Source organism: Schistosoma haematobium, chromosome 7, assembly GCF_000699445.3.
Source record: "Schistosoma haematobium chromosome 7, whole genome shotgun sequence".
Lineage (NCBI taxonomy): Eukaryota > Metazoa > Platyhelminthes > Trematoda > Strigeidida > Schistosomatidae > Schistosoma > Schistosoma haematobium.
In genome coordinates this window covers 1,946,499-2,018,587 of record NC_067202.1, presented here as the reverse complement: position 1 = coordinate 2,018,587, position 72,089 = coordinate 1,946,499, and the positions used below count along the sequence as shown (strand labels likewise).

The window sequence follows — 72,089 nt, the reverse complement described above, 5'->3', positions numbered from 1 at the left end:
ACTGTATCTTTGAATGATACATCTCGTGGATTTTGCGGCAAGATAAAATTTACATATTTATTATATTCCTGTGTTCCCAGTCTTCTTAAGAGTAAGCGGACTTTTGCTGCGTCATCAAGATGCGAGCATTCAACGCGGAAAATATCTTCACAACGGTGAAACTACGAACTGAAAATGATATTAGCTTCAGGATCATACTGGAATTCAGAAATAGAATTTATGATGCTTTCATGCTTATCTGATTTACAAGTTGAAGACGACTGTAATGAGAACATTCGTGCGAATGCATCCAAAAGCTTCGTCTGATTTGCCTCATTTTGTGCTTGCTGCATTTGAAGAATAGTTTTAAGGTCATCCAATGAAACAGGCATTTTGTACTGGATCAATCAATATAGGAAAGAAAAAAAATTCTCCGTCGCCAGTTGTTATGACCTTGCGTCTCCCAATTATTTTGTTTTTGCCAAAATCCCCGTCGCCAATTGTTATGACCTTGGATCGCTTTTACCCCGTGATACTTGTTATGACTTGACCTTGGTCTGTGTAGTCTAAATTATGACCTTGACGCGTTAGGCTGAGTGGCTTAACCTTGAGTCTAATACGCGTGAGTTCGATCGGGGTAGAGAGAACTATTCTAAATCCTGATTGGTTGGCAAGCACGCGAGTGAAAGAAGACAAGACAGTTGGAACACTAAACTCTGGATTCTCTGAATTCGGATTACTACAAACATGTACATGAATAAATAAGTGCATATCTTGACCACGACGTACGATAATTTGGAAAAATACAGTTATACCCGAAACAGGGAATTAGGGTAGAAAATATAGTGCAAAATATAATGTTTAAATTACAATATTTTTGGGACAAAAAGGGTATGCTAGTGAATGATACATAGAACGAAAGCTCGTGTTATGTAGAATAAGATAGGGACAAAAATAAATATAAGTGTTTTACAGGGTTTGAATGAAATGCAATAACGTCCCAAGAAAATAGCTTTCGTAATTGTCTGGGCTTCTTAATTCCCCGTTCATAACACCTTCCCCTTAAAAAAAAAAAAAAATATGGTTAGTTACTATATACAGGTAAGTGCTGAGATATCATCATTGATATCTTCCTTCGGAAACGTATGTTCTCCTCTTTGGGTCTACCTGTAGAATATCTGGTCTTCTGCGTTTCCGTGATGCTTTCCTAATAGGACCTTGTTCATGTTGCGCAGTCTTCTGAGTTGCTGAGCATTTTATGTCAAAACTGTCCAGAATGATTCTCCACATTGAGTCTAATTTCTCGGTTTTCTGTGAAGTGCCAGCATTTTCCAGTATGTGGTTGACATGGCGTGTCCACTTCTGTCCTTCAACTTCCACCACATACATTACGTTCCCTTGTCTCTTAAGTATGCGTCCACTGGTCCATTGTGGAGGTGAATATCGGAAATCGCGGACGTATACTTTTTGATTTCTTTGGAAAATTCTGCGTTTTGCCCCATGATGGCGATCAAATTGGTTTTCCATCTTTCTGTTTCTTTTTCCGATGTCTATTTGCTGTGGTTTCATGGCATCGAGGGCAGTTCTTACTTTTCTACCAAACATAATTTCTGCTGGGGACATTTGATTTGGTGTTGATGGGTTTGGAGTTGTTCTATAGACCAAGAGAAAGTCATCAAGAATCTCCTCTATCTTTCCCTCCCCTTTTGCCTTCAGTAGCGCTCTTTTGAAGGTATCTACAAACCTTTCGGCCTGACCATTCGATTGTGGATGGTACGGAGGTGAACGGACATGTTTGACTCCAAACCTCTTGCAGAAATCTGAGAAGATGGAAGAAATAAACTGAGTGCCGTTATCTGTCACGAGAACATCTGGAACTCCAAATCGGGAGAACAACTGCCGTAGTTTCATGATAGTCTGTTGTGAAGTGATTTGATTTATAGGAAAAATCTCCGGCCATTTTGAATAAGCATCAACACAAACGAGGAAGTATGTACCCTGGAATGGGCCAGCAAAATCAACATGTATACGCGACCAAGGTTCTTCTGGAGATGGCCAAGAATGTAGTTCAGCTTTTCGTGGACACTTAGAAAGAAGTACATGAGACTCCGAAGTTTCACCAGCGCATACTTTGTCTGAAGTCTTCGATTTGGAAATTTTATGAGAAGGTAATAAATCGGCGGTATTAGATTTGACATGGTGAGAACACATAACATTTGAATTGTTTGATTCAGAAAGATCATAAGAACATGTTTCATCAGAAGCATTTAATTCGTTAATATCCAGAGAGGATGATTCGTCGGAGGCATTTGATTTAGAAATATCATTAGGGATTTGGATAGACTCATAGGAAACATTTTGAGAACATACCTCATCTAATAATTTATTCAAAGTATCAACATGTGCAATCCAATCTAATCCCAATAGATCTAAATCGTGTCGATTTGTTAGATAACAAACATCTGTGAATTTACTTCCCATAAGTTGAACATTGCATAGAACCTCTCCTGTCAACTTTACTATGTCTCCTGACGCATTTCGGGCGACATGTTCCGTCGGTCGGATGGATGGGCATCCTAACTTGTGCCATGTGTTCTTTGAAATCAACGTGACATCAGAAGCAGTGTCCAACTGAAGTCGTATAAGTTTTTCATTTACTAATAAATTTACAAATTTCCGCCTATTTTTAAATCCAACTTTAAAGGTTGCAAACGTGGTTTTAATTTGACTGTTTAATCGTTGCTTTGAATTTTCACTACGATGTTTAGTCTTGCGTTTATTTAACGAACAGTGACCTTCTTTGTGGCCAATGCGATGACATTTGCGGCATTTATGATTCTTAAACGGACAGAATTTTGCAAAATGCCATGCTCCGCAGAACCAGCATGGTGATGGGGGGTTGGCAGGTTGTTTCCTGCTTGTACAGTTTTGTTTCGATGATTTTATGGATCGGAGCGCATTAATTGAATCAGAACCGGGAGGTTTACCCTTCTGTTGCACCATCGCAGTGTCATGCTTGAGATTAAGTAACCGCTGACATTCGGTTGTAACCATTTGTAATGTCATATTTGGTTCTTGTTCAATGCGTGCCAAAATTCTGGTACGGACATCTGCATCTTCTTCATTCTTTAGACCACATATGAAAATCAAGCATTTAAATTGGTCCGCTGTGATTTCGTTTATTTTGAAGCGTTCGCACTGTCGATTTACCTTCCCGGCATACGTGAGATAATCGTCCTCTGGAGATTTTGTTATTTGGAAACATTTATAGCGAGTATTAAATAATGAGGACTGTTCATCGAAAATATCAGATAAAGTCTGGACTGTATCTTTGAATGATACATCTCGTGGATTTTGCGGCAAGATAAAATTTACATATTTATTATATTCCTGTGTTCCCAGTCTTCTTAAGAGTGAGCGGACTTTTGCTGCGTCATCAAGATGCGAGCATTCAACGCGGAAAATATCTTCACAACGGTGAAACTACGAACTGAAAATGATATTAGCTTCAGGATCATACTGGAATTCAGAAATAGAATTTATGATGCTTTCATGCTTATCTGATTTACAAGTTGAAGACGACTGTAATGAGAACATTCGTGCGAATGCATCCAAAAGCTTCGTCTGATTTGCCTCATTTTGTGCTTGCTGCATTTGAAGAATAGTTTTAAGGTCATCCAATGAAACAGGCATTTTGTACTGGATCAATCAATATAGGAAAGAAAAAAATTCTCCGTCGCCAGTTGTTATGACCTTGCGTCTCCCAATTATTTTGTTTTTGCCAAAATCCCCGTCGCCAATTGTTATGACCTTGGATCGCTTTTACCCCGTGATACTTGTTATGACTTGACCTTGGTCTGTGTAGTCTAAATTATGACCTTGACGCGTTAGGCTGAGTGGCTTAACCTTGAGTCTAATACGCGTGAGTTCGATCGGGGTAGAGAGAACTATTCTAAATCCTGATTGGTTGGCAAGCACGCGAGTGAAAGAAGACAAGACAGTTGGAACACTAAACTCTGGATTCTCTGAATTCGGATTACTACAAACATGTACATGAATAAATAAGTGCATATCTTGACCACGACGTACGATAATTTGGAAAAATACAGTTATACCCGAAACAGGGAATTAGGGTAGAAAATATAGTGCAAAATATAATGTTTAAATTACAATATTTTTGGGACAAAAAGGGTATGCTAGTGAATGATACATAGAACGAAAGCTCGTGTTATGTAGAATAAGATAGGGACAAAAATAAATATAAGTGTTTTACAGGGTTTGAATGAAATGCAATAACGTCCCAAGAAAATAGCTTTCGTAATTGTCTGGGCTTCTTAATTCCCCGTTCATAACACCTTCCCCCTTAAAAAAAAAGAAAAAAAATGGTTAGTTACTATATACAGGTAAGTGCTGAGATATCATCATTGATATCTTCCTTCGGAAACGTATGTTCTCCTCTTTGGGTCTACCTGTAGAATATCTGGTCTTCTGCGTTTCCGTGATGCTTTCCTAATAGGACTTTTTTCAGGTTGCGTGGTCTTCTGAGTCGCTGAGCATTTTATGTCAAAACTGTCCAGAATGATTCTCCACATTGAGTCTAATTTCTCGGTTTTCTGTGAAGTGCCAGCATTTTCCAGTATGTGGTTGACATGGCGTGTCCACTTCTGTCCTTCAACTTCCACCACATACATTACGTTCCCTTGTCTCTTAAGTATGCGTCCACTGGTCCATTGTGGAGGTGAATATCGGAAATCGCGGACGTATACTTTTTGATTTCTTTGGAAAATTCTGCGTTTTGCCCCATGATGGCGATCAAATTGGTTTTCCATCTTTCTGTTTCTTTTTCCGATGTCTATTTGCTGTGGTTTCATGGCATCGAGGGCAGTTCTTACTTTTCTACCAAACATAATTTCTGCTGGGGACATTTGATTTGGTGTTGATGGGTTTGGAGTTGTTCTATAGACCAAGAGAAAGTCATCAAGAATCTCCTCTATCTTTCCCTCCCCTTTTGCCTTCAGTAGCGCTCTTTTGAAGGTATCTACAAACCTTTCGGCCTGACCATTCGATTGTGGATGGTACGGAGGTGAACGGACATGTTTGACTCCAAACCTCTTGCAGAAATCTGAGAAGATGGAAGAAATAAACTGAGTGCCGTTATCTGTCACGAGAACATCTGGAACTCCAAATCGGGAGAACAACTGCCGTAGTTTCATGATAGTCTGTTGTGAAGTGATTTGATTTATAGGAAAAATCTCCGGCCATTTTGAATAAGCATCAACACAAACGAGGAAGTATGTACCCTGGAATGGGCCAGCAAAATCAACATGTATACGCGACCAAGGTTCTTCTGGAGATGGCCAAGAATGTAGTTCAGCTTTTCGTGGACACTTAGAAAGAAGTACATGAGACTCCGAAGTTTCACCAGCGCATACTTTGTCTGAAGTCTTCGATTTGGAAATTTTATGAGAAGGTAATAAATCGGCGGTATTAGATTTGACATGGTGAGAACACATAACATTTGAATTGTTTGATTCAGAAAGATCATAAGAACATGTTTCATCAGAAGCATTTAATTCGTTAATATCCAGAGAGGATGATTCGTCGGAGGCATTTGATTTAGAAATATCATTAGGGATTTGGATAGACTCATAGGAAACATTTTGAGAACATACCTCATCTAATAATTTATTCAAAGTATCAACATGTGCAATCCAATCTAATCCCAATAGATCTAAATCGTGTCGATTTGTTAGATAACAAACATCTGTGAATTTACTTCCCATAAGTTGAACATTGCATAGAACCTCTCCTGTCAACTTTACTATGTCTCCTGACGCATTTCGGGCGACATGTTCCGTCGGTCGGATGGATGGGCATCCTAACTTGTGCCATGTGTTCTTTGAAATCAACGTGACATCAGAAGCAGTGTCCAACTGAAGTCGTATAAGTTTTTCATTTACTAATAAATTTACAAATTTCCGCCTATTTTTAAATCCAACTTTAAAGGTTGCAAACGTGGTTTTAATTTGACTGTTTAATCGTTGCTTTGAATTTTCACTACGATGTTTAGTCTTGCGTTTATTTAACGAACAGTGACCTTCTTTGTGGCCAATGCGATGACATTTGCGGCATTTATGATTCTTAAACGGACAGAATTTTGCAAAATGCCATGCTCCGCAGAACCAGCATGGTGATGGGGGGTTGGCAGGTTGTTTCCTGCTTGTACAGTTTTGTTTCGATGATTTTATGGATCGGAGCGCATTAATTGAATCAGAACCGGGAGGTTTACCCTTCTGTTGCACCATCGCAGTGTCATGCTTGAGATTAAGTAACCGCTGACATTCGGTTGTAACCATTTGTAATGTCATATTTGGTTCTTGTTCAATGCGTGCCAAAATTCTGGTACGGACATCTGCATCTTCTTCATTCTTTAGACCACATATGAAAATCAAGCATTTAAATTGGTCCGCTGTGATTTCGTTTATTTTGAAGCGTTCGCACTGTCGATTTACCTTCCCGGCATACGTGAGATAATCGTCCTCTGGAGATTTTGTTATTTGGAAACATTTATAGCGAGTATTAAATAATGAGGACTGTTCATCGAAAATATCAGATAAAATCTGGACTGTATCTTTGAATGATACATCTCGTGGATTTTGCGGCAAGATAAAATTTACATATTTATTATATTCCTGTGTTCCCAGTCTTCTTAAGAGTGAGCGGACTTTTGCTGCGTCATCAAGATGCGAGCATTCAACGCGGAAAATATCTTCACAACGGTGAAACTACGAACTGAAAATGATATTAGCTTCAGGATCATACTGGAATTCAGAAATAGAATTTATGATGCTTTCATGCTTATCTGATTTACAAGTTGAAGACGACTGTAATGAGAACATTCGTGCGAATGCATCCAAAAGCTTCGTCTGATTTGCCTCATTATGTGCTTGCTGCATTTGAAGAATAGTTTTAAGGTCATCCAATGAAACAGGCATTTTGTACTGGATCAATCAATATAGGAAAGAAAAAAATTCTCCGTCGCCAGTTGTTATGACCTTGCGTCTCCCAATTATTTTGTTTTTGCCAAAATCCCCGTCGCCAATTGTTATGACCTTGGATCGCTTTTACCCCGTGATACTTGTTATGACTTGACCTTGGTCTGTGTAGTCTAAATTATGACCTTGACGCGTTAGGCTGAGTGGCTTAACCTTGAGTCTAATACGCGTGAGTTCGATCGGGGTAGAGAGAACTATTCTAAATCCTGATTGGTTGGCAAGCACGCGAGTGAAAGAAGACAAGACAGTTGGAACACTAAACTCTGGATTCTCTGAATTCGGATTACTACAAACATGTACATGAATAAATAAGTGCATATCTTGACCACGACGTACGATAATTTGGAAAAATACAGTTATACCCGAAACAGGGAATTAGGGTAGAAAATATAGTGCAAAATATAATGTTTAAATTACAATATTTTTGGGACAAAAAGGGTATGCTAGTGAATGATACATAGAACGAAAGCTCGTGTTATGTAGCATAAGATAGGGACAAAAATAAATATAAGTGTTTTACAGGGTTTGAATGAAATGCAATAACGTCCCAAGAAAATAGCTTTCGTAATTGTCTGGGCTTCTTAATTCCCCGTTCATAACACCTTCCCCCTTAAAAAAAAAGAAAAAAAATGGTTAGTTACTATATACAGGTAAGTGCTGAGATATCATCATTGATATCTTCCTTCGGAAACGTATGTTCTCCTCTTTGGGTCTACCTGTAGAATATCTGGTCTTCTGCGTTTCCGTGATGCTTTCCTAATAGGACCTTGTTCATGTTGCGCAGTCTTCTGAGTTGCTGAGCATTTTATGTCAAAACTGTCCAGAATGATTCTCCACATTGAGTCTAATTTCTCGGTTTTCTGTGAAGTGCCAGCATTTTCCAGTATGTGGTTGACATGGCGTGTCCACTTCTGTCCTTCAACTTCCACCACATACATTACGTTCCCTTGTCTCTTAAGTATGCGTCCACTGGTCCATTGTGGAGGTGAATATCGGAAATCGCGGACGTATACTTTTTGATTTCTTTGGAAAATTCTGCGTTTTGCCCCATGATGGCGATCAAATTGGTTTTCCATCTTTCTGTTTCTTTTTCCGATGTCTATTTGCTGTGGTTTCATGGCATCGAGGGCAGTTCTTACTTTTCTACCAAACATAATTTCTGCTGGGGACATTTGATTTGGTGTTGATGGGTTTGGAGTTGTTCTATAGACCAAGAGAAAGTCATCAAGAATCTCCTCTATCTTTCCCTCCCCTTTTGCCTTCAGTAGCGCTCTTTTGAAGGTATCTACAAACCTTTCGGCCTGACCATTCGATTGTGGATGGTACGGAGGTGAACGGACATGTTTGACTCCAAACCTCTTGCAGAAATCTGAGAAGATGGAAGAAATAAACTGAGTGCCGTTATCTGTCACGAGAACATCTGGAACTCCAAATCGGGAGAACAACTGCCGTAGTTTCATGATAGTCTGTTGTGAAGTGATTTGATTTATAGGAAAAATCTCCGGCCATTTTGAATAAGCATCAACACAAACGAGGAAGTATGTACCCTGGAATGGGCCAGCAAAATCAACATGTATACGCGACCAAGGTTCTTCTGGAGATGGCCAAGAATGTAGTTCAGCTTTTCGTGGACACTTAGAAAGAAGTACATGAGACTCCGAAGTTTCACCAGCGCATACTTTGTCTGAAGTCTTCGATTTGGAAATTTTATGAGAAGGTAATAAATCGGCGGTATTAGATTTGACATGGTGAGAACACATAACATTTGAATTGTTTGATTCAGAAAGATCATAAGAACATGTTTCATCAGAAGCATTTAATTCGTTAATATCCAGAGAGGATGATTCGTCGGAGGCATTTGATTTAGAAATATCATTAGGGATTTGGATAGACTCATAGGAAACATTTTGAGAACATACCTCATCTAATAATTTATTCAAAGTATCAACATGTGCAATCCAATCTAATCCCAATAGATCTAAATCGTGTCGATTTGTTAGATAACAAACATCTGTGAATTTACTTCCCATAAGTTGAACATTGCATAGAACCTCTCCTGTCAACTTTACTATGTCTCCTGACGCATTTCGGGCGACATGTTCCGTCGGTCGGATGGATGGGCATCCTAACTTGTGCCATGTGTTCTTTGAAATCAACGTGACATCAGAAGCAGTGTCCAACTGAAGTCGTATAAGTTTTTCATTTACTAATAAATTTACAAATTTCCGCCTATTTTTAAATCCAACTTTAAAGGTTGCAAACGTGGTTTTAATTTGACTGTTTAATCGTTGCTTTGAATTTTCACTACGATGTTTAGTCTTGCGTTTATTTAACGAACAGTGACCTTCTTTGTGGCCAATGCGATGACATTTGCGGCATTTATGATTCTTAAACGGACAGAATTTTGCAAAATGCCATGCTCCGCAGAACCAGCATGGTGATGGGGGGTTGGCAGGTTGTTTCCTGCTTGTACAGTTTTGTTTCGATGATTTTATGGATCGGAGCGCATTAATTGAATCAGAACCGGGAGGTTTACCCTTCTGTTGCACCATCGCAGTGTCATGCTTGAGATTAAGTAACCGCTGACATTCGGTTGTAACCATTTGTAATGTCATATTTGGTTCTTGTTCAATGCGTGCCAAAATTCTGGTACGGACATCTGCATCTTCTTCATTCTTTAGACCACATATGAAAATCAAGCATTTAAATTGGTCCGCTGTGATTTCGTTTATTTTGAAGCGTTCGCACTGTCGATTTACCTTCCCGGCATATGTGAGATAATTGTCCTCTGGAGATTTTGTTATTTGGAAACATTTATAGCGAGTATTAAATAATGAGGACTGTTCATCGAAAATATCAGATAAAATCTGGACTGTATCTTTGAATGATACATCTCGTGGATTTTGCGGCAAGATAAAATTTACATATTTATTATATTCCTGTGTTCCCAGTCTTCTTAAGAGTGAGCGGACTTTTGCTGCGTCATCAAGATGCGAGCATTCAACGCGGAAAATATCTTCACAACGGTGAAACTACGAACTGAAAATGATATTAGCTTCAGGATCATACTGGAATTCAGAAATAGAATTTATGATGCTTTCATGCTTATCTGATTTACAAGTTGAAGACGACTGTAATGAGAACATTCGTGCGAATGCATCCAAAAGCTTCGTCTGATTTGCCTCATTTTGTGCTTGCTGCATTTGAAGAATAGTTTTAAGGTCATCCAATGAAACAGGCATTTTGTACTGGATCAATCAATATAGGAAAGAAAAAAAATTCTCCGTCGCCAGTTGTTATGACCTTGCGTCTCCCAATTATTTTGTTTTTGCCAAAATCCCCGTCGCCAATTGTTATGACCTTGGATCGCTTTTACCCCGTGATACTTGTTATGACTTGACCTTGGTCTGTGTAGTCTAAATTATGACCTTGACGCGTTAGGCTGAGTGGCTTAACCTTGAGTCTAATACGCGTGAGTTCGATCGGGGTAGAGAGAACTATTCTAAATCCTGATTGGTTGGCAAGCACGCGAGTGAAAGAAGACAAGACAGTTGGAACACTAAACTCTGGATTCTCTGAATTCGGATTACTACAAACATGTACATGAATAAATAAGTGCATATCTTGACCACGACGTACGATAATTTGGAAAAATACAGTTATACCCGAAACAGGGAATTAGGGTAGAAAATATAGTGCAAAATATAATGTTTAAATTACAATATTTTTGGGACAAAAAGGGTATGCTAGTGAATGATACATAGAACGAAAGCTCGTGTTATGTAGCATAAGATAGGGACAAAAATAAATATAAGTGTTTTACAGGGTTTGAATGAAATGCAATAACGTCCCAAGAAAATAGCTTTCGTAATTGTCTGGGCTTCTTAATTCCCCGTTCATAACACCAACCATAACCGATTGCCGAAGTTAAAAATGCGGCCAACTACTTACTGAAATTGAGAGTATATTGACCTTAATCGCTAGGTCTAATTGGTTTATCAGCAGGATTATTAATCCAGTAGTACCGATGAGCAATAAAGTATGGGCTTAATGGTAATAATAAACGAACTTAATGCTTCTATTTCATATTCCAATCAGGATCGTCCAAAATACATATGACACCAGACAGAGTACTCGACTAAACCATCTTCAACCAAAATGCACTAGGTATCGGATTGCCATGCGAGAAAACAATCGAACAATTCAACTGCGTCATATGCATCGATAATCTCCAAAGTATTCAATATATTTGCGACGTGCTGGTGCAGGTCAGATAATCTGTCTACGCTCGCTTCTTAATTTTACAGTATGGTTTAATATCTAGTGGTTTTTATCTAAGGTAATCTAGTCACTCGATTTCATTGGTCTTATTGAATTTGGTAGTTTTTCGGGGGTTTATATAGATTCAGCCTCAGTGGATTCCTTTGTCTTAAAACAGTATGATTTCTGAAACTGGAAGCTTTCACAGCACCATGTGGGAGACTGTTTGTCTGCATCCTGAGAATTATAAAACTAGAACGTAGTGAAACAAAGGTGCGATAGTGGTCAAAACCAAATCTTTAGTCACGCAAACAAAAGTGCATGAGTATCAAGTAAGTGGAGGCAACAAGTAACGGAATGAATAGTGAAATGCTAATGGGAATGAGAATAATGACAGTGAAGAGGATTGGTAAGCTACTAGAAGTGTTCCGAGTGCTGCCACTGCAGGGGAATTGCGTCTTCTTATGGTCTAGTAGGATGTAACGAACGAAATGGTATTGATGCTGATTTATCGTCCAAATACCTCATTAAATCGCGTTTATAACGCTGAATTGGTTTCAATTCCTATCAAGTAATCCTATTACAAGCAAACTAGACAATTCGCTAAAAACGAAGCATGCTCAAGACCATAAAGTCTGGGAAAAGAACGCTGGGATTGCTCTGAAAAAAGGGCGAGTCATTTGTGTATCAGAATACTGTTTTCAGCACTATATTTTATAACTACACATATTCCCATACTTTCAGCTTCTTCCTGAGCCACGTCCATTCGCCAGTGGATATATCCACTAACATCTTGTTTTCACTTATTTTCTTTAACATATTAGAATGCCCTTGCTTAATGAGTACCTTAATAAAAAGAATTAGACTTTGTGGTCATACCTTAACTATTCTCTACTCAACATTGACTGCTCTGCTTCTCATCCTTTCTTTTTCCTGCATCCCTTTTCAGCCCCCTTGATATGTCACCGAAAACAGGTATGGAACGGGCGACTTCATCCTGCACCATCATCAAAGCCTCAGATATTCCAGAGGAATATAAGGTTGTGTATTCTAGAATCCCCCAACTTCACATGGACCCATTCTCGACCATCAGTTGCACATCGCAACGCAACCTTCATAAAGCGCGCTATGATACTGACAGTACGATTCTTATTAAAACCATCTACATTCATATCATATAAAATAACAATGCAGCCGAGTAATTTACTACAGTGAAAATCGTATCTTTTGTAACAATTTGATCTTGCCCGTAAACTGGTATGTCTCATGTAACAAACTAACTCGCTAAAAAACGCTAACCAGAAAAAACTATTCAAACCATTAAACTCTGCCCTGGGAGTCCGAAGGTCTTCATTTAGAAGAACTATGACACTTCGTGGTGAAAGCCGAGTTCTTTCGAAAGCCACGAGGCCGATGCCCCTTCTAACAACCAGAGCAACAATTATTATTACCCATATATGGGTACATGGGACGTCCGGACAATGTGGGAGACCGGTAAGACCAGTCAAATAGCAACAGAAATGAGTAGATGCAAATTGGTAGTACTGAGAATTAGCGGAGCTCAATTGGACCCGAGCTGGAAAACGAAGACCAGAAACGGGGGAGATGTTTTATTCCGGTCACGAAGAGGAAAATGCTCCACACACTCAGGAAGTTGCTCTGATACTGTTCAAAGAAGTACGAAGTGCACTATGGGCGTGAATCTCACGGATTCAGAACTAACAAACCATCATTCGAAACAAAGTAGGGATATATAGAATGTTATCTAGTGTTATGCACCCACCAATGAAAGAAATGACAATGGTAAAGTTCAGCTCTACGATAAGTAGCAATCAATCATAGCGAAGTGCCCAAGAAAGAACTTCACCATTCTGATGAGAGATCTAAACGCCAAAGTCGGACCGGACAACACCGGATATGAAGATATCATGGGACGACATGGATTGGAAGAGAGAAACGAAAATGGGGAGAGATTCGCAAATCTATGTGCATTTAACAAATTGGTCATAGGAGGCACAATATTTCTACACAAACGTATACACAAAGCTGCATGGATCTCACCGGACCACACCACAGAGAACCAGATAGATCATATCTGCATCAACAAAGCATTTCGTAGGACAATGGAAGACGTGAGAACCAGGAGAGAAGCTGACAAAGCTTCAGATCACCACCTGGTTGTGGCCAATTTAAAACTGAAGCTAAAGAAGAACTGGACAAACAACACTACAAAGGTTCAATGCAGCCTTTCAAGATAGCACCCAACAAAAGGTTTCAAGCCTTACAAGATCTACTGAAGGAAGAAGAAACTACTATGGGGAACATCTGTAAATGTATCAAAAAAGCATTAGCTTTAACGTGTCAAGAGGTTCTGGGTCTCAAGAAGCATCATCATAAGGAATGGATTTCTATAAAGACACTGGACAGGATCAAAGAAAGGAAGAACAAGAAGACAGCAATTAACAACAGCCGAACACGAGAGGAAGTCAAGGCACGAGCTAAGTACTCAGAAGCAAACACGCTTGTGAAGAAAAGTATTAAAGCCGATACGCAGAAGTACGTGCAAGGACTGGCAACGACGGCGGGAAAAGCTGCAAGAGAGGGAAATATGAAACAGCTTTACGATACAACGAATTAATTAGCGGGGAGATATAGTAAGTCAGAGAGGCCGGTCAAAGACAAAGAAGGCAGGCCAATCACTGGAATTTGAGAACAACTAAACAGATAGGTAGATTACTTTAAGGAACTCCTGAACAGGCCTGCTCAAATGAATCCACTGGACATCGAAGCAGCACACACAGACCTTCCTACAGATGTCAATCCCCCGACGATGGAAGAAATCAGGATGGCTATCGGAAAGATCATGTGTGGCAAAGCGACAGGACCCGACAACATACCAGCTGAAGCACTAAAATCAGACATCGAAGTTACTACAAACACCTCATCAAGATACCAAAAAAGGAGATCTGACAAAGTGTGAGAACTGAGCTACAGAGGCATCACGTTACTATCAGTACCGGGGGAAGTCTTTAACAGTGTGTTGCTGAACCGAATGAATGATCCAGTAGACGACCAAATTCAGGATCAACAGGCTTGGTTTCGTAAGAATCGGTCGTGCACAGACCGAAGTGCGACACTACGGATGATTGCTGAATAATTAACTGAGTGGAACTCGTCACTATACATCAACTTTATTGACTATGAAAAGGTGTTTGACAGTGTGGACGAGAAAACATTGTTTTAACGTCTTCGACATTATGAAGTGCCTGAGAAAATCGTCGACATCATCTGTAATTCATACGAACGAGTACAGTACACAATCGTGCATGTTGGACAGCTGACAGATGCATTCCAAACAGGGACCGGAGTCAGACAACTCTGTCTACTCTCTCCCTTCCCCCTTCTTCTGGAGGTCTACTGGGTTATGAAGACCTCAACATCTGAATAAACACGGAATACATTCGACAGCTCGGAACCAATTCGATGATTTGGACTCCGCAGATGACCTGACCCTCCTATCGCGTACACACGAACAGATGCAGATGAAGACAGCCAGTGTAGCAGCAGTCTCTGCATCAGTAGGCCTCAGCATACACAAAGGGAAAACCAAGGTTCTCAAATGCAACACGGATAACACCAATCCGATCACACTTGATGGTGAAACTCTGGAAGATGTGGAAATATTTGCGTACCTGGGAAGCACTATCGATGGACAAGGAGGATCAGATGCAGACGTAAAGCGAGGATTGGCAAAGCAACGACCGCATTCCTTTAAGAACAAACCGAATTCAAAACAACTGTCTGTCAACCAAAATCAAAGTCGCAATCTTCAATACGAATGTCAAGACAGCTCTACTGTACTGAGCTGAAACGTGGAGAACTACTACAACTAACATCAAAAAATTACAAGTAGTTATAAACGGTTGTCTGTAGAATTATGGTCTACTATTATATTAGTACTGCTCTAATAATAGACCTAATCCCAAAATTGTAGATTCGTCATGATATAACTGCCTAATCTATAAGATCTTACGTGGAAGTCACACCATCGACTACACCAACTCACTGTATCGTATCAATTACCAATACATGATGTAGAACAAGGTTAGGCTAGAGAAAGAACAATATATTTAATATGAATAGAAGATATAAGGTAACATTCAGCAGAGACCACGCCTGCATGGCCGAGCCATGCCACTCGATCAACTCCAGTCCATTCAAGTCATTGTTCGCGCCTTCTCCATTGTTAGGTATTTCTCCGCGTTAAATATTGAATATCTATTTTCTGAGTAGTCTCATGTTCACAGCTTTGTGGATTGTGTGGCTATTGTCCAATGCCACTACACTACTCTCCCACCAGAATCAACGTGATGTTGGTTCGATACCAAATTGGATGGGATCGTCGCGCGCCGGAAGTTACCAAGGATAATAAGAATCCTTCGGGTATTGGTAAGCTGAAAGATAAATCAAAAAGAAGGCGGCAGCATCTGGTCGGGAAATACATGTAATAATCTTAAAATATCTGCTTTCATGATTAACACGCTTAAAATGAAAATTTGGTTGAAGATTATTTGAACTATAAAAAATGGGATTACAATAATAATAATAATAATAATAATAATAATAATAATAATAATAATAAAATGATGCGTGTTAATAGCCGCTGGTTAATAACTTAACGTATAGGTAGTAAGTATTTTGTGTTTAGAAATATTAAAGTAATGAATATTGTAGAAATGTTAATATTGGTAGTTTTGGTTTAAATTATGAAATCAAATAACGATTATGCCGGTAAGTTGTCCATATGAGTTGAATTCCAATTGCATCTGTATTAGTAGGCTAACTGAAGGAACAAAAGTATTACCGTGGAGAAGAATTCCAACTAGTGTTCCAGTTAGTTTGATACGGTTTATTTAGTTACGGGGAGATTTTCTCAACCCCGTGTTTACTTGACCGTGATAGAATTTAGTAATACTACTAATACTCATGAATGGTTATCAAGACAAAATTTAAATACGTGAGTGATAATTATATGAGTTTTAGACAGATAGCTAGAAACAAATCGTTAAACATGAGTGTATTCGTAAGAGACATGCTCTAGACTCAATGTTCTGATTTGCGATAGACTATTTATTTGTATTTATACTTGCCGGCTGATTGGGCATACAAGTTAGTTGCAAGTATGCAATTTATCATAAGGCGGAATACGGTTTAATTGAGATATAGTGGTTATAAGTTATTGAAATCAGTTAAGCCTATGTGTCATATTACTAAGTGATGTGGTGCTGCAAGATGTATTTAGCTAAATAAGTTCTTACAAGATGATTGACAGTGAGTGATGCTCATGTGATTATCAGGGAGAACACAAGTTGTAACCAAGAGGAGTACACTCCCAACTCACGTCTATTATAATGGCTTGAACCTTAGTTAGTGTTGGGGTAAATTCGACATTGATGTTTTCAGTTTGCAGGAGATTTGCTCGACTGCTTATACTGATTATTTGCATGCATGATTGTGTCGCTAAACCATCAATTAGACTGACAAGATTTTGAGATATTTACTGAATGAGCAACTGATAGAGAAACATACTGTAATCATCTGTGATGGATGAAGATAACAAGAAAACAACACCATTTAATGGTAATTATAAGTCAATTTGCTGACCGATTTCGTTAATAGTTTCATTAATTTTATCAGTCATATTACGTGATTGTCAAGTTATGACAATGCTTTATGACGATATCCTGAAACCATTATGTTTAACTAGTTATAGTGTTGAATGAGGATTAGTCAGTGGAAAAATAGGTATTGTTGCTTTAGGTGATTCGAAATTATCAGAAATTTGTAACGTTAAAGAATCCGAGACGCCTAATTTAATTATAAATTTTATATCAGAAAGATTCGTTTAGTGTTAATTCTAGTAGGCTACGGAGTTTTGATTTTAAACGTTTGTTTAGCTAACAGCTACCTAGGGATTTAGTTATTTTACTAGTGCAGTTGATAGTACCTAAGTTTTTAATCTTATTATCTAAACTATGTTTGCATTTTAGGCTGCTAATATGATAAACCAATCCATAAAGCCAAATACGATTAGCGACAACGACTATGATGGGTTTATTGATAAATGTTAAAGGCGATTCAGATGATTCCTAAATTTAGAAGACATGAAGATATAGTGTAACGTATGTGTGGGCCAGGTTAACAAGCAGGTTGTTGACGTATATGACAATTTAAAAATACTGAACATGACCAGATAAATAAATTCAAAGTTAAGAATGCTTGTGAAACTTCAGGCAGGAATATGACGCGTTATAAACATTCCATAAAAAGTTACTGCATTTAGCCTAGGGACACTTACAAATATATGGCAAAATCAACTGGAAGACATATACATGTTAAGTACAAAAAATCATTAAGTAAAATAGTTGGACTCGCCTGGGTTATTTTTGAAAAATTAGATTATTCAGTGGACGACATATATAACGCCATTCGTGAGTAGTATTGATCCAAAAGCATCCAGAATAAAACATGCAGTATGGCAATTAATTCCAGGGTGCTTGATGCTGTTGGCATTTTTGCCACTCGCTCGGATCAGAACAATCAAATGAATCCAGGTAATTGTGTGGTTGCCATTGAACGAGTCATCTAAAATGACCTTATGATTGCAGAAAACTTATAGCTGAAACTCACCGTATGTTTTTGGAGAAGTGTCATCCTTGTTGTTTGGCAATGGAACTCGAAAATATGAAATTAGGCAGGCAGTGATCGGAAGAAAAGATATTACAGGATAGTGCATAGTTTAAAACATGATGAGTTGAAGGAACACCAAGAATTAGATCCAGATAAGTTATTTACAGCTCATATTCACTGGAGCTTCATGTTTAAACAAGTATATGTCGCTGAAGCAGGTAAATGCTATTAAAGCTTGTTAACGAACCATCAAAGCTAATTAGTTGATATAGATGATCAACTTTTATTATCGATTGAGCTAGTAAGTTATGAGAACTAATAGATATAACATTGCGATAATATATGTGACCATTAATCAAAGGACTATTAGAATACTGGGTTTACAAAAATAAAAACCGATTGAGAAGGTTAAGGTGGAAATAAGGATTAACAATAACAGGTTGCGTTTTTTAGTTGGGCTCACCAATGTAGAATTATGGTCTACTATTATATTAGTACTGCTCTAATAATAGACCTAATCCCAAAATTGTAGATTCGTCATGATATAACTGCCTAATCTATAAGATCTTACGTGGAAGTCACACCATCGACTACACCAACTCACTGTATCGTATCAATTACCAATACATGATGTAGAACAAGGTTAGGCTAGAGAAAGAACAATATATTTAATATGAATAGAAGATATAAGGTAACATTCAGCAGAGACCACGCCTGCATGGCCGAGCCATGCCACTCGATCAACTCCAGTCCATGTAGCACGTATTCTTAGCGTTTACCTGCAGGCAGGAGCAATCTGAAACACAACACAACAGTCAGGACTGGCAGATGCCACTCAAGTGAGAACACGGCGTGCGAGCACAACAGAGATATATTAGAAATTGAATTACGCGGTTTTTGTACAAAAAGAGAAGTCTATTACAAAATAGTTTTACTCATCATCCAGCAGGTTTACTTTGCGCAAGCTTTGTTCTTCTTCTTCTAATACGTTCACTTTCTGTTGTCCTGCAATAAGGAAAACAAACCTGCATTAATAAAGTTACACGTAATGATTTTCGATACTGTTACACTATCCCCTCTCCTCATGAGGCACTGTCCTCAGTGCCTGGTGCTGGACATGGGTATGCTACCCCTCCTTCTGGTGGCACTTCATAATGGCTGACGGCAGTCGGGGGTTGACAAACGGGGTATCTAAGTGCACCGTTGTCTTGTCTGGCTTTAATTGATTGTAGTGTACTGTTATGACATTTTGATGGACCAAACAATATGTAAACGCAAAAGTATCAACAAAGTTAATAGCAATCAATAGTAATATTAATATTTACAAGTTAAATGTTACAAATGCAATAACAAATTAGGGACGTTACTTAAATCGGCTAGTCGTTGCGTGTTCTGTTGAGTTTTGGTCTCAAAAATCCACAATTATAAATGCGTAATAATTCTACAGAGGTAAATATGACGCCAATAAGTTTCTTTGATGTAGGATATAATGGGAATGACACTGCAGTCTGAAATGAGGATAATATCCAGTTTAGAACGCAATTGACTTGGTAACGAGCGAGAATAGAACAATGGGTATGTGCGTAATAGTGTATTTGTGAACAATCGAAAATGTGTGTCACGCTATGTTAGAATTACAACGGAAAAAGTGTTCAAGGTCGTTGACTAAAACAACACGTACAGTCATTTAATGATAAATGTACATACAGTGAAAAATTGACAAAACAAATAGAAATAACATTGAAAACTATTTACAAAATAAGGTTGTCAGGTCTATCTCCACATAGCTCCCCGAAGAGTGTCCGGAGGTAACACTGGTTACAATAACAATAAGAAAAATTTTATACCAAAAAAAAACTATTTACAATAATAACCAATTAACAATGTGGAGATGCGTATGACATGTACGTTAACAATATACAGTGTGTTATTGCGTGAAAATAGCGGTGATGTGGCATAGCATGACAAACAAAAGTAATGAGAATACCGTCATTTAAAAGCTTGGTTTGCTAACAATGATAATAATGTGCAGACTGTTACTGACCCCCAAAAAAAATGAACTGCTTATTTTTTTTTGAGTGTGTGTGTGTACAACAAATGAATAATTAAATAGAGTTTACTCGTTTATTATTGTAACAAATTTTTTTCTATGAAAAAAAATGTGACAAAACGAATAATTGTGGGAAAAAAAATATGGTTAATTATGTACACTGTAAAAAAAAGGGGAAAAAAAATCATGGATTTTGTTGGGAAAAATCGGGTGAGTATAATCGTATAGTACATCAGTAATTGTTTGTTTAGATTTTTTTTTATTCGGCGAAATGTACATAGCGTTTGGGTTTTTTTACGGCTCTGCCTGAGCGCGTTAAACAAGTAGGTTTGATACTCAGTTTTTCTTCCCTGTCTGCTGTAGTGGTGGTTGCTGGACGGGGTTGGTTCAGTGAAATAGTATGTTCTTTGTCAAGTTGTGCTTCGTAGAAAGCAGGCTTCATTCTATCGATAGCGATAGTCTCTTTCTTTCCACACTTGTTGATTATGAAGTGTTTGGTCGTTCTTTTAATTACTTGATATGGTCCTTCATAAGGTTGTTTCAATGGCTTTTTAACAGCATCAACTCGAACAAAGACAAACTTGCATGTTTCTAGATTTCTGTTGAGTTGTATTCGATTGTTATGTTCACGAGGCAGTATGGCTTTGATTCGTTGCATGGTTTGCAGCAGTTGGCTAGCAAAACGACTTGGGTCCGTTGGTGTTAAAGTGTTTGGGTCCACTAGTTGACCTGGTAATGTAAGGGTTGTACCGTAAACTAGCTCAGCGGCTGTACAACCTATATCTTCCTTTATAGTTGAACGGATACCCAGGAGTACAAGTGGTAATGCGTCACTCCATTTTGTCGTATCATCTTGTGCCATCAGCGAGCTTTTTAATTGGCGGTGAAATCTTTCGACCAAGCCGTTAGCTGCTGGGTGGTAGGCTGTTGTTTTGATGTGGTTCACGCCCAGAAGTCTTGTGAATTCCTGAAATAAGATAGACTGAAACTGGGGACCACGGTCGGTAGTGACGATAGAAGGTACTCCGTAATTTGCTATCCAACGGTCAAGGAATACGCCGGCTACTGTTTCTGCAGAAGTATCAGCAATAGGGCATGCTATGGCCCATCTTGTGAACCTGTCCACCGCAGTGAGAATATGAGTGAATGAATTAGATGGTGGCAATGGACCAACTATGTCTAAGTGGATATGCTGAAAACGTTTTTCCGGCAGGGGATACTTGCCAACTGGACTGATCGTGTGCTTCTGAATCTTGCTGCGTTGACATTGTAGGCAGCTTCGCGTCCATCGTTTTATATCTGAATTGATTTTTGGCCACACAAAACGCTCAGTAACCAATTTGATTGTGGCTCTGATTCCTGGGTGAGAAAGGTCATGCAGTTGATGAAATACCTTTCGACGACATGCTAGAGGTACAAAAGGGCGATTGTTACCCGTTGAAACATCGCAGATGATAGATGTATTTGAGAAAGGGATGGGTACTGGTTTAAGGTTCAAGTTAGACTTCTCCTGGCAGGCCTTCAAATCTGCATCGTCTACTTGTAGTTTTGCGATGGTTTCTAGATCGATGTCTTGTTTACGTAACAGGGTATTTACGTCCTTACGTGACAATGCGTCAGCTACGACGTTGGTGTGTCCTTTGACAAATTGGATATCTGTCGTAAACTGGGAGATGTAATCCAGTTGTCGTGCTTCGCGAGGTGAATGTCGGTCGTACGATGTGTGGAATGAGTAACATAAAGGTTTGTGATCGGTCATGATGGTAAAAGTTCGTCCTTGTAGTAAAAAGTTAAAGTGTCTAACGGCTAAGTAGATAGCAAGTAACTCCCGTCCAAAGGTACTATAGCGTTCCTGGGCTGGTGACAATCTTTTGGAGAAAAACGCTATGGGGGTAGTCATATTGTTTACCTGTTGTTGTAATACTGCCCCGACGGCTTTTTGAGATGCATCGGTACACAGAATTAAGTGGGTTGTGGGGTCAGTATTTAGATATTGTAGCATGGTGGCATTAGCTATCATCGACTTTGCTTTTTCAAACGCTGTTTTGGCATCAAGAGATAGGTTGAATGTTTGATTCTTCTCTCTCTTCGTACCTTTTTTGTCGGCTTTCAACAGATCGGTTAATGGCTGTAATACTTCAGCACAATGTGGTAAGAAACGGCGGTAAAAATTACACATACCGAGGAAGCGTCGTAATGACTTCACCGAGGTTGGTTCGGGATAATTGGTAATAGCTTCAACCTTTTCTGGGAGTGGTTTGATGCCTTGCGAGTCAATGTAATGTCCTAAAAACTCTAAGGCTGGGACTGCGAATATGCATTTCGAAGGATTGGTGACGACGCCATGTTTTTAAAACGATCAAAAAGGGTCTGGACATGTTGGATATGCTCTTCTAAAGATGAGCTTGCAATGAGAACATCGTCGATGTATGCAAACACAAAATCAAGGCCTCTTGTTACGTTATCCATGAAGCGTTGGAATGTCTGCGCAGCGTTTTTTAATCCGAATGGCATCCTTAGAAACTCAAACAAACCAAAAGGTGTTATTATGGCTGTTTTCTCAATGTCTTCCGGTGCCATTGGAATTTGGTGATATGCTCGCACTAGGTCGAGCTTCGAGAAGATGCATTTACCATGTAAATTTAACGCGAAGTCATGTATATGTGGAATAGGATACCTATCCGGGATGGTTTGATTGTTTAATCGTCGATAGTCACCACACGGACGCCAATCTTGGTCCTTCTTTGGTACCATGTGTAACGGCGAGGCCCAGGGGCTGTTGGATGGTCTGATAATACCAAGTTGCATCATATGTTCGAATTCTCTTTTAGCTACTTGCAACTTGCTTGGTGGTAGTCTCCTCGCCCTGGCGCTAATAGGTGGTCCGGTGGTAGTGATATGGTGTTGTACCAGCTGTGGGTTACCTTCCTTTTGGTAATCTGATTTCGTAATGCACTGGTATTCTGTTAGAATGTCGTTGAAGTTGTTGTTCACAGGTTTCATTATTCGAACACCATGGATCTCGTTGTCGTTGGAGAGTGTACCATTTACCTGTAAACGTGTGTTTACGTCGATTAATCTCTTGTTGGTCATATCAACTAACAGGTTGTACGCACTAAGAAAATCCGCCCCGAGGATGGGTCGTTTGACTTGAGCAACTATGAATACCCATGTGAATCTTCTACGGAGCCCGAGATCTAATATAAGAGATTGTTCACCATAAGTTTTGATAACTGATTCGTTAGCCGCTACCAAGGACAATTTAGTGCTTGTCGTATGTTGTCTGCGTGAGAGATGGAGTGGGATGATGCTGATTTCTGCTCCCGTATCGACTAAAAAGTCTGAGCCAGAAATACGATCCCTGATGTGGAAGAGGCGGCTGACATGTTGGCCAGTAACAGCTGCCGCTATTACTGTCTGGCCACTTCGTTTCCCTGCTGGTCTGGCTTGCTTGCCGTGAAGTTGCACGGTTTTGTGCAACGACGTGCTTTCTCACCATAATTCGAATGATACCAACAAATTCCGGCTGCCCGCTTAGGTGACCTAAGACGATGTCTGGATACTGATCTCCTTCTGGACCTAGATCTGGGGCGTCGAGAATGGATGGTGGAGATAGTCGCCTGCAGTGATGCTAGCTGCCGTGTTAAGTGTGCCATTTGTTGCTGCATGTCAAGAGTAGGGCTCATAGCATCTCTACTAGCGGGTTGTACAGCGTTAATTCCCCGATTATCGGGATATATTTCTATCATCCTATCGGCCATGTCTGCTAAATCATCAAGACTGACAGTGGCTCCTGATACGCTGAGAATTTGTCTGACGCCATAAGGTAACCTTTGTGACCACATCTGCTTAAGTAATGCTTCATCTAACTTGTATGAGCCTGCTAGTTGTCTCATGTGTCTAAGCAACTGTGAAGGTCTTTTGTCCCCTAACTCGCATGCGGTGAGTAGTTGCTGTAAGCGTTTTTCATCAGACTGCGAAGTACGGTGGATTACTGCGGCTTTTATTTTGTCATATGGGTCCGCTTCTGGTACGTTATCTATCAGGTCTCCGACTTCTGCTGCCACTTCTATGGGTAATGCTCCAACGATGTATGCATATTTTGTCGCTTGCGAGCGTATACCTCTCGACAAAAATAATGCCTCAACCTGTGCAAACCAGATCCTGGGATTATTAACACCGTACGTTGGTAATCTTAGTTCCGAGATAGCGTTGATTGAGTTTAAAACATTATCCTCTGGTTGTGGAGAGTTTAGAAGGTTGGTCGGTGAACTATCAATATCAATAAGTTTACCCGGAGAGTTCATAATGACAAAAAACAAGAAATGGTGTCGTGCTAATCAATAATAATAAAAAATTATGTAGATATATATAGTAAATGTCTATAAAAAAAAATAATCGAGGCTCACCAAATAATTGTGGTGGACCAAACAATATATAAACGCAAAAGTATCAACAAAGTTAATAGCAATCAATAGTAATATTAATATTTACAAGTTAAATGTTACAAATGCAATAACAAATTAGGGACGTTACTTAAATCGGCTAGTCGTTGCGTGTTCTGTTGAGTTTTGGTCTCAAAAATCCACAATTATAAATGCGTAATAATTCTACAGAGGTAAATATGACGCCAATAAGTTTCTTTGATGTAGGATATAATGGGAATGACACTGCAGTCTGAAATGAGGATAATATCCAGTTTAGAACGCAATTGACTTGGTAACGAGCGAGAATAGAACAATGGGTATGTGCGTAATAGTGTATTTGTGAACAATCGAAAATGTGTGTCACGCTATGTTAGAATTACAACGGAAAAAGTGTTCAAGGTCGTTGACTAAAACAACACGTACAGTCATTTAATGATAAATGTACATACAGTGAAAAATTGACAAAACAAATAGAAATAACATTGAAAACTATTTACAAAATAAGGTTGTCAGGTCTATCTCCACAACATCGTCTTGGGGTCGTTGGAGGTTACTTAAGACGAATGTAGTGGGAGACCTCATAAACACAACTTCGTAAGGTCCTTGCCAAGGGTGATGGAACTTGCTGCATGTCCCCGGTGGAGCCAAAGGGCGGTGCAGCCACACACGATCTCCGGGTTTATACACAGGCCCGTTCGTCTTGCGATCGTACACGTCCTTTTGGTGCTTGCTGGCACTTTGTAGGTTGATCTTCACTAAGCGATAGGCGTCGGCTAGGCGGCTGCGAAGATTACGGATGTATACTACATGATCTTGGACCTCGCATGGTAACAGTGGTATTTGCAGCTCAACGGGTAGGCGCAATTCATGCCCAAAAAGTAGGGTCGCCGGTGAAAATCCTGTAGATCCGTGCACTGATGAGCGGTAAGCTGACAGACATTGCGGTATCACGTCATCCCAACATTCCGTCGACGACTTATTGATAAACGATTGAAGGAGAGCTTTGATAGTCCTGTTGGTCCTTTCCACTAAGCCGTTACCTTCTGGATGATATGCGGTAGTGTGTGTTTTCCAGATTCCCAATAATCGACATACCTGGGCGACGAGATGACTTTCAAAAGCTGAACCTTGGTCAGAATGGAGTGAGAGGGGAGCGCCGTACCGGGATACCCAATGATCAATGAAAGCCCGAGTGACTGTGAGGGCATCTTGTTGTGGTATAGGCACAGCTTCACACCATTTGCTAAAATAGTCTACCATAACCAGTAAATAACGGTTTCCGTTCTTTGACGTTGTGAGTGGCCCCATAATATCGATGCCAACTCGCTGATGCGGACCTTCTGTCGTCATTGGAACTAAGGGTGCGCGGGGTATTTGTCGGGGTGACTTGATAGCATAGCACGTGCTACAATTTTTGCAGAATTCTGCAACGTCTTCGTGGATGGATGGCCACCAAAACCTTCCGCAGATAGCATGTTCAGTCTTCCGTTTTCCTGAGTGCCCCAGTTCTCGGTGTACCTGCTCCATAATATTCTGAACTTGTATACGTGGTACTATCAATAGTGGTTGTTTTGATTCACTGACTATAAACAGCGTGTCTTCATACAATCTTAAACTGCCCCACTTGGCACAAAGACGGCGCGTCGCCAAGGAATGATCCTTTAACTCTGTCATAGATGGTTTATTATTGCCATGTAGTTGCCTCTGATAAATAAATCGCAGATCTGGGTCTTCTGCTTGAAGAGACGGCCAGTCGATCTCGGGGGTTGTGCTAAGGACGGCACTAATGGTATCAGGAGAATAAGGTATACGAGATAGAGAATCAGCGTTTGTGTGTCGGCTTCCGGGTCGGTATTCACAGGTAAAATCAAACTCCTGCAACCTCTCCTGCCAGCGCGCTACCTGACCTTCTGGTTCACAGAACGAACGAAGCCACTGTAGTGCACGGTGGTCTGTGCGTACACGAAAGGGTCGTCCTAAGAGATAGTGACGAAAATGTTGCGAAAATTTTACCAAAGCCAGCATCTCTCGGCGCGCCGTAGAATACCTTGTCTCCCTCTTATCTAACCGCCGACTAGCGTAAGCAATGACCCGCTCCTGTCCATCTAGTGCTATTTCAGACAGGACTGCTCCAATAGCTGATGAACTAGCATCTGTATCGAGTATAAACTCCCCCGCTTTAGTAGAAGTGTCCGGAAAACCTAGTATGGGTGGAGCAGCAAGACACGACTTCAAAGTGCTAAATGCTTGTTGACATTCTGTGGTCCACAAAAATGTTCGTCCTTTGTGCGTCAGGCGATGTAGAGGTGCCGCCAGGGATGCGAAATCGCGTACGAAACGTCTATAATAAGAAGCGAGTCCCAGGAAGCTGCGAACATCCTCGGCAGATTTCGGTTGTGGCCAGTTAATAATGGCGCTCGTTTTTCCCTGATCTGTTGCTACTCCATCTTCTGTAATGCGATGCCCTAGAAAGAGCACTTCTTTTTGCAATAGTCGACATTTAGATGGTTTAACTTTTAGGTTATGCTGCTTAATTCGTTGTAGGACTGCCTTCAAATTGGCATTATGCTGTTCCGGCGTTCTGCCATACACAATAATATCATCAAGGTAAATTAAACACTGGTGTGGTACGAGACCCTGTAGAGCTGTCTGCATTAATCGTTGGAAAGTGGCTGGGGCATTAGTTAGCCCAAACGGCATCACTTGAAATTCATATAGACCATTGGGTACTGTGAATGCAGTCTTTTTTCTATCTTGAGGTCGGACTTCCACTTGCCAATACCCTGATGCTAAGTCTAAAGTCGAGAACCAACGAGCGCCTTTCATGGCGTCTAATGTAGCGTCTATACGTGGAAGTGGGAAAGAATCACGTTTAGTTATAGCGCTAAGGCGGCGGTAGTCTACGCATAGTCGTAGGGAAGAGTCCTTCTTTTTCACTAAAACGATAGGCGATGCCCATGGTGATGAAGACGGTACAATGATCTTTTTCTCTAGCATATCTTTTATCATTGATTCTAGTTGAGGCTGGTAATGTACTGGTACTCGGCGAGGTGGTTGACGTAATGGCATGTGATCACCTGTGAGGATGGAGTGCTGTACAGTGGTCGTCCGATTTCCAGAGATATTCTCAGAGAAAACGGAACTAAATTGTTGGAGTACATCAGTGGTTGCTCGACGGTCTTTTTCACTTATTATTTTATTATCTTGTACCTGACGTACAATTTCTGAAATTCCCACCTGGGCTACGGACTTAGTTGGTATTTCATGGTGTTGTATTTGCACGACAACTCCACCAATACTCGCTTCTGACTTATTCATATGTATAGAGACCTGGTATTTTAACATGAAGTCGACCCCGAGAATCATGTCCCAAGTCAGTGTGGGGCAAACCCAGAACTCATGTTGAAAAGGCTTCTTGTCAATCGTCAGCTCTAACCCTATCTTAGAACACGCTTTCAAGGGTTCTCCGCTCGCGGTAATTAAGGTAGAAGAGCATTGTTTACGCTGAGTGCTGTGGTTAAGTTTCTGCAAGAGGTCTTCCTTAATCAAGGATACTGAAGCTCCTGTATCTAATAGTATATTAATCTCAGTACTTTGCACTCTACCCTTAATAGTAACAGGGCACAAATGTTTAACATAGCAAGACGATATATGCAAACGACACTGCTTACCTCTGTTTTTCACGCGGTTATGCCCGCATTTCTTGGCATTTTTGCCGAAACGTCTGCAGTAGAAGCATTCTGTTTGCTGGCCTCGATAGTTGTCCCTTGACGACCGTCCGTTCCATGTGGAAGTCGGCTGCCCTCGTCTACTATTCCGGTCAGGGAACTCTCCAATAGCCGCGGCACTTTGAAAGCTATCTTGTCGATTAGGTTCAGTGGCTTCATCGATAGTCATCACGGTTGGTCGATAGGTCGCCAATGGAACTGACAGTCTTTCAGCAGTCAAAAATCGAAGTGCCGTTCGTTTCAAGTCGGCTGTGTCAGCCGGTGGCACTCAAAGTAGATGTTCTCGCAGTGCACCTGGCAGCAGTCCTTCAATAAAACGGGAGCGTGTAATTTCTTCTCGCCCCAAGATGTCCAGGCTAGGGAATGCCTGGGTTGCTATCTGCTGTAATGAGTGAAGATAGTCGATGGGGCTTTCATGAGGTTTCTGGTGGCGAGACAAAAATTGGATGGCTGACTGCTGGGTATCCACCTTCAACGAAAAACATTCATCTAAAATCTTCCAATTTTGAGATGGTGAATTGCACGTAGTAAAGCCGTTAGCTGTCGCTCGTTTCGCTGCTTCGTCATCTAAGTACGACAGAAGGTAGTCGAAGTGTTCCGAAGTTGGAACTCGACGTAGGCACGTCATTACTCTAATTTTCCAGATGTCATAGTCTGATGAGACGCCTAACAGTGGCGGTTGGCGAGGGGTTATGTTGACTGTTAACTTGCCAGGGATGGCTGGGGGTTCATCATGTTTTGACATAAACACCTCCATCACCACTTGTAGCACGTATTCTCAGCGTTTACCTGCAGGCAGGAGCAATCTGAAACACAACACAACAGTCAGGACTGGCAGATGCCACTCAAGTGAGAACACGGCGTGCGAGCACAACAGAGATATATTAGAAATTGAATTACGCGGTTTTTGTGCAAAAAGAGAAGTCTATTACAAAATAGTTTTACTCATCATCCAGCAGGTTTACTTTGCGCAAGCTTTGTTCTTCTTCTTCTAATACGTTCACTTTCTGTTGTCCTGCAATAAGGAAAACAAACCTGCATTAATAAAGTTACACGTAATGATTTTCGATACTGTTACATCCATTCAATTCATTGTTCGCGCCTTCTCCATTGTTAGGTATTTCTCCGCGTTAAATATTGAATATCTATTTTCTGAGTAGTCTCGTGTTCACAGCTTTGTGGATTGTGTGGCTATTGTCCAATGCCACTACATGTCTACGCAAGATACTCGGCAACAGCCTACTGTCGGAGCGAACAAACCAGCTTCCATCTGCAAGAGGAAATCTAGCAAAAGACGTTGGAAGTGGATATTATATACATTACAGGAATCATCAAACTGCATCACGATGAAAACACTAACTTGGAATCCTGAGGGGGAAGCAGAAAACAGGCAGGCCTTTGTTTATATTTATTATTTGAACACATAAATGTTGGAACAAGAGAGCGCCAATATACATGCGACACACAAAACAATGAGAATTCGAAGAGAAAAAAGAAAAAAAGGTAAGGAGCGCAAAAAAAGAGAACAATAACGAAGAGATTGGTGTAAGGTAGTGTGGTAGTAATGAGGGAACGGAAAGGTGCAATCAGAAGAAATCTTTCAGTTAAGGAAGAAACAACCATTTTTTATGAAGAAAGTAAGAGAAGGTTACAGCAGGATCGCCACTGGCTTCTATTCTGAGCCATATGTGATAACGTCTCTAGCCACTGTGTTGCACCATCTCTCGGACCCCAACCAGGAAGTCGTGAAGGACCGACAGAAGCCAGTCCTTTGCAGCTTTCTTTCATACTACGACACCATGTCATGCACTGACCACCTCTCCGCTTCTTCCAACCAGTCCCAGAGTCGGCGAATGATGCACGACGTGGAATTCTCTGGGACGACAATCGTAGAACATGTTCAAGCCACCGACGTCGGTGTTTCAAGATGGTGACACCAATTGGATTATCGTCTGTGCGCCCGAACACACGATGCCGAACCTCTGCATTACTAACATGGTGTTGCCACTGGATGTCAACAATCCTTCGGAGACAAGGATTATCAAACCCAGTGAGTCGTCTAACATCTTCAACTAAGAGAGGCCAGGTTTCACAAGCATAGAGCAGAACCGCTCTCACCGACACGTTGTAGATCCGACCTTTTACAGCTAGGCTGACATCACGATAGCGCCAGAGATGGTCCAGATTGGCATAAGCCGCTCTGGCTTTCACTATACCTGCAATGATCTCATCACTCACACCTCCACCAGCACTTATGCAGCTACCTAGATAAGATGCACGAACTTCTCGACTACTTCTATCTGCTCACCATCCAGGGTGAGTACAGGATTAGAATCCTGCCAGTCTTGTAGAAGGTACTTTGCACTTCGAAGGTGCAAAGCACATACCATACCTACGGACACTGATTGCCAACTGATTAAGTGCGGATTGCATGGATTGGGCATTATCGCACAGTAAGACAATATCGTCCGCATACTCAAGGTCGAGAAGTCTTTCTCCAGGCAACGGATCCACACCACCCTTACTTACATCCATCAGAGCTGTTTCCAGAATGTCATCGATGGCAAAGTTAAAGAGGAATGGTGAGATTGGGCAGCCCTGCCTAACCCCAATGCTCGAATGGAACAATGGAGAGAGGTGGTTGTATGCCCTCACTCTGCCTGAGGTGTTTGTATATAGGGCTTTTAGGATGTTAATAAGCTTCTCAGGCACACCCTTCTTCAATAGACAATCCCAGGGAACAGTCCTGTCCAACGAATCGAAGGCAGCCCTGATGTCAAGAAACACTACGATTGTTGGCCTTTGATAAGTATGGCGGTGTCCTAACATTTGGCGGAGGGTGAAGATATGATCAATACATCCTCTACCAGAACGAAATCCAGCCTGCTCCTCGCGAGTCAATCTTTCTCGGGTTTTGAACAACCTACGAAGTATGACGGAAGCCAATAGCTTGGACGCAATCGGAAGTAGACTTATCTCAAACTCACGGTCACCCGGAGTAGACCGACGGGCTTCAGTGAGTTGAAAAGGAACCAGAAGAAACCCAGTGCTTATAACTGTACGTTTCGCGAACCCACAACTGACTGTACCCACCAACAGAAGTTGCAACCAACTTGCTGACATCAATCCGTTGGTGGCGGTCACTTCGTTGTCCACTGAAAAGTAAGGTAAGATTGGCCCAGACCAAAGCATGGTCAGAGTTCAGATAGGTACTCCAAAAGGAGCGACAGTCTTGTACACAACCACGCCAGCGGTAGCTGATCGCGATGTGATCAATCTGAGTCCGGGCTTGAGATGCAGAGGGAGGACGCCAGGTGGCACATCGGCGATGACTGTGCCGAAAGTTAGTGCTAGCCAGAAACAGGTTGTAGTCTGTGCACAGTTGCAGTAGACGGTCCCCGTTATCTGTCCTGCGATCAACAAGTCCCCATCGGCCACTTAAACGACTCTCTTCTGTGCCTAGACGCCCGACCTGAGCATTCAAGTCTCCGGCAAGTACTACAATATCTGTCGAACGCACTTTCTGGAGAAGAACAGATAACTGGTGGTAAAACTCATCCTTGATTGGATCCGGGCTACAATCTGTCGGGGCATAGGCGGAGATGACGAAAAGACATCGTTTCTCACGCCGATTTCTTCTCACTTTGATGGAACTTTCTAATCTAACAGCACATAACCGACTGTTAATGGGGATCCAATCGACTAGTGCTGCCTCAGCTCTAGCGCTTAGTGCGACACCAACGCCAGCAAGACCAGACGAAGATGCCACAGGGTCCCCGGATAAGCGCACGTAAAACAAGCTTTTTGAAGCGACAGATGGAGGTCGAATTTGTAGTACTTCACCAGAGTCTTGAATACGGGTCTCGGATAGACAACACACGTTGATATTAAGACTTCCCAAAGACGTAGCCAGCCCTATCTGTTGTCCAACCTGTGAACGTTGAAGGCAGCCAGTTTGAATGGTGCACGTGGTTTCAGAAACACTGCTTCAGAACTCATATTCAGTGGAAACATACAATTTTCAACCAAACAGTGACTCGAGAACGTTTAGATACAGTTGAATTTCCACCAAAGACGAGCCGCTGTATAAGTATAAAATAGGGTGAACAATGTGGTAAATAATAATAATAGTAATAATAATGACAATAATAGTAGTGATAATAATTTGAATCAATTGATTGTTTTTCGAAGCGAGAAAAGTAGTTTCCATAGACACAGGGAGTTCATCATTTGCGTGTGAGCTGTGATACTGCCCGGGTGCATATAATATGAGTTGAAGAGATAAGTTACACAAGAATGACCACACCTTCAAGGCTGAGACATGCTATCCGATTGAATGAATGGTCTCGCGTTCACCATTGTTGACCTCTTTGTGATAATTTCTAAATATAAATATTTTCAATAATAACATGCTTGGCTTCATAGGTCATGCAGTTAGGAACAGATTCCACTATAACACTACAACACATCCAACTATTAGTAACAACAAATTTCAATAAGAGTACAAATCTATGATCAAAGTCCTGAGTCTCGAGAAATGTGAGACAGCTTTTCAGCCTTTCTTTTACTTCTATGGAGTGAGTGGCCCAAGTTTTTTCGTATAGCGTTCGTACTTCGAAAACCACCAGAAATAACTACCGTCTACAAGGAATCATTCGTTACCTATCACCCTTTACTTAGCTGGATGTTACTTACATACGCCTGTCACCCCCCGTGGAGAAGCATAGTCCACCCACCTGCAGTCTCCATCCAAATATGTCCTGGACGGTCCTTTCCATTTGTTTCAAGTCGCCATTCATTTTCTTGAAGTCTTCTCCCGATGTCCGACATAATGTGTTCCTCGGTCTTACTCTTTGCCGTTTCTCTTCACCATTCCAACTTAAGGCCTTTCTAGTCATGCAGTTTGATGATTTTCTCAATGTGTCGTATCGACCTCTGGCGTATCTTTTTAGTTTTCTCTGCTTATGGAATCTGGGTTGTTCTCTTACGTGGTTGGCTGTTACTGATGGTATTCAACAAACAGGAATTAAGTATCTTGCGTAGACAATTGTTTGGAAATAATTGCACATTTTGATCGTTGTTGTGATAGTTCTCCACGTCTCAGTTCCCTACATTAGAACTGTCTTTACGTTCCTATTGAAGATTTTGTCTTTACTATTGGTCGATAATTGCTTTGAGCTCCATATGTTCTTCAATTGTAGGAATGAGGCTCTTACTTTGTCAATCCTCGCCTTTATGTCTGCATTAGACCTTCCACGTCCATCGATGATGCTTCCCAGATTCCACCCCTTCCAAATATTGACCATCAAGGGCGATTTTGTTGATGTTCCCTGCGTTGCATTTGTGTATGATGAGGCCCACTGATGCAAAGGCTGCTGCTACACAAGTCGTCATTATCTGACAGTAGTGTGATGCCTCTGTAGCTCAGTTCTCATATAGGGTCAGATCTCTTTTCTTCGGTACCTTGATGAGGTATCCTTCTTTCCAGTCTGTCTGCAACACTTGTTCCTCTTCCCAAATCCTCCTGAGTAGAGCGTGGAACATACTTACAGTTACTTCTATATCTGACTTAAGTGTTTTAACTGGCTTATTGTCAAACCCTTCTGCTTTTCCAGTGTTGTTTTTCCTGATATATAGCCTGATTTCTCTGAACGCTGGTAGATTGGCAACTCTTCTTCTAGTTGTCACGTCTTCCAATGACCTCCTGAATTTTTTGTTGATGTAAATATGATCAGCCTCGTTCTGTGTAGTGTGATATGGTGAGACCCATGTAGCTTTGTGTACATGTTGACGGAGAAATATTGCGCCGCCTATAGACATGTTGTTGCAGAGACACAAATTATCAAATCTCTTCTCATTTTCGTTCCTTTTTCCTAGTCCATATCGTCCCATGGTATCTACAAATACACCGTCGTCTACTCCGACAGTGGCGTTTAGATCGCCCATCAGGATTGTCAGGTTCTTTCTTGGTCGCTTTGCTACAATCGATTGCAGCCTGTCGTAGGACTGATCTTGATCGTCGTCATTACTATCGCTGGTGGGTGCAAAACACTAGATAAAATTAATCGTAATTTCCCCCCTCTTAGCTTTTAAGCATGCTTTGGTGATCCTTGATCCATGGGATTCCATCCTATAAGTGCCTTTCGTGTTTTTCCTTAGACAACATCAGTGCACTTTTTTGTGCTTGCATACTACCCTCCTTTAATTTATTGAAAAATCCAACTAATAAACACAGTGGTTCATTATTTCAGATAGTGGAACTGTACAGATGGTACTGGAGGCCTTCTTTTCCTACTCACAAATTTTCAACATAAAATACATAACCATAGGATATATAATGTGTACGCAAAATAAGGGAGCAAGTGAATACTTGATATTACCAAGTTGTTCACAATCAGGTCTTAACCAATCAAATAAGGTTGTCGCATCAGCTTCTTTCTATAGTCGACTTCCATAGGAATGTCGGTTCGATAATTTTAGTAGAGAAAAACTTGTCAGTTCAGTTTCTGCAGACAAACTCATCCAGTGTTTGACATTTTTCGCTTGTACAATCAGTGACGACAACCGTTCAGTCACTATTCAGATAAACTCTTCATTTGTCAAATAATTCGCTAGTATGTTATCCCATCTCGGTAGCGCTTACTTCTTTCCACGAATTATCTTACATGAACTACTGTACGCGCCCTCCGCATGGGGATCATAGCTAGTAAGGGAATGGAAGGTAGAAAAGTGGGAAAAGGATGTCTGGGATACTCAACTGCATGCTGGTGAGACACGACTTCCTCATGTTCTGTCCGGCTACCAGATGCTTACCCGCCTGCTTCTTTAGCCATCCTTAGGTCAGAAATAAAGAACAAACTATTTTAAAAAAAGAGATAATGTTAGTCAACCGAGAGGAATTACTCCGCTGTTCGTATAAACTAAGCAGATACAAAATGGTGTTTAATTACAAGAGACAAATGCTCAATTCTACATAAATGTTTGGTCTCGTAGAGTGTACTGGTAATTGGGAAGGAAATATACATGATGTAGACAGCATGTGTGATAACTACAGGGGCATCAATCTTCTCTCAATACCAGGAAATGTTTTCAACAGGGTATTGTTAAACAGGATGAAGGACTGCCTAGACGCCCAACTTCGAGACCGACAGGGAGGATTCCGTAAGGATAAATTGTGTACTGATCAAATTGCAACACTACGGATCATTGTGGAATAATCAATTGAGTGGAATTTATCACTCCACATCAGCTTCATTGACTACGAAAAAGCATTTGATAGTGTGGACAGAACAACACTATGGAAACTTCTTCGACACTACGGCGTACCTCAGAAGATAGTCAATATCATACGGATTTCCTATGATGGAGTAAACTGCAAAATCGTGCATGGAGGACAGTTGACAAACTCGTTCGAAGTAAAGACCGGTGTCAGGCAATGTTGTTTACTCTCACCCTTTCTCTTAATCCTGGTGATCGGTTGGATCATGAATATGTCAACATCTGAAGGGAAGCACGGGATACAACGGACAACTATGACGCAGTTGGACGATCTAGACTTCGCAGATGATCTGGCTCTTCTATCGCACACGCAACGACAAATGCAGGAGAAGACGACCAATGTGGCAGCAGTAGGTCTCAATGTACACAAAGGGAAAAGCAAGATTCTCCGATACAACACAGCACGCAACAATCGAATCACAATTGACGGAGAGGATTTGGAAGATGTAAAAGCCTTTACATATTTGGGCAGCATCATTGATGAACACGGTGAATCTGATGTAGATGTAAAGGCGCGGATCGGCAAAGCAAGAGCAGCATATTTACAATTGAGGAACATCTGGAACTCAAAACAACTCTCTGTCAACCAACACCAAGGTCAGGATTTTCAATACGAATATCAAGACAGTTCTACTAAATGGGGCGAAAACCTGGAGAACTACGAAAGCCATCATCCAGAAAATACAGGTGTTTATTAACAGTTGTCTACGCAAAATACTTCGGATCCGTTGGCCGGACACTATTAGCAACAACCTACTGTGGGAGAGAACAAACCAGATCCCAGTGGAGGAATAAATCAGGAAGAAGTGCTGGAAGTGGATAGGACACAGATTGAAGAGAGCACCCTACTGCGTCACAAGACAAGCCCTCACATAGACTCCTCGAGGCCAAATGAAAAGAGGAAGATCAAAGAACACATTACGTCGAGAAATGGAAATAGACATGAGAAAAATGAACAAGAATTGGATGGAACTGGAGAGGAAGGCCCAGGACAGAGTGGGTTGGAGAATACCGGTCGGCGGCCTATGCTCCATTGTGAGTAACAGGCGTAAGTAAGTATTGAAAATCATTACTGTTGTTGCGAATTTGTGTTTTATTGCAGGACAACAAAGGGTAAATCTAACGTAAGGAGAGGAATCCCTGTATTGGTATTGGTCCTAATCACAAAATCCTCAAAGTTGATCATGAAATAAATGGGAAAATAGATATTCAACATGTAATACGGATGGCTTGGCTCAGCCTTGTAGACGTGGTCAATTTGTATAATATGTCATTATTCACATTAAATATATTGTCCTATCTTCAGCCTAAATGTGTTTTTCAGAAGTACTGGATCTTATATTACTAATTGTTACGATGAGCCAGCGTATACAATAATGTGACTTTCACGTAAGATCTTATAGATTAGGGAGTCACAATTTTAGGATTAGGGCTATTATAATAATAGCACTAATAACGAAGCAGACCATAATTCTACAGTACTTCAACACAACTCAGATAGACAGCACACGACTGGCCCGACTAGGATGTAAGCAAATTTCAACACCGAAATCCGACCACAATCACGGCAGTAATAAGGGTACGGAAACACAAGACACATCTAATAGTCGTCAGACTCTCCACTAGTCCGACTAAGTAAACAACCGTTCCTTATTTTCCTCGCCAACACATCACTGTGTAACCAGATCTATGTTAGTACTGAGTCCAAAGTAAATGCGATTGCTTTTATCAAAATTCAGCGATAGGTTCTATGACGCGATCCATTCATATTACTTGCTCATGTCCCCATCAATTACCGTCAAACATGACTTTCTTTGGTGGAAGACGGAAATGAATAAACCACTTTTGGTCAGCAGCAAAAAGGAAAGGTTTACCGAATTCAAATAGTGAGCAAACATCATTAATGAAGAGGAGTATGAGTAATTAGCTAACTGGACACCCTTGTATAACGCCACTGGTAATATTCATAGGCTTAAAGTAGTTAGATCCGGAACGAACGATTTGGCTACGTTCTGGTGAAAAATATTTGAACCAGGATAATAGAGAATCTCGTATGCCAAGTCAGGAGAGCTTTAATAGAGCGTTGTATGATGCAATACTAAAAGCCCTGCTAAAGTCGAAGTATAAAATCATCACTGATTGACCATATTCTCTTCGTTTGGTAATTTTTTTTATCAAAGTATACCAGTTTCGACGTGGAGCATAAGTAGAGTCGTGAACCTACGTTTAGAAGCATTAATCAAGATTGACAAAATCGAAGATGACAATAGCTGTTTGCGGCGGTTTTTGGTCTCACTTCAGACAAAGTAGCATGCTTTGTTTTAACGGACACAATTCCAGTAACCGCGGATGTTAATTGGTTTTTGGTTTGAGTTTGTGCGTAATTGATTGGGTTGCCTAGTTCTAGTTTCGGTTATCGGGTTGTACTGATCTCACTCGTGTTATTTCTGTTTGCTTTCCATTGCTTTCCCTATTAGATGTAAGTGTGTTGTCCTTGATTACTGGGTCATATGTTAATCTTTTTTCCTCTCCTCCAGCCCTCCTCAATCACACTACGTTGTATGTTCCCCTAATACACAAAGTACCTTTTGGCTAGACGCGAACCGTTACATTTTTACTTCTTGCTACTCATGCAAGCCATTAAATGTGTAGTTGTCGGTGATGGTGCTGTTGGAAAAACCTGTCTACTCATCAGCTACACGACAAATGCTTTCCCCGGTGAGTACGTCCCAACCGTTTTCGATAACTACTCTGCCAACGTAATGGTTGACCGGAAACCTGTGAACCTTGGTTTGTGGGATACAGCCGGTAAGTATAAATATATTTAAATGCTCCCAAGTCCGTGATTGTATTAACACGTATATTATCTTTAGGTCAGGAGGATTACGATAGACTTAGACCACTCTCGTATCCACAAACTGATGTGTTCTTGGTGTGCTTCTCCTTGGTCAGTCGCACATCATTCGAGAATGTTCGTAGTAAATGGCATCCGGAGATATCCGCTTATGTTCCTAGAGCTCCCATTATTCTTGTCGGAACAAAACGGGACCTACGTGATAGTCCTAACGGGTTAAAATCCACAACGTTTCCAGTAACATATGCAGAGGTTAGTTGCTACTACACAAATAGTTCACATATATTTATTAACTATACTTGATATGAAGGGTTACAGTGATTATTTTAATGCAAGTATATAATCGAGTAATACTCCAAGTGTACGTTTGAACAGGATTAGAATGTCATGTTTTTTAGTTTGTTGTTAGACACATGAAATAATGTTAACATTCGTGATCGCTTATACATGTATTGAAGCCAGGGTGATGAGTCCGCTCTTCCAAAATGCTCTCATCTGATCACGCGTAAATAAGCACTGTCAGAGAACTACTCTGCCTTCTCGCGGTACGAGTGTTTAAAATGTCGAGAGAGCGAAAAGCGAATGTCCAGCGTTTAAAACAGGTTGCTGGTTGGAAAACCCTGATTCAAGTTTACTAGGCTTGAACTTGCATGTTAGTAGTTGAATGTCGAATCTGTTAATCATTAAACAATCGCTCTATCCTGTCAGTAGTCTGTAAAGTCTGTCTATTATTCGTAAAAATTTTTGCGCGTGTTGCTTCATCGTGTGTATCCCTAAAATGCTTATAAACGTCAACTTTATATATTACCTCAATGACTTGTAACCAAGGAAAACAATATAGTCAAGATTCATTTAGGTGCGTGTATACTGTATATTTTAAATGTGAAGTAAGCAGCTACACAAAAATAAAATGGAAATAACTATATTTTGATCTTATTTGTAAACTTTGGGTATATTTCATTAAATCCACTTTATTTTCAGTACATCTGTTCTGTTACATTGACAGGTTGTACTGTTTTGTGCCTGACGTTAAACAAAAAAATGTGTAGTAGAGTTTGACCTCAACTGTGTAAATAAGTGGTCAATTCAGAAACCTTGTTGTGGTTACTGGTTCATATTGCTACCTTGTAGCGTCAAGTCGGTGACATCCATTGTATGATTGATGACTCTACCACAGAATATCTACTACAGTTTTACTGTTAAAGCTGTGGCTGGAGGTTAATTCGCGAGACTCCTTAGTTCTTATCGCACTCCGCCTTTTTCGGTTTAGGAAAGCGGGTAGCGTCATTAGACTTCACATAGTGTGTGTTTGTCTATTTATTGCTAAAAAGTTCGCGACGACTACTGGAATACAAAGTAAGGCATGTACGCGTTTCGCTCATGGTTTAATGTGTTTTCCTAGGAGAAATAGTTTAATGAAAATAGTAGAGTATTTGGATTACCAATATCCGGGCTTACGGATAACTAAATCAGTTATTCTCGGAGATAGACCTTCATTTGTTAAATGGTACATAACTGGTGAGAGTGATATGTAAAGTACGTTTTAATTAAATTTAAAGTTCCTTTAATTGTGACTATATCTGTACAATCCTTGTTACGCGTGTATACCGTATTAAGTAGTTAAAAGTTGTCAAGTCGAATATATTTTGAGCCGATTTATTTCGTCGCTCGACCTTTATTCCATTTTTGTAAAATAGTTCCACCGAAAGCTATTGTTTATACTTTTTGAAGTATTTGTGAATAATTTGGTCATCACTGAATGTTGACTCAGTGTCCTGAGATTACAATGTGATTAAACGTTCCTTGAGTTCTGTGAAGTTCTTTGGTGGCTTTTTCTAGTGTTAATTCGTTCGTAGCTTGCTATTTGCATATAGAGTCACAACATATGCAGTCAAATTGTTAACTCGAGGGGAACTTGTCTTTTGGTTTGACCGAGATGCTCTGCACTGCCTAACTTACTACATAATATTGTGATTTTCTGTCCATTAAGTGCTATTAGATTGATTGTCCGTATATCGTATTGTGGAACGTTTGTAGTTCTGTAGTTGATTATTTCAGTGATTGATATGCATTTAAATAGTTTTCCTTCAGCATTTGTTTTTGTTTTGGTGAAAGCGTACATGAACTAGAAATATATCGGAAGCACTGGTCTTGAGTGATACAAAACAGCCGATAACTATCCGACAGGTTAACTAAATGGAGGAATTTTGTTGTAAAGAAGTCGACTTCAAATGGTGTTAGATTTGCGAGAACAGTTGTTGTTTCTCAGTTGCCCACATCGTTGAACGATACTCCTTGAGAGACCTGTAAATTAAACTGGACTGATGATAGTTTTGACAATGTGGGAGCATGACCACAGCGTACAGAAACGATCCGTATGAGTGTCTGGTCACAGTTTTTTCAAGTAGTTTTGGAAGTGTTACTCTTTTACTTCTAGGATGTTACTGTTCGCCATTGGAATCCGTGATGTATCACCCGTAGGATGTATTACTCTTAGGGTCAATCATTTCTGACCTCCCTTTGTTGTGGGTTGGAGCATCACTCCAAATGCTGGTTTTCTGAGGCAAATTGCTTAGTGCCAAATTGACACCTGATATGCCCTCATTTTTCTTGTCTTCCAAAACAGAGGATTTACGAGGACACTTCAAAAAAGTTCACAAGCCAAGTACAAATTACTTGTCAGATGATTATCGAATTTCCCATCGAATCATCAGCTAGTGGAACTCATTACCTCAGCACGTGGTTGAGGCTCCATCCGTCGATTCTTTCAAAAGAAAGTTAAATCAACTGAGGGACCACCATTTCCAGGACTAACACAGGCTATCAGGCCTCCTGTCCTTCCCAAACTGAAACTGAAACAACTTATTCCGTCACACTCTTATACTGACCTGATTGTCATGATGAAACCTAAAAGAACCAGTGTTCTGAGTGATGTAACTCGACTGAGTCATCACGACATATAATCCCTAGTATCGTATATAAATGGCAGTTACGGTCTTGGGTTTACTGGGTATAAAGTAGTTAGTCTTTTTTCACAAGATAACAGTAACAAGTATACGCGCTTTATTGTTTATTATACGGGATTGTCAGCACATATTCCCAGTATTCAGTAAATGTGTTTATTTTCCAATTAGCAGAATTTTACCATGAGTAGTGACAGTATGATGTCATTTTAGGCTTTAAACTATCATTTGATTATTTTTTTTATTGACCATTGTTATTATTCAGGGTTGCAGAATGGCAAGAGAAATTAAAGCTGTGAAGTATCTGGAATGCTCTGCTTTAACTCAGTTCGGATTAAAAGATGTCTTTGACGAAGCTATTCGAGCAGTACTCATGCCTGAAGGAAAGAAAAAGAAACATAGTTCATGTGAATTAGTTTAATATTGGGATAATATTGCTCCAGTTGTTGTTGTGGATGCTTCCATAGAGTAAACATGCAAGTGGGCGAGACTGTGTGTTTGTGAGCTTATTATCCTGTATAATTAATTTATTTTCACACTTACTTGTTATCGATCGACTGACTGGTCGCCACAATCACCAACACGATCCTATGCAAGTGTGTGTGCTTGTAGGTCGTCGTGTTTGTGGTGACACAACCATCTTTTCTAATTATCCGGTTGATATTTACTATTCACAATTACACACATACACACAAACAGACAATAGAATCTCTTATAATTTCGACTGTTCACTCCGTTTTCCTTTGTTTTGAATCTCAGTCCTGATTTTTCGCTTGTTTTAATTTTTGTGTTCACACATGAATGACCGTGCATATTCTTCACATTAATTTACCAGTGTAGGAAAGCTGACTTATGTAATATATGTTAATATTTGTATTTGAGTCGTTTTTTCTCATTCAGATCTATGAGTATTGTTCTTGTGATCCGAATCGTACACACAGACGTAGTCATTGTGCTTCCCTCTTTAGTCAATTTCGTGCCTCTCTTTGTTTTCTTACTTGGTGTTGCCTGATTTTTCTCTCAAAATTGCGTCTAAGAGAACCGTTGCCACTGCCTCCATCCCCCTTATGCTAACTATTCATACATGATCTCTTTTGGTTATATTCGAGTTGTTCTTTTCTCTTGTGATTATTGTCATATTATGAAACATAAAAATGCAATGTAATTCGATTCAAGACAACTACAAACCAGTATTTTGTACGCACCCGATTCGTTGTTAATGGTGTTTTACATCACACAATTCATTTGTTCCAACCAGTGTAGAGTGAATTTTCGAAAGAAACTTTTAATTAGTGGATGGCATGGTCAATTTATATTACCCTATGTCAGTCTAACAAATACCTGTAAGCCTGGTCTGTCTTTGTTATCTGTTTCACACTCAACCTTTGTTTTCATCTGACATCCTCTTCTGTAATTTTGCGACTGTGAGATGCATCGTTTCTTTCTTAATTTTGTATGTTGAATGCGCCACTTTGAAGAAATTAAAACAATAAGACAGACTATCTTATCTAATTATCAATTAATCATGATCATATTCTCTGTTGATACTGATACATGACAACTTATGCATCACTGAACTGATTAATTTATCTGCATTCATTACATATTAGTTCTTGATGATCATTACTTGTTGTTTCACGACTGCATTATAAAAGATGCATATGGAACAAATGATAACCAGGAGAGTGTAGGATTTTATTATGTATATATATATGCATATTTCTGTATTTATCTCTACTAATCAAATCATTTGTTTGTTTTCAAATTGTGTCTGTGTGTGAAAAGTATAAAAGTGCAGAATGCTTTTTGGTATATTTTATGTTTTCTTTCTTTGTTTCCTAAAAAGGTAAACTGATATTTGTGATTTTTCTTGTTGTACTCGTTGAATATTTTGAATGGATTGTTTTTATTATCATTATTTGCATATTCAATTATTTGACTGACTTTTTAATATAATTTTCACTGCTTGCTTTCTATTTCCAGTTCAATATATTATAAATGAATGGTGGAACAATTGTGGCATAATGGTAAATGTGTTCGGTTGTTAATTTCTATCTCGTACCCTACTTCATCTATTTTGAGTTGGGTGATCCAACAGTACGATTAGTCCTCACACTCCTAGTATGAGTCATACTCATGTGCCCTGTAAATACGTTAATTAGAAAGCCTTAAGAGCGCATAATTTATCAATAGGAGTAAAACTGCTGACCCGACTTACGTGAGTTAGAAAAAATCCATATCCAGCCTTGCTGAGGCACCAATATTCAATGGAATCATTAAGAGTTATATTGAGCTCTGTTGGTAAATATACACTAGGAGATTAGGATAGTTAGTAGTTGTCGACGTTGGATGACCAGGCTTAAATTGGATCACAACAGTCCCCATGCCCTCTTTCCTTGTTTTAGCTCAGATCTTAGGTGACTGCATACCGTTTATTCTGCTAAGTTAACCCCTAAACATGTCCTCCATGCCTTATTCTTATTTTTGTCATCACTACTTTTTTATTACCGTGTTATTCGTCTTGTTAATTCCACCCATCTGTTCGTGTATTGTCAGTTTCCTAAGTCAGATAACTTGTTTGCACATTTCGTTTCATAAAGTATTGATCATTACTTCTAATTACTTACGCCTGTTACTCCCAATGAAGCATAGGCCGCCGACCGGTATTCTCCAACCCACTCTGTCCTGGGCCTTCCTCTCCAGTTCCATCCAATTCTTGTTCATTTTTCTCATGTCTATTTCCATTTCTCGACGTAATGTGTTCTTTGATCTTCCTCTTTTCATTTGGCCTCGAGGAGTCTATGTGAGGGCTTGTCTTGTGACGCAGTAGGGTGCTCTCTTCAATCTGTGTCCTATCCACTTCCAGCACTTCTTCCTGATTTATTCCTCCACTGGGATCTGGTTTGTTCTCTCCCACAGTAGGTTGTTGCTAATAGTGTCCGGCCAACGGATCCGAAGTATTTTGCGTAGACAACTGTTAATAAACACCTGTATTTTCTGGATGATGGCTTTCGTAGTTCTCCAGGTTTTCGCCCCATTTAGTAGAACTGTCTTGATATTCGTATTGAAAATCCTGACCTTGGTGTTGGTTGACAGAGAGTTGTTTTGAGTTCCAGATGTTCCTCAATTGTAAATATGCTGCTCTTGCTTTGCCGATCCGCGCCTTTACATCTACATCAGATTCACCGTGTTCATCAATGATGCTGCCCAAATATGTAAAGGTTTTTACATCTTCCAAATCCTCTCCGTCAATTGTGATTCGATTGTTGCGTGCTGTGTTGTATCGGAGAATCTTGCTTTTCCCTTTGTGTATATTGAGACCTATTGCTGGCACATTGGTCGTCTTCTCCTGCATTTGTTGTTGCGTTTGAGATACACTACGGCGTACCTGGGATAATCAATATCATACCGAATTCATATGATGGATTAAACTGCAAAATCGTGTATGGAGGACAGTTGACAAACTCGTTCGAAGTAAAGACCGGTGTCAGGCAATGTTGTTTACTCTCACCCTTTCTCTTAATCCTGGTGATCGGTTGGATCATGAATATGTCAACATCTGAAGGGAAGCACGGGATACAACGGACAACTATGACGCAGTTGGACGATCTAGACTTCGCAGATGATCTGGCTCTTCTATCGCACACGCAACGACAAATGCAGGAGAAGACGACCAATGTGGCAGCAGTAGGTCTCAATGTACACAAAGGGAAAAGCAAGATTCTCCGATACAACACAATATGCACCAATCCAATCAAAATTGACGGAGAAGATTTGGAAGATGTAAAAGCCTTTACATATTTGGGCAGCATCATTGATGAACAGGGTGGATCTGATGCAGATGTGAAAGCACGGATTGGCAAAGCAAGAGCAACATATTTGCAACTGAAGAACAACTGGAACTCAAAACAACTGTCAACCAACACCAAGGTCAGGATTTTCAATACAAATGTCAAGACAGTTCTACTGTATGGGGCGGAAACCTGGAGAACTACGAAAGTCATCATCCAGAAAATACAGGTGTTTATTAACAGTTGTCTACGCAAAATACTTCGGGTCCGTTGGCCGGACACTATTAGCAACAACCTACTGTGGGAGAGAACAAACCAGATCCCAGTGGAGGAATAAATCTCTAGATGGTAGGAATAGGTAGCCCAGATGATGAAGCAGGCCGCCCTTAGTAATATTAGTCGTAGTAAAGTGACATGACGTTGATCACTACTCAGTGGCTAGTCATTTTTTAAATATTTCAGTCCTATAAGAGATTGGCAGCTTGTTGCATAGCTCAGTGGTAATGTTTCTAACGGCAAAATTATGTGTTGTTAGTTTGATATCAAATGAATGGATAGGACTTGGTGTCTGCCTCCGATTCCCAGTGCAGTCTGTACTTTGGTTTACTTTTTCTACTTTTCCCTTGAGGATTCCAATCTAGGACTTGCTTTGTAGGGCAAACTACGACTGGAGCTGCTACCGGTCCCGAGCCCGGATAAAGTAGGAGGATAGGGCATAGGGTTGGCGACCCCATCTCGTAGAAGACCGACTCTCTTAGAAAGCGCTAACCCGAATGTAAATTTTATTGGGGATTTCATTTCAAGCTTTAACTTTTGAGTTATTCTTTTCACATTTTATCTGGCAAGTTGGGATGTTCCACGTTGATATGTTCACAGAATATATATATATAGCAGTAGATGATTAAAATAAAGTTCCCTATAAATAATACACTTTTATACGTAGTATTGACTTACTAAATGAATTGGAGGGGAATTTTAGAGAATCGTAGACGCTAAGCTATTCATCAATGTGTTCTGACTTTCATGTAAAAACTGAGGAGTCCTACAGGAAGAAAAAGCCGTCCAGTGCTTCCAGACTTTCCATGGTGGTCTAGCTTCAATTGACTCATGATCTCAACTATTAAGATTACTGTAATATCCAAAAATCCCTTCTGATATTAATTTATATATGCTCACTAGTGACTGAAATTCTTGGAGTTCTAGTGAGAAACAGTGACCAATGAAGTTCAACCGGGTCTGTTGTGAGATAGTATCTCACTGAAGACAATGGTGGGTGTGTTGCTCAATGTTGTGGATTAGTTGAAGTTGTAAATTAACACCGTTGGATGGTAGTCAGCTCAATGTTCTAGTAGTGGTTGAGCGCTCGCACGCGAGACTGATATGTCCTGGACTCGAATCTCATGGGGGGGTGCGCGATTGTGGATGCACACTGCTGAAGAGTCCCACAGTCGCAAGAAACTGCTGTCCAGTGTTTCTAGGCTTTCCATGGTGATCTAGCATCAGTTGACTCATGACCTCAACTATTAAAATTTTATGAGTCAATAATTTAAATGAGAATAATTCAGCATAGAAATTGTACTTTTGAAAAATTAGTTTATAAAAAGATATTGTTCATCAAATATATCTTATCAGCTGATTGTGGCTAGAGTTGCTTTGAAAATTTAAAATGTGTTCGAACTTGTCAATTGAGAATTTATTCTACATCTAGAACAATCTACTGAGGTTGATCGCACTGAGACTGGAACTCAATATTTAACCATTTAAAGTACAATCAAGAATATCGAAACATCTCACCTCTAAAAGTGTATATATCGACAAATATTGATCAAGTAGATCTATCCACCGATATATGCAATATTGAGCGAGTGAGAGAGAAAGAATTTATTGAATACACATAGCACATCACAACTGATACAATACATATATGCTTAGGTCACTGATTATATGATGATAACACAGTACATTCATCATCATCGTCATTATCTCTTCCAAACATTTTCATGACATCATTAACAAATCAACAATATATCACATTGTTCAAGGTTAATATTGGATGAATGAGACAGATCCACAGTTTGATGATGATTGACTATTAAACATGAAATACTTTATCAATTGTATGATCACTAGTACAGCATATTACTATCTTTGATGTAAATCATTATAGAAAATTCTTTCTAACTATATTGTTTCAATGATGACACATTTGAATGAGTACACAATGCTTTCACATATAGAGCAAATGAAATATGGTTAGCAATAGAATTGTGGAAATATATTTATTGGTGTTTGGGACTCGTCAACTAGATAATGTGATCACTGATTCAAGCGAAATGTAATGAGCTCGAATCCCGAAATAAATGTCAACCTTGAAATGTGACAGGTAAGTACAATCCACTAGTTACATATAGGATGAAACACGCGTCCTGAATCCCACTACTACTCACACACACATCTATTCTACATAAAATTGTGATATAATGATTAGATTGAGGCAATCCGAACAGCATGCACATATGCCAACTCACATTGATGAAATGTCACTTCAAATATCAACAACGAGACTGAATTCTGTAAGCTAGATGGTAGTGTCATTATGAGATTGAAATCCATCTCTAGTATACACTGATGATTTCATCTAAATAGACAGTGACAGTATTACGATAACAATTATCCAGTGCTCAACACATTGAACTTCCAGAAAGTGAATTCGAGCTCCACTTACATGTGTTTAAGCAGTTGTCATATAAAGTGTAAGTAAAAGTCAAGTACTTGGTAAACAACGTTAATTAGAAAGCATGTCTAAAAGATACAAAGTACGTTGAAGATTCTCAAATCGTGAACGGAGACTTTTCTTTCATTCTCCATTCTATTATCTTTTATACTCATCAAATTATTCCATTCCAGAATACCTCTTCATGTCCATGGTTAAAGACATTCACTTCCCACTGATCAGTAGTTATCGTAGTTGAATATTGTCCGTAACCAACACATTCAATTCAATTGTGTTTTACTCTGAAGACCCACTCCTCCAAATCACTATCATGTTGATGTGATCTGTCTTCCATCGATTGATTTCTGAGTTTGACAATGATTGTTATTGTATTTAGTTGTCAGATCTTCCATTACTATTCCGTTCTTCATTGAAGCAACAACTACCCTTTCATTGATGAGTACTTTAACTGGTCAGTCAGTCAGTCAGTAACAACGTAGAACTTCGTACGTACGTACATCATTTTGAGGTGCTATACCACATTAGCACAGAGATGCAGTTGTCGATTCAAATCCCGTAGTGGTAGAGGTAGTATGAGTATAAACAGTAATCGGAAACATTCGGGTTTGAAGATGTTATTAAAGAAGTACGACCCAGTGAAATAAATTTGGGGTCCGCGTGACTATCGTAACCAATGGTTGGAGACTCTTGGTGACATGGCTCAGAATCGACCATAATGGCGTCGGTGTATACACTCTCTGTCTTCCCTTAAACTAACAGATTAAAATCGCTTCATATCTTTCTTCCAACGAACTAATTCTTTCTTCCTGTACTATATCCTTATTACAATCTTTCTTTTATATATTACCACCTTTGAATTAACTACTTTTATGAATCTGGTGTTCATCTTGTTGTGTTAATGAGGTATGGCAACTTGGACCGATGCACATATGTGCCTGGTCCTACGTTGTAGCTGACTGACATCGAGTGGATACGTTACGTAATACTTACACAATGACATGTCGACTAGAAGTTAACATTGAGTAATTGAAAGAAAGAGGATTAATAATAATCAATGTAATTATTCGAAGATCAAGCAGTTGCTACGTTGCATAATATATATAAAAAAAAGAGAAGGAACAGAATATTTTGATGAATGGTCAGTAGAATAGTAGTTATGTAAGAATCAAGAGATGGATGTTGAGAATAAGTAAAATACGAAGTTAAAAAAAAACAAGAAGAAGGAAGAATTACGAAGATAGTTTGTTCAGGAAGTCTTCTTTTAAGAAATTTAAAACAATTAGTCCCTTTGATAAATTTCGATAGTTTATCAATATTCTGCTACAAATGCCCCTATACCGCTGGACATGGTAGCGAAAGTGGTTGTACAAACTTCTTTTGGATGCAAAGTTTAGGTTTGTGAACATGGATTGTGATGGCTTCAATAATGTGCAAAAGACGTACTCGTAAATCATGTGGTAAATTTGATGGAATATGGTAGATAACCTTAAAAGCTTTATTCAGTTCAACTTGATGACCTGTGTCAATCAAGTGAGCGAGAATAGAACACTTAGTCACTATTACCTGTCTTTTGCTCAACCACGTATCATCGTATAACAGAACATTATCCGTCGTGGGCAAGAGTGACTAAGTGTTCTATTCTCGCTCACTTGGTTGACACAGGTCATCAAGTTGAACTGAATAAAAATTTTAAAGTTATCTACCATACAAACTTCAATAGTAGTGAAGTGTTCAAATTTCTCCATATACGGCTCACAGTTTGTTCTGTAGACCATGATGTTGATTGATTATTGCTAACCTTTAACCTGTCATTGTTTACTTTCTCACTTCACTTCTACCTGAAGTTTGTGCTGATCATCTTGTTCAGAAGAACAAATGAAAATTCCATGACCAAACTATCCAGTTCACAGAACAAACTTTCATCAAAATCATCCATCTCAGTTACAAATCTTCTCTACTACACTGAATAATCACCATATTGAATTATGTTAAACATGGTAAAAGTAAAGTAAAATAGATGAAGGATAGAAAACATTTATTATTATTATTATTATTATTATTATTATTATTATTATTATTATTATTATTATTATTAAGGGGAATAATGATAGTGTAGTTGCTAGGAGCTTAAGTGATTCATTATCAGTGTATTAGAAGAAAAACACATGGATGTAAGAGAAAAAAAGGAAAGAAAGAAAAAAATTAAGAGAGATTAAGATCATGCCTTAATCAAATCACTAAAAGGTTTTGTATGACCAACGTTAAGGAGTTAAATTTTGGGCTCAGACTAGAAGTTAGTGTCTTCAAGCACTAATGCCACGTTTTGGTTTGGCCGCCCCTAACTTTCTTCGCTCGATTCATTTCTTCTTTTCTATTTTTCAACGGGCTTTTATTTCTCTTTCGTTAGTTTTTCTGCATTCTTTTTCAAATCTATGGAAACGCACACATATATACACATATGACAGGTATCAGTTAGATAACATGTGGCTTTAACATTTTCGACTTTTCATTAATTCATTCTCTGGAAATGTACACTATTAGTTATTAAGCAAAGATGGATAGTGTCTAGCAGTGGAATCCAGGACATGCATTTCGTTCTGTTTTGAACCAGTCAGATGGATGTATTTGCATTCCGGAGTTGATGTTCACTCCATAACTCGAACCCAGTACCGTTTGGTTCAAACGCCATCACGTTATTCACTTAGCTACTGAGTCCTGATAATCACCTGCTTGTGCAATGGGGTGAAATCTAAATTCACTTGGTATTGTTTACTTGTATCTTCCCATTGTTATTTAAGGCTGCAAATGATCAGTCTCTTGTTGGCATATGTGCATTCTGTGCAGACTGCCTCAATATTACCTGAAGTCACAAGCTATTTATTTATTTATTTAAACACATAAACACTGGTATGAGGAGGCACCAAATAGATATGCGCCACATAAATCAGTTGATTTGTGTGAGGGCTGTAATACTGCCCGGGTGCCCAGACCGAAGCAGAGTCACAAGCTAAGTACTAGTTATATTGTTTCGAGCATTCTAATCACTATCAGAAATTATGAAAGGATGACATACTGCTGTTACACGGTTCGTGATTCTCACTTCCATGAGCATCTAAAGAATGCCTCAAGCACTTTGAAGTTATCGGCAGAACCAGAGCCTTATGCTGAAGTTTCCACTTTTATGGATGAGGAAATACTAGGAATTCAACTGATAAATATTACCAACCACCGATTGAGTGTGGCTTTGGATACAACTCTAAGTCACGAAGAAGTTGTTTCTATAGACTCGGGGAAATTCAATGACAGAGATAACAAGATAGACGAAGATTCTCATGCCGACAGACTATGTGACATATGCCACCTTGCTCAGTCGCCAAGTGCGACCGCTGAAGAAATAACTTGAATGGTTTGTTACTGCAATGCTGTTCTTCATTCGTCTTATGGCTCAGACACGCAACCTCAAGTCCCTGATTCGATTGACCATTATGTAGCGCAATTACCGAAGTGTGGTGGAAGACATGGCCGTGCTAAAACTTAGCATCACAGGTAAAACGGCAAATTCATATTTCAGTTACTAGCTGAGAATCTAAGGTTCTTATCCCTATTTCATAAGGTGATTGTTAAGGAAATAAGGAAATGGGGAGATGGAATGATTGTGGGGTTGGAACCAAGATATTGATAGGAGGCTCTTTTTAGAGTTACGCATACATTAATTTCAATATTTATTTTTTAATTCGTCACAAAATGCATCAATAAATCATTGTATTTGCATTCCATATACCTTTTCTGTATTTTCAATGATCGTTCAGCCGTCATTACCTTTAACATTAATTATTCATGAACTAGTTTTACAATTGTATCCGTTCCGTTTTGTAATTTTTATTTCAGTAACCCAATCGCGATCGTTCTTGTGCATGGTTAACGAGGTTATTACAGTCTTTCCGTGCACGTAATATGCAGTACTATATGGACATGATTATCGCCCGACCATTGTTACTAGCTTGACGTGGTGGTCGGGCTTGCCTATCATGATGAACCAATCGATCTATACTGGCTGAAACAATCGTTATTCAATATTGCTTGAAGAACGGCAAGACTAAAAGTAGCAAACCCAATGTCCGAAGGCGAAGTCGTACTGCTGACTGTACAGAGGTGTGATAGCAGTAAGGTGTTTCCTTCAGACAACCAGCATGACAGTGATTCTGCCTTCCCACAGGGAGGGGTTGGGTTAGAAAAGGTCGAACTTAAAAATGCACACCTTACCTTATCTCATGGATATCCGTCTCCAGTGATAAGGTCTCAACAAGTGTGGAGCTAACACGAAAATTACTCATAAAAAGATCATGTGTGACCGACCTCAAGCAGTTGTCTCTTGGGCACTGCGGTCACGCTCTCAGGTCACTATGACCATCTCTAATCCAATTTCCTTTTCAGGTACCTCCAGAAGGACCCTTATACGGTGTAGGCAGCCGGAAAGTGATGACCATTCTTATGCCTCTAACAGCACTCAAGACCACTGTATTCATAATCAACCTCCCTCTTCAATTTTTATTGTTTCTCCTACATCGAATGACTAACATGATTATCGGTACGTATGTATCGAATCCGTTTCGTTGAATGTGCCAGATAAGAGCAGTCATCCGATATTACCCATTTTTGTTTTACATCTTATACGTGAATATGTGAAACATTCACTAAGCCATATGTTCTTCAAGCATGGAAATATAAGAATACGTTCAGCCTTATATTTATAAAATCTTTATTATGTGAGATAAGGCTAATTTTTATTAGCATTCATCTATAAGCAATATCTGTTATCTTACTTTTTTACTTACTTACTTACACCTGTTACTCCTCATGGAGGAGCATAGGCCACTCACCAGTACTCTCCATCCAATCCTATCCTGGGCAATCCTTTCCACTTCTTTCTAGTTATTATTTATCTTTCTCACGTCTACTTTCGATTCCCGATGTTCTTTGGCGTTCCTCTTTTCTGCTTTCCTTCAGGATTTCAAATTAGGGCTTGCCTCGCGATGCAGTTTGATGATTTGCGTAATGTATGTCCTATCCACTTTCAACGTATTTTCCTAACTTCCTGTTCAGTTGGGATTTGGTTTGTTCTCTCTCACAGTGGACTGTTGCTGATTGTATCTGACCAACGGAAATTGAGTATGTTGTGTGGTAGAATGTTTATAAATACTTGTAACCTTTTGATGATGGTTGTGGTAGTTCTTGAAGTTTGAGCTCTGTACAGTAGGAGAGTTTTGACGTTCGTATTGAGGACTGTAACTTTGATATTGATTGACAGACAGATGTTTTAGTTCCATATGTTCTTCAACTTTAGGAATGCTGTTTTTGCCTTGCCAACCCCTCTCCTTTAAGTCTGTATCGGATCATCCTTGTTCATCGATAATACTGACCGGGTGCCTGGAAGATTCCACATCTTCCAGAGTCTTGGAGTCAAGTGTGATTGGATTAGTGTTCTCCGTGTTGTATTTGAGGATCTTGCTTTTCCTTTGTGTATCTTGAAAACTTTTCCTGGTACCGACAGTAGTGTAATACCTCTGTAGTCCAAGCGTTTGCTCAAATCTTTCTTTGGTATCTTGATAAGGTGTCCTTTCCAGTTCGTCGGCACTTGTTCCTCCTCTCAAATCTTCTTGAATAGAAGGTGAAGCATGTTTGCATTTGCTTCAATATCTGACTTCAGTACCAGTATGTTAACTGTGAGAAGCTAGGCTTCTTTACTCCATTCTATCACAGATTAAGGTGTGATGTGATTTTGATGTATAGCATACTAAGAAATGATTTTGAACTTAATATATCCTCTCGTTTTCTTCCCACTAGATTGGGACATCTCAGAGGACATAGCAGGTGATTAAAAAAGCCAAGAATGTACAAAAATACCCAGAATATACAGATTTTCACACTTAATCATCAATTCTTGGAACGTGTTACCTGAAAAAATGCTGTCCGCATCTTCAATTGACTCATTCAACAGAAGACTAAACACTCACGGAAGTATACTACAAAAGGAATAACATAAACCATAGGTCTTCTATCCTCATTACATAAATCTGTATCAGAAGGGGTTTTGTGGAGATTGTATTACTTTCAACAGTTGAGATCATGAGTCAATTGAAGCTAGACCACCATTAAAAACCTGGAAGCACTGGACGGCCGTTTCGTCCTATTTTGGAACTCCTCAGCAGTGAGCATCCACGACCCCGCCTCGCGGGATTCGAACCCAGGACCTATCAGTCTCGCACCAGGCGCTTAACCAAATCTGTGTCTAAATTAAATGAAATAATCATTATAATATATATCAGTACTTGTGAATTCCTTTCCTAAATGGTACCATTCAATCAATACTGATGAAAAAAATGTTGTTTGACCTTAATAAGATTAGTTTTACAGTTATGTATTATGATTATTTCATTGTAACAACAAAAGTATTTCTATGAGTCGAAATGAACTAACATTGATAAATTCTTATTAAGCCTTATTGAAACAATTACATAATCAATTAAGAATAATAATCATTATGTGATTATAATTTATATATTAATAAAATACTTAATTATAGTTCATCAAATGCCATATCAATTTCATTGATTCTGAAATGGCGTTTGACAGTGTAGATAGGAAACTTTTTCGAAACTATGGAGTTCCTGAGAAGATTGTCAACATTATCCAGAACTCATACGATGGGCTACAGTGCAACATTATGCATGTTGGACAGCTGACAGATACATTCCAAGTGGGAACCAGAGTCAGACAAGTCCGTTTACTCTCACTCTTTCTCTTTTTTTTGGTGGTTGACTGGATTATGAACAACTTGACATCTGTGGGAAAACACGGAATACAATGGACAGGTTGGATATGACTAGACGATTTGAATTTTACAGATAACCTAGCTGTCCGATTTCATACAAACCAACAAATGCAGTTAAAGACAGCCAATGTAGCAGCAGTCTCTGCATCAGTAAGCCTCAACATACAAATGGGAGAACCAAGGCCCTCAAAACTAACATAGAGAACATTAATCCAATCACACTTGATGGAGAAACTCTGGAAGATGTGGAATCTTTCACATACCTGGGAAGCATCATCGATGAACAAGGAGGACCAGTTGCAGACGTAAATGCGAGGATTGGCAAGACAAGGACAGCATTTCTACAATTGAAGAACGTATGGAACATGGAACAATTGTCTGTTAACCAATATCAAAGTCACAATCATCAATACAAACACCAAGACTATTCTATTGTATGGAGCTGAAACTTTGAGAAGTAGATCCGGGTCCAGGGTTTCTTGTCGACTACCTCCAACCATTATCTAATCTCACAATAGAGCACGCAGTGTCGAGTCACCTAGGCTGATGGCCACATTGCATCATGGTCTATAGAATTCGATCTGCACTAATAAGGACTAGACACGCATGACATTGATCGCCACCCAGTGATCAATCAATCGTGACTTCGAGAAGTACTACCACAACCATCATCAAAAGGTTACAAGTATTTATAAACATTCTACCACACAACATACTCAATGTCCGTTGGTCGGATACCATCAGCAACAGCCTACTGTGGAAGGGAACAAACCAGGTTCCATTTGCAAGAGGAAATTAGAAAAAGACGTTGTAAGTGGATAGGACATGCATTACGGAAATCATCACACTACATCATGAGGCAAGCACTAACTTTGAATCCTGAAGGAAAGTGGAAAAGTGGAAGTCCAAATAAAGCATTTCGTCGGGGAATAGTATCAGATATGAAAGTGATGAATAACAAGTGGAAAGAACTGGAAAGGATTGTTTGGGAAAGAGTAAGATGGCGATTGCTGGTAGTCGGCCTGTGCTGCTCCATGAGAAGTAACATGAGTAAATAAGTAAGTAAACGCCACGATATATCTTCACTGTGGATAACTGTGGACACATATTTGACTGGAAAAAAATGTTAAGATCTTGGATAGAGGGAATACTAAAAGCACTAGGAAATTTTTAGAAATTGACACTTAGATCAATCAGCAATCAATAAACACATTGAAATTGATCCAGTCTATCAATCAGTTAATGAATCAATCGATCAATCAGAAAAATAATAGGCAAATATAGGATCAAGAATCAAATCAGTAATAGATACAGTCAAAATAAAGAGGCAGATAGTGACAGATTGGAAACCGAGAAGAAGAGAACATGAACTGATAATGATTGGTATGGGATGGTGGAGAAAATATGTAGTTCAAGTGGATGATTTTGATGGAATCCTGTTTTCTGAGCTTAATGGTTTAGTCGTGAAGCTTTCATCATCCTTCTGAACGACATCATCAGCACAAACTTCTACTTGAAGTTTGATATGGAAATGAAGGAACAATGAAGTCTAAGACAATTGATGGATATTTTGCAAATGAAGTATTTAATATAGGGTTGTCAAATTTTACCAAGATGTTCTATAATATTGTATCCAAGTACAGTTGATTATCTCCATTGATATTCTCGTTCACAGCATTATCTCAATATTTATCCACAACTAGGAGTGTAGTATGGTGGTTGAGTCAGATTGATATGCCTTTTTTATACAGAAATTAAAACTTAGATGGAACAGTCTGACAGAATTTTTTAACAAACGAAAATTTCGAATGCAAAAATGCAATTACACCTTTCAGAAACAAGTACTTACCTACTTACACCTGTTAACCCTCTTGGAGGAGCATAGGCCACCACCCATCAGAAAAATCAGCTAATCAATCAATTATTTCTAAATTTCTTGTACTATATCGAAAAAGTTTAAATCACTATGTGGTTCAGGAATCATAGTAACTGTGCAAAACTTCTGGCCTTTCACTAAGATAATGGATAGTTTCTCTTCAGTCTGGACAACGGAATTGAAGTGTTCGAATTTCTTTATATATAACTCACAGCTTGTCCTGTAGACCTCGATGTTGATTGGTTCTTGTTAATCTCAAACCTGTTATTGTTTACTTCTTTGTTTTGGTTGTGTCACTCATTAGTTTAAGATCAACAATTACCGATCAACATCAAGATCTACATGATAAACTGTGACCCATATGTCGAAAAAATACGAACATTTCACTTTTGCTTGAAGTTTATGCTGATGATGTCGTTCAGAATAATGAAGAAAGCTCCACGACAAAACTATTCAACTCAGAGAACAAAACCCCATCAACAAAAAACAAACATCAGTATAGGGTTGTAAAGATTATTAAGTTTTTAATTGAGATCATGAACCGATTGGTGTTAGACCACCACTGAAAACCTGGAAGCACTGGATAGCTGTTTCATCCTATTTTGAGACTCCTCAACAATGTGCATCCACAATCTTGCTCGCGGGATTCGAACACAGGGTCTTTAGTCACTCGCGCGAACACCTGACCTCTAGACCACTGAGTCGGCATCCAGTGGTATTAATGTATAACCTCAACCAATCCATGAAAGTGCGCGACCAACTTCCGTTGTACTGAGGTAGATATCTGTCTCTACCCGACAAAAATTAGCTCCACTGGTCACGGCTTTTCACTAGAACTCCGAGAACTCCCTCACGAAGCTAGTCACCAGTGAGCACATGTTAATTATCAGTATAGAGGTTGTGGAGATTGTTAAGTTTTTGAGTGAGATCATGAACCAGTTGGTTATTCGTTCGCGCGCGAGACTGATGGCTCTGGGTTCGAATCCCGTCGGCGGGATCGTGGTTGAGTACTGTTGTGGAGTCCCATAATAGGACGAAACGAACCTCCAGTGCTTCCAGGTTTTCAATAGTGGTCTAACATCAATCACTTCATGATCTCGATCAAAAAACAAACAAACAAATAATGTGTATGTGTGTGTGAGATAGAGACATATAAACTTTACATCGATTACAAAAATAAATCTTTACTGGACACTTAATAATGTGGTTCTACAATGTATATTTAATTGTCAAAATAAGTTCAAATTATGTATAATGAAATGTAAACAAATCAACCAGTTTCATGTCATGTTTCATTGAATAATCACTAAGTATGTCTTACTGTGTATGTGCATGTGCGTGTGTGTATTTGTGTGTGTGTGTATATATATATAGATAATCGATACAATCGATCACTTTCTATTATTGGAATATTCAATTTAGTTATGTTTCATTCATACGAACTATTTCATGATCATGTTCAGATTGATAAAGAAGAAAACTTCTGAATGAACTAATCTCTGTAAGAGAACAGTACCAGCAATCACATTAGGAGTAAGGTGAATATCATTAGTGAAATGAGATATGGTAGTAATTGAATAATATGACAAATTGATTAGATATAAAACAGTGAAAAATTGAATCCTGTCTTAGTAATCTAAATGTAACATACTTATTTGAGTAGTCTAGATTAGATATGTTGAAGTAATCGGCTACTCATTGTTTTCTGGTCTTCAGTGATTATTTAAGTAAGATCAGTTTAATGATGAACAGACATGAAAATGATGAATAGGAACTGGAAACAACTGGAAAGGATTGTCTAGGATAGAGTTAGATGGAGAATGCTGGTAAGCGGCCTGTACTCCTCTATGAGGGCTAACAGGCGTAAGCAAGTAAGTAAGTGCCCCCAAATGCCCTGGTACGGCCGAGAGTAGGGTGGGCCCGCTCTCCCTCTCGAAATACTCTCACACGGCCACGCGTATATAGCCTCTGCCAGGGAAGGCCTACTCACTGCCTTCTCGTGGCTGCGGTGTTGTTTACGAAAATGAGAGGACGAAAAGCGAATGTCCGGCGCTTTAACCGGGTTCCAAACCAATGGTGAACATGGGCTCCAGTATCCTGCGGGAACAAATGGCGTATGAACCAATTGTTGGTCACCGGCTTCCATAGGACTGCATCTCCTTATGATGCTCCATTGCCTTGTGGATCCGACCTTCAGGTCGAAGGCTCGGGGAGTGGCCCCCTAAGAAAACCACCTGGTTCGGTTTGGGCACCCGGGAAGTATCACAGCCCTCACACATATCGAGTAAGATTTGTGTGGCGCATATGTATTTGGTGCCTCTTTGTACCATTATCTATGTGTTGAAATAAATAAATAAATAAAAGTAAGTAAGTAAGTACAGTCGTATATATATATATATATATATATATATATATATATATCTATATATATATATATCTATTTTAAAACTAATTCATTTAATTACAAGGTACTTGAGTAATAACTTAAATCTAAATATGAGAGCTGATGATAATACCTGGCTGCTCAAATCGAACTAGCTAGAGTGGGGTTATAATCTGGGACTTAGCGACTAAAAGTTCAAAGCCTTAACCATGAAACTACGTCACTCAAATATACATATCATAGATAAATGAAAAGTTCTTTGTTAGAAATTATTGAGTTATGATATTTGACTAGATGCACTTAAGGAGATAAGTTGTTATTGAATGAGGGGATTTATAGAATGTGAGAAATCTATAGTCATTACTAACTTAGACCTGTTACTCCTCTTGGAGGAGCACAGGTCGGCCAACAACATTCATCATTCAATTCTGTCCTTGATAATTTTTTTTACAGTTCTTTCCAGTTTCCATGCGTCCTTTTGATGTTTGTTTTCAATTCCCGGTGCAGTGTGTCCTTTGGTTTACCTATTTTCATTTTCCCTTCACGATTCCAACTTAGAGCTTGCTTCGTGATGCAGTTTGATGATTCCCGCAGTGTATTTTTTATCTACTTCCAACGTATTTTCCTAATTTCCTCTTGCATATGGAAGTTGGTTTGTCCTCTCTCACAGTGAGCTGTTTCTAATGGTATCCGGCGAACGGATATTGAGTATTTTGTATAGGCAATTGTATTTGTACTATTTTGATGATGTTTGTGATAGTTCTTGAAGTTTCAGATTCATACAACAGAAATATCTTGACATTCGTATTGAGGATTGTGACCTTGATATTGGTTGACAGACAGTTGATTTGAGTTCCATATATTCTTCGATTGTAGAAATGCTGTCTTTGCTTTGCCAATCCTCGCCTTTGCATCTGCATCAGATCCACAACCTTCATCTCTGATGCTACCCAAATATATGAAAGTTTCCACATCTTCCAGAGTTTCTCCATCAAGTGTGATTGGGTTGGTGTTCTCCGTGTTGAATTTGAGGATGATGTTTTTTCCCTTGTGTATATTGTGTCCTACTGCTGGAGTGGCTGCTACTGCACTGACTATCTACACCTGAATTTGTTGGTTTGTATGGGATCGAAGGGCTAAGTTATTTGTGAAGTCCAAGCCAGCTGTCCTCCATACAGGATGTTACACTGTAGTTCATCGTATGAATTCCCTATGATATTGACGATTTTCTCAGGTACATTACAGTGTCGACGAAGGTTCAGTTATGTTTCTTATTCACGCTGTCAATTGCCTTTTCATGGTCAAGGAAGTTGGTGTACAGTGACAAGTTCCATTCAATTGATTGTTCAACGATGATCCATTGTGTTGCGATTATGAATGTTGATATAGAGAGATTTAATAAATTGTTTTTAGACAAATAATTTAGATTTTAATTTGTAGATGACCAAAGTAGATTTAGACTTACATCCCTCAGAATCTTTATTTGGATTTTGCAAAGAAGTTCTAAAGAATCGTTCAGAAGTGAAATGTTCGGAGTCTGCTACATCTTACAAAATACATGATATATTCAACCTGTTTTATCCCTTGTTAAACCATGCTGGTTCGACATGCGTTCGACAATTGATCTCAATAAACGACACGTGTATCAATTTAAATCTAAGCAGAATGTAATTTGGATTCATTAATGCCCATAATTAAGGAACTTATATTAAATAAGTGAATCCTAACTCAGTCTCCGGGCAGCATCATTGACGAACACGGTGGATCTGATGCAGATGTGAAGATGCGGCAAAGCAAGAACAGCATATCTACTAATGAAGAATATCTGGAGCTCAAAACAACTGTCAATCAACACCAAAGTCAGAATTTCAATACAAATGTCAAGACACATCTACTGTATGGGGCGGAAACTTGGACAACTACGAAAGCCATCATCCAGAAGATATAAGTGTTCAACAGCAGTTGTCTACGCAAAATACTTCGGATCCATTGGCCAAACACTATCAGCAACAACCTAGTAAGCGAGAGAAAAAATCAGATTCCAGTGGAGGAAGAAAACAGGAAGAAGCTCTGTAAGTGGATAGGACACACACTGAGGAAAGCACCGAACAGTGTCACAAGACAAGCCCTCACATAGACTCCTCAAGGCCAAATGAAAAAAGGAAGACCAAAGAACACATTACGTCGAGAACTGGAGACAGACATGGGGAGAATGAACAACAGTTGAATAGAAGTAGAAAGGAAGGTGCAGGACAGAGTAGGTTGGAGAACGCTGGTCGACGGCCTATTCTCCATTGGGAGTAACCGGTATAAGTAAGTATGTATTTAATGTATGATTATCGTAATTTACCAAACTATCTGAGTGCTCATTCACTACACTATGACATCATGTCTATGGAACACCACATACGTGTCAATGATAAAATTCTAGAACTTAATTAAAAATTTAATTTAATATGAAATCGATTGTATTCATGTAAATGGGTCACATTGTTATTTTGGTCAAGTGACTCTAGTTCGATATAGATGGATAGGTTTGTATGTATGTATGTATGTGTGTGTGTTGGTATAGCTTGTAGAAACACTCAGTGATCAATCAATTGAATAACATAATCTATATATTGATTAGTTGTTTGATTTCAATTTCGGAATTCTTCAACAGTATTCTAAAGTTTCATTCCTTTGTCTCTTATTTGATTAAGTTATATCCTCATCGTTTATTACTTATACTTGGAAAGAAGACGAACTACTACAATTCCTACAACGTGAAGTAACAACACATAGACTAGTACAAATAAGGATTTATGACGCCCCCCCCCACATTCCAAGAGAAAAACACCACAACGACCCTAATGAAAAAAATACACTCATTCATCTATTGATCATATACCCATTTTGATGATTAATTAGATTGAAATCACAGTTATAACAAATCACATGCTTTGTGTCATGATGGGCACAGTTCATGTTAATTTAATACAAAACTATTGTATCTGGAATAAACATCACACTTAAATAGATCAACTTTAACATGAAGTTTACGCTGATGTTGTCGTTCAGAAGAATAAATGAAAACTCCACGATCAAATCGTTCAGTTCAGAGAACAAAACTCTATCCAAATCATCGACCGGAGTTACAAAATCTTCTCTACTACACTGAATAATCACCATATTGAATTAAGAAAATGGAAGTAATATATTTGAATAAGAATCAATAATGAGACAAAAAAGAATATAATTGTACCTTTTTAATCCGGTCATATCATCTTCATTTCTTTTCTTAAAATGGAATAAATAAGAATAAGAGTGGCAGTGTCTGTCATTGAAAGGCGTACCTCAGAAGTACATAAACCTTGTGAAGGCTGTTTACTCAAACACTACTAATCGAGTCAGGGCTTATGGCGAATTGTCATCTACTTTTGCAACCTCAAGTGGTGTCCGTCAAGGCTGTCCACTTTCTCCATTTCTGTTTAATTTAATCATAGACCTATTGATGGAAATAACATTCTCGTCGACTGAATTCTCGGCTATTGATCTCCTTCCAGGAGGTCCACTTATCGACTTAGAATACACGGATGATATAGTCCTGTTTGGTGAAGACGCTGATAAAATGCAGAGTTTTCTGGTAGCACTGAGCAACAATGCCAGAATGTTTGGAATGCGCTTCTCTCCCTCTAAATGAAAGTTGTTGTTTCAAAACTGGCCTGCGTCAACACCTGAACTAAGGATAGGGAGTGAAGTAGTCGAACGCGTTGACAACTTCACTTATCCTGGAAGTCTGACCAGCCCTAATGGGTTGATGTCTGACGAAATCTCAGCACGGATTCGAAAAGCTTGTTTGGCTTTTGCCAACTTACGTCACCTGTGGCGAAGGCGAGATATCCGTCTATCAATGAAGGGACGAGTATACTGTGCGGCAGTTCGTTCTGTCCTACATTACGGCAGCGAAACCTGGCCATTAAGAGTAGAAGATACTCGTAAGCTACTAGTATTTGACCACAGATGCCTTAGAAATATTGCTGACGTCTGCTGGGATTATCGGGTAAGTAATAGTGAGTTTAGACGCAGGGTACTAGGGAAAGATGGTAAATCAGTTGATGAGGTTGTGAATCTTAATCGACTGAGATGGTTGGGTCACGTGTTACGTATGCCTGAACACCGATTACCACGACGTGCAATGCAAACCGGTGTTGGAGATGGTTGGAAGAAAGTAAGGGGCTGCCAAACCAAAACGTGGCATCAGTGCTTGAAGTCACTAACTTGTAGTCTGAGCCATGTTGGTAGATGCAGACTACTTGGTTGGGGTCCACTTGACTGTCGTAACCAATGGTTGGAGACTCTTGGTGACATGACTCAGAATCGATCACAATGGCGTCGGTGTATACACTCTCTATCTTCCCTCTAAACTGTGAGATTAAAATCGCTTCATATCTTTCTTTCTACGGACTAATTCTTTCTTCCTGTACTATATCCTTATTGTAATCTTTCTTTTATATATTACCACCTCTGAATTAACTACTTTTATGAATCCGGTGTTCATCTTGTTGTGCTAATGACGTATGGTAGCTTGGACCGATGTATATATGTGCCTAGTCCTACGTTGTAGCTAACTGACTGACTTTTTTACAAGATCTACGTTACAATTAATGTGCATGTTAGTGATTTATCGATTTAGTAATAGAGTAACTTGTAGCAGATTTGAATAGATTCATAATTTAGCCAAAAATCTGTTTACACTTTACTATTTTACTATTAAGATCTGTAAAATCTTCTTGAATATTAACGATCACTTCTTAATATATTTGTACTTTTATGTACAAGCATATTGTTTGAAGTAAGAGATCTTACATAATTACAATCATCTGCATTCTTCTAACGGTTCAATTATCGAAAAGTATGGAATTCGGTCAAGTATTTACAAGGACAATACCTAAGCTTATAGTCTACACAATAAGGTATTATTCTAATTACTAACTAATGTACTAATGCATTAAGCTGTAATCCATTAATAAGAGAAGATAGACCTACATCATGTGAGTAATATATATGATTGACTAAGTTTACTTGGTATTGTTTGCTTGTATCTTGACATTGTTATTTATGACTGCGATTGATCAGTCTTATATTGGCCTATATGCACCCTGTGCGGATTGTCTCGATATTATCTCAAGTCACAAACTTTATAAGTAAAGATGGTTGGTGGCTAGCAGCGGAATTCAGGATGAGCGTTTCATCTTATATAGGACTCGTCAGTTGGATGTACCTGCATCACTACACAACTTGAACCCAGTATCGATGGCGTTTGAAGTGAACGGTGCTATATTCAAGTAGCGAAGTGAAGATCAACTTCAGAATGTAGGTATATCTAGCTGATGAGTCCCAAATAGAACGATACGTGAGTCCTGGATTCCACTACTAGTTCATGTCATCAGTGACTTCATCTTATCCTGTTTCTATATCACCATAGATTACTAGTATGGGGGTTGTGGAGATTATTACGTTTTTGATTGAACAGAGGTACAATGGAAGTTGGTCGCGCAATTTCGTGGATTGGTTGATGTTAGACAGTATCACGATTAGATGCCGGCTCAGTGGTCCAGTTGGCGAGACCGAAGGCCCTGGGTTCGAATCTCGCGAGCTGGATCGTGGATACGCACTGCTGGGGAGTCCCACAATAGGACGAAACGGCCGTCCAGTGCTTCCAGGTTTTCAAAGGTGGTGGTCTAACATCAATCGGTTCATGATCTCAATCAAACCACTATAGATTGTTATTGATTTGAATATACTCACAACTGTAATCGTCAAAATGATAGACAATATCGTAATAACAACAATCATAATCATAATATCCATACTTTCCAAATGAAAACTGAATATGTAAAACCATATAATTTCTTATCAATTAACAAGAATTGTTCAGTTTCATGTTTAATTCATTCTAAATACAACGCTACATTCAATCGCCATGAACAAGCAAACAAGCCTAAAAACAGATAGATAGATAGATAGATAACTAGTTCATTTCTACGAAAGAATGATACAAAATATTTTCAACTATAGAATGAATATGTACTACTAGTATTAGTAGTACTAATCAGTACTACTAATACAACTACCACTACTAGTACCACTACCACTACAACTACTCCTACTATCTTTGTTATCTTTATTGTTAGTTAGTTAGTTAGTTAGCATTACACGGAACAGATTTAACTTCATATTTGAAAAGGTTAATTCATTTAGAATTGATCGATAAATCATTGTGAAGTGATTATTATTATTGTTACGTCATACATGAAGTAGTCACTTAGTGAATGAATTCAATCAGAGATCCGGTAGACAGGTAGGTGGGTAGGTAGGTAGGTAGGAAGGTAGGTAGATAAGTAGATTTTTTTTCTTACTTAATAGATTTTATTAGGGATTATTTAACATTTAAAAAGCTCTTAATCATTATGAACTGATATCATTTGTGGTATGATTGAAAACTGGAAAGTATTATTTTATCTGTTTGGCCGATATGTATTGCCGTATTCTTACTTACTTACTTACTTACGATTGTTACTCCTTTTGAAGCAGTATAGACCACTGACCAAAATTCTTCATCCATCTCTGTCTTTTACAATTCTTTGTAGTTAGTTCCAATTGCTATTTATTCTCTTGATATTTGCTTCCGATTCTTGGAGCAATGTGTTCTTTGATCTTTCATTTTTCTGTTTCCTTTAAGGATTCCTAAGTAGAGCTTACTTCGTGATACAGTTGAATGATTTCCTCACTGTGTGTCCCGCTCACTTCTAACGTCTCTCCAGCTGGAAGCTGGTTCGTTCTCTTCCACAGTAGGCCGTTGCTGATGGTATCCGGCGAATAGACATTGAGTGTCTTGTGTAGACAATTGTTTATAAATACTTATACCATTTTGATGATGGTTGTGATAGTAGTTATCGAAGTTTCAGCTCCATACAGTAGAACTGTCTTGAAGTTTGTATTGAAGATCGTGACTTTGATGGACAGATGTTCTTAGTTCTATTTGTTCTTCAACTTTAGGCATGCTGCACCTGCTTTTACAATCCTCGCCTTTACGTGTGCATCAGATCCTCCACGTTCATTGATGATATTACAGTATACTCGTCAATAATTTGCTTCGTGGTGAGTTTTAAAAGTTCTACACGAAAGTCATACGAATAGAATTTGGACATTCATCATCTAATGGACTGAATATGAATAAAATGAGATTTGAAATTAAGCCCAGTATGTAAAAATTTCGAACGCAACTTAAAGTAAGATGTAGTGTATCCTACTTATGTCGACAGACATAAGTAGTATGTAATACTAACTAAATGTTTAATATATGGCAGTGGGAGATTATGAAGATCTAGTTGAAGGAAGCCAAAAGGGGCATAAAAAGGAATTGTGACTCGGAAGAATCAAACAGAATGTGAAGGAAAATTGATAGAAGATTTCCAAATGAAGTACTTAATGTATGATTCTCATATTTTATGAAGATATTCTATAATCCTATATTTAACAATAAAACTGGTTATACCCATCATGTCTTCTATCCCTGATGTTTTATACATGGACCTGTACATCTGTAAAGTCTTATAACAGCGTGAAACAACTGTCTAGCACTAAATTCACTCGGTATTGTTTACTTGTACCTTCCTATTGATATTTAGGACTGCAATGGATCAATCTATTATTGGTATATGTGCATACTGTGCGGATTGCCTCAATCTTGTCTTAATTACACAAGCAAATGGCTATCATGACTCCGTAGTTAAGTGAAAGACGCGATAGCGTTTGAAACTGACGGTACTAGGTTCGAGTCCTGGAGCGACTATCAACTGTGAGATGTGAGTACGTCTAGCTGACGAGTTCCAAATAGAATGAAACACATGTCCTGGATTCCACTATTGGCCACTATCCATCTTTGCTTAGTACTATCTAGCACTGTTTGGTTTTCGATCATATTTCAACTGAACTAATATGTAATTAACTAGAAAAATCTAATTGTATTTAATGCTCTCAGAGATAGTTCGTCTTGTTTCAACTTGAAATTGATAATTTGTCGAGACTATAATTTATGGATGAACCAATCAGGTATAAGATAACAGATCTGGGATTTTGGCGCGAAATTCACTTACCCATTTGGCTAAATAGAGTTTTGACAATATAGCTGATGTCAGTTCGTGATGAAAATCCTAAATCTAATTTCTAAGTTTAATCATCAACTTTAAATCATCATTCGAATTCCTCACATTAACTTATAACCCTCGTTTTTTCCTGGTTATTTAGGTGTACACTCTTAAGGTCACATTGGCGTTGTTCAAAGGTTGTGCATAAATGATGGTCTCATCGATGATTCCATAAGATCATTATAGAAAGTTTCTTAAAGCTTAGTAACAGTAGACAATTCTAAATCGTGCACTATGAAAGTATCTGTTCCCCTCTTCTTTTAATCTTATCAATTAGTCTACAGTTAGCGAACATAAAATATGATGAACCAATGAGTGAAGAATAACAAACACCCAACATTATGCGGAACTCATACGACGGACTACAGTGCGACATCGTGCATGAAGGACAGCTGACAGATGCATTCTAAGTGAGGACCAGAGTCAGACAAGGCTGTCTACTCTCTCTCTTCCCCTTTCTTCTGATGGTCAACTGGATTATGAAGACCTCTACATCTGTAGGAAAACATGGAATACAACGGACAGGCTCAATGCAACTAAACGACTTGGACTTCACAAATAACTTAGCCCTTCGATCCCATACAAACCAACAAATTCAGGTGTAGATAGTCAGTGCAGTAGCAGCCACTCCAGCAGTAGGACACAATATACACAAGGGAAAAAACATCATCCTCAAATTCAACACGGAGAACACCAACCCAATCACACTTGATGGAGAAACTCTGGAAGATGTGGAAACTTTCATATATTTGGGTAGCATCAGAGATGAAGGTTGTGGATCTGATGCAGATGCAAAGGCGAGGATTGGCAAAGCAAAGACAGCATTTCTACAATCGAAGAATATATGGAACTCAAATCAACTGTCTGTCAACCAATATCAAGGTCACAATCCTCAATACGAATGTCAAGATATTTCTGTTGTATGGATCTGAAACTTCGAGAAGTGCTGCCACATCCATTATCAAAATGGTGTAAGTATTTATAAACAATAGTCTACACATGATACTCAATGTTCGTAGGTCAGATACCATCAGCAACAGCCTACTGTGAAAGAGAACAAGCCAACTTCCATCTGCAAGAGGAAATTAGGAAGATACATTGGAAATGGATAGGACATACATTACGAAAATCATCACACTACATCATGAGGCAAGCACTAACTTTGAATCCTGAAGGAAAGTGGAAAAGTGGAAGTCCAAATAACACATTTCGTCGAGAAATATAATCAGATATGAAAATGACGAGTAACAAATGGAAAAAACTAGAAAGGATTGTTTGGGACAGGGTTGGATGAAGAATGCTGATGAGTGGCCTATGCTCCTCCACGAGGAGTAACAAGCATAAATATGTAATTAAGTATACTTAATATATGAGACATCAAATAACACTATAAACTCTTTTAAACCATCTGTCTCATTGTACTATACTCTTAAATATCACATTATTCATAGATCATTATTCTACTGTTATAACGTGATTTTCAATGATTGATCGGTTACTGTATATTTGTGTATCAGATGATCTATCTAATATGATGATCTAATAAACTAGTAACATAATCTGGTATGCACAGTCTACTATTTAGTCTAATGCTCAGTTAATTAACTATTGTATTATTGCATATCATATGATGACTAGTATTAACAAAGTTGTTCTTATTTCCTCATTATAAGATCTATTCAATAATGTTAGTATATGATGAATGAATTACTATTCAATTGATAATCGATAATACTGAAAACGAACTGTGGTTATGTAATCACTGAAATTGAAGAAACACTGTATGGTTGTTTTATCCTAGTCCAAGACTTATCAACAATGAATACTCACAACTCCACTAAAAGAAATCGAACCAAAAGCCTTTGGTCTCATTAGAGAATGCTTGAACTTTAAACTAGTAAGCTAAAATTCAAAGATACACTTGTCTACTTTCAATAACTTCTTAATAAATAGCCACTATCTTTCATTGACAATTGTTCAACGATCTAATATCTTTAGTAAATGTTTTGAATTGAACAGTTGAGATCATGAGTGAATTGAAGATAGACCACCATGGAAAACGTGGAAGCACTGGACTGCCGTTTCGTCCTACTGCCGGACTCTCCAGCAGTGCGCATCCACGACCTCACCTACTGCGGGATTCGAACCCAGGACTTATCAGTCCCGCGCAAGGCGCTTAATCAACTAGACCACTGAGCTGGGCGGCACCCGACGGTGTTAATGTCTAACTTTAACTAATCCACGAAATTGAGCGACACATCCACTATTGTCATCAGTGAGTTAATACCTCACAACTAACCTGGTTCAACTCCACTGGTCACTACTTCTCACTAGAACTGCAGGATATATCTATTGAAGCCAGTCACTAGTGAGCATATGTTGATTATTATCAGAAGGGGTTTTGTGGAGATTGTAGTAGTTTCGAATTGATTTGCGGCATTATTTAAAATCAAATTGTTATGATAATTGTTTAATTTGAAAGTTCAAATTATTCTTTGACTTTGATTAGACAACCATTGACAGTCATAAAGAACTGGGTGACAATTTAGTCTAAGTATAAGAATCTTTAGAAGTTTACATCTACGACCCTATACTAAGAATGGTAATTAGGTTATTTAACCAGCTTAGTGAGTGTTTGATCTTCAGATGAATGGATCGAAATCATATGACTTATATTTTCATCAATTATTCAACAAGATTCAATCAGTTATATAAATCCATCTCATTAAATTTGATCTTATTCATTTAGAACAATTATTTATTCAAACACATATAGATGTGCGCTTAGATACTGCGTGATTGCCCAAACCGAAACAGGTGGTTTTCTTAGAGGGCCACACCCGAAGCTTTTGACCTAAATATGTCTGATCCACAAGGCAGTGGAGCAATGTCAGCAGATACAGTCTCATGGTAACCGGTGACCAACGATTGGTTCATACACCATTTAATCCATCAGGATCCTGGGTCCCATGTGCACTATTGGTTTGAAATCAAGGGTTTTCTAACTCCTCCATATCCACCAACCCGGTTAAAGAGCCGGAAATTCGCTTTTCGTCCTCTCAATTTCGTAAACAACCATGATAATGCAGTGAGTAGAACTTCTCTTGGAGTGGCTGTACATGCGTGACCATGTAAGAGCATTTCGAGAGGGAGGGCTGACTCCCCCCACTCTCAACTGTATCAGGGTATTTGGGGGCCATATAGAACAAACAACATGATTATTACAGATGCATCGTTCTTTTATTAATTTTAATAAACATATTAGTCGGCGGTTAAAGGTAAGTGATACAAAGGTCTGATAATCGAACTTGGACAACTTGTTATCATAATCAAATAGGTTAATATACAATTATTCTAATATACCAATCAAAGATGGATAGTGGCTACCAGTGGAGTCCAAACACATGCGTTTCTTTCTATATGGGACTCGTCAGTTGAATGTACCTGAATCCCACAGTTGATGTTTACTCCGGAACGAAGCGTGCGTCCTAGATTCCATTGCTAGCTACCATCCATCTTTGCTTATAATGACTGAAAAGATTATTAGAAACTATAGTGTATTGTTAAGCTGTTTTCCTCTATTTTCTGACAATTATCAACAATAGAGTCTCAAAATCATTGGAGTTTATCAAGAAGACAATAAAGTAATAAATTTCAAAATAGGTTATTGTCACAGATTAGCTGATATTCAGAACATAGACAATTAATCTCTAACTTAATCATTTACTTACGCCTGTTAATCCCAATGGAGCATAGGCTGCCAACCAGCACTTTCCAACACACTCTTTCTTGAACTTTCCTTTCCAGTTTTATCCAATTGTAGTTCATTCTTCTCGTGTCTGTCTCCATTTCTCGACGTAATATGCTCTTTGGTCTTACTCTTTTCTTTTGGCCTTGAGGATTCCAAGTGATGAGGGTTTGTCTTGTGATGCAGTTGGGTGCTTTCCTCAATGTGTGTCCTATCCACTTCCAGCGGTTGTTCCTGATTTCTTTCTCCTCTAGAATTTGATTTGTTCTCTTCTACAATAGATTACTATCCAAAATTATATTACATATTAGTAGATTTGAAAGTAATATAATCAACTCTGTCAAATGTTTATTACCAATGTTTATTGATTGATTTTGCATGAGTTATTTTCCTCTAAATTTTCACCGACTACCACGTCGTGCAATGCTAACCGGTGTTGGAGATGGTTGGAAGAAAGTTAGGGGCGGCCAAACCAAAACGTGGCATCAGTGCTTGAAGTCACTAACTTCTAATCTGAGCCATGTTGGGAGATGCAGACTACTTGGTTGGGGTCCGCGTGACTACCGTAACCAATGGTTGGAGATTCTGTGTGACATGGCTCAGAATCGATCACAATGGCGTCGGTGTATACACTCTCTGTCTTCCCTTAAACTAAGAGATTAAAATCGCTTCATATCTTTCTTTCTACGGACTAATTCTTTCTTCCTGTACTATATCCTTATTGTAATCTTTCTTTTATATATTACCACCTCTGAATCAACTACTTTTATGAATCCGGTGTTCATCTTGCTGTGCTGAGGTACGGCAACCTGGACCGATGCACATATGTGCCTGGTCCTACGTTGTAGCTGACTGACTGACTGACTAAATTTTCACTTGAGTATTTTTCTAATTTTATGACGACATTCAATAGACACCGTTAATAAACTAAATTATTCATCATCTAAATTAGAAGTTTTTTTCATCATATTAAGGAAAAACGTCTCAATAGTTGAGATCATGAGTCAGTTAGAAGGTAGACCATCACAGAAAACCTGGAAGCACTAGACGGCCGTTTCGTCCTATTCTGAGATTCCTCAATGCCAGTACGCATCCATGATCTCACCTCGCGAGATTCAAACCCAGGACCTAACAGTCTCATGATCTCAACCACTGAAATGACTATAATATGAGAAAAAATGTTGTCATTAGTAAAATGATTCATTTCTATATGTCGATGCAGTGGTTTAATAAAATGATATACCAGGTT

At 39.0% G+C, this 72,089-nt stretch overlaps 2 protein-coding genes across 2 annotated transcripts; both read left to right on the top strand.

The window, feature by feature from the left end:
* The first annotated feature begins 37,781 nt into the window (after positions 1-37,781).
* Positions 37,782-44,109, top strand: RAC1_1 (Rho GTPase protein rac1). Its single transcript, XM_051217786.1, has 4 exons — positions 37,782-37,946; positions 38,005-38,275; positions 38,341-38,573; positions 41,550-44,109. Exons 2-4 carry the CDS (start codon positions 38,098-38,100, stop codon positions 41,703-41,705), a joined length of 567 nt encoding a protein of 188 aa, XP_051064210.1. The 5' UTR covers positions 37,782-37,946; positions 38,005-38,097; the 3' UTR covers positions 41,706-44,109.
* A 6,435-nt stretch (positions 44,110-50,544) lies between these two features.
* Positions 50,545-52,779, top strand: MS3_00000753 (uncharacterized protein). The gene has a single exon (XM_051208399.1). The coding sequence runs from the start codon at positions 50,874-50,876 to the stop codon at positions 51,210-51,212; it is 339 nt and encodes a 112-aa protein (XP_051064209.1). The 5' UTR covers positions 50,545-50,873; the 3' UTR covers positions 51,213-52,779.
* The last annotated feature ends 19,310 nt before the right edge of the window (positions 52,780-72,089 follow it).

What these genes read in the sequence shown, in the direction of transcription:
- RAC1_1 (XM_051217786.1), top strand. Translation starts at nt 38,098, where the DNA reads ATGCAAGCCATTAAATGTGTAGTTGTCGGTGATGGTGCTGTTGGAAAA. An exon ending in TGGTTTGTGGGATACAGCCG is followed by an intron (nt 38,276 to 38,340) that starts GTAAGTATAAAT and finishes TATTATCTTTAG; the next exon opens with GTCAGGAGGATTACGATAGA. An exon ending in TTCCAGTAACATATGCAGAG is followed by an intron (nt 38,574 to 41,549) that starts GTTAGTTGCTAC and finishes GTTATTATTCAG; the next exon opens with GGTTGCAGAATGGCAAGAGA.
- MS3_00000753 (XM_051208399.1), top strand. Translation starts at nt 50,874, where the DNA reads ATGACATACTGCTGTTACACGGTTCGTGATTCTCACTTCCATGAGCAT.